We start from the raw sequence: 72089 nt of genomic DNA, 5'->3' as shown, positions 1-72089 counted from the left end.
CAAGTGCTGCAATGTTGGTACAATGCTATGTAAGCCATGTAAACACAAACCTCCGCAGCAGAGCTAAAGCTCCTCTGAGTTTGTGCATAGGCTGCTCTTTAGCCGTAATCAGGATATTTTTGACTAACCTTTTCTTGGCAATACTTTCTTCGTTCTCAATACAGAAGAAACCTGTCCATTATAAGAGGCTGTGGTACTCCAAAAACCTGTGATTATTGTATATTGTATATTGTGGCGACCCGTCATTCAGGGTAGGTGGGGCCATCTGTTTTGAGCCCCACATTTTTTGCAAACCCCCCCCAAAACAAATATATATATATATATATATATATATACTACCGTTCAAAAGTTTGGGGTCACTTAGAAATGTCCTTGTTTTTGAAAGAAAAGCAAATTTTTGGTCCTTTAAAATAACATCAAATTGATCAGAAATACAATGTAGATATTGTTAATTAATTTTGTAAATTATTATTGTAGCTTGAAACGGTATATTTTTTAAATGGAATATCTACATAGGCGTACAGAGGCCCATTATCAGCAACCATCACTCCTGTGTTCCAATAGCACGTTGTGTTAGCTAATCCAAGTTAATTATTTGAAAAGGCTAATTGATCATTAGAAAAGCCTTTTGCAATTATGTTAGCACAGCTGTAAACTGTTGTGCTGATTTTAAAGAAGCAATAAAACTGGCCTTCTTTAGACTAGTTGAGTATCTGGAACATCAGCATTTGTGGGTTTGATTACAGGCTCAAAATGGCCAGAAACAATTAACTTTCTTCTGAAACTCGTCAGTCTATTCTTGTTCTGAGAAATAAAGGCCATTCCATGCAAGAAATTGCCAAGAAACTGAAGATCTCGTACAACGCTGTGTACTACTCCCTTCACAGAACAGAGTAAATTGGATCTAACCAGAATAGAAAGAGGAGTGGGAGGCCCCGGTGCACAATATTGTATATTGTGGCGACCCGTCATTCAGGGTAGGTGGGGCCATCTGTTTTGAGCCCCACATTTTTTGCAAGAGGACAAGTACATTAGAGTGTCTAGTTTGAGAAACAGACACCTCACAAATCCTCAACTGGCAGCTTCATTAAATAGTACCCGCAAAACACCAGTCTCAAGGTCAACAATGAAGAGGCCACTCCGGGATGCTGGCCTTCGAGGTAGAGTTCTTCTGTCCAGGGTATGTGTTCTTTTGCCCATCTTATCTTTTCTTTTTATTGGCCAGTCTGAGATATGGCTTTTTCTTTGCAATTCTGCCTAGAAGGCCAGCATCCCGGAGTCGAGCTCTTCACTGTAGAATCAAAGCCAATGACGAATTTTCGAACCAATACATTCTGCTTCACTTTCTCTTCCTCTCCCTACTATTTCCACTCTACCTTCTGTGTAGACTTTTTTTCACATGTACTCTTTCCACTTCTCTCCTCCCACACTCTGTAAGAATAACCTTTACCCCCTGCTGGCCTGGTCGTTGAGGCTGCGTGTCCTGTACGAGATAGCTCTGGGGGTGAACTTCCTACACAACATGACCCCACCCCTCCTGCACCACGACCTCAAGACACAGAACATTCTGCTGGATGGAGAGTTTCATATCAAGGTTTGTGTGTGTGTGTGTGTCAACCTCAGACTCACATTATAAAGTCTTCTGAATCCCTGTTTGCAGAGGCAGTTTGTTACATTTTAAATTACATTTAGTATGACAGATGGTTTCAATTAGTGATGCACCGACATTACATTTTTGGCCGATACCGATATACAATATTTTCCTTGCCAAAAAAACTGATAACCGTTATTTTAAATTTTTGCAGCCTTTTAAGCATTCTAGTACAGTTAAATAGTTAACACACACACACATGGACACAGCGGTCTAAGGCACTGCATCTCAGTGCAAGAGGCGTCACTACAGTCCCTGGTTTGAATCCAGGCTGTATCACATCCGGCCGTGATTGGGAATCCCATAGGGCAGCGGACAATTGGCCCAGCGTCGTCCGGGTTTGGCCCCGGGTAGGCCGCCATTGTAAATTAGAATTTGTTCTTAACTTCTTATGGCTGGGGGCAGTATTGAGTAGCTTGGATGAATAAGGTGCTGATAAGAGAATTTTGTTCTCCAGGTTCATAACCCAATTTAAATATATTACTCAGTCTGCAAACCAGAATTTGTAACATCCTGGTCGAATGAAACAGACGGAGGCCCAGCTAAATAGTCAAAAAGGTTTATTCACGGAACGTTCTAAAATCAGGAATACAAAACAATTCATTTTATACTGACTTCTCACGCCCACACATTCACACAACCATACACACACACATACAGACACACACACACACACACACACACACACACACACACACACACACACACACACACATGCATACAAACAGACGCACACACATGTCCTGCTACCCAGCCGCCAGAGATTAGTGACCTTGTCCTTGAGACATACTCCCTTGTCCTTGAGACATACTCCCTGTTCTTTTCCCAAATCTCTAGTCAGGTCGGCACCAAGCTCAGACAGTCTGTGTTTACAATACCATGAAGACATATTGTCTTTACCCTAATTCTGACTAGGACTACACATTTATTGATTATGATGTTATACATTCTAATCACTTCCATACAATTATATGTTTCAGGGCGGAATATTCTAATCATTCAATTAACCGATAATTCTCACCTAACAGGTGCCCAGAGTAAACTGCCTGCTACTCAGTCCCAGTTGCTAATATATGCATATTATTAGTATATTTGGATAGAAAACACTCTGAAGTTTCTAAAACTGTTTCAATGATGTCTGTGAGTATAACAGAACTCATATGGCAGGCATAAACCTGAGAGAAAAATCCAACCAGGAAGTGGGAAATCTGAGGTTGGTCGATTTTCAACTCATTCCCTATTGAAGATCCAGTGGGATATTGGTCATGTTGCACTTCCTAAGGCTTCCACTAGATGTCAACCGTCTTTAGAAACTCGTTTGAGGCTTCTACTGTAAAGGAGGGCTCATAAGGGCTCTTTGAGTCAGTGGTCTGGCAGAGTGCCACAAACTCGTGACGCTCGTTCACGTGAGAGGTAGCTCCCGTTCCAATGCTTTTCTACATTATTGAAGATTTATGTTAAAAACATCCTAAAGATTGATTCTATACATCGTTTGACATGTTTCTACGGACTGTAACGGAACTTTTTGACATTTCATCTGCTCCTAGTGAACGCGCTTCGTGACTTTGGATTTGTTTACAAAACGCGCTAACAAAAGTAGCTATTTGGACATAAATGATGGACATTATCGAACAAAACAAACATTTATTGTGGAACTGGGATTCCTGGGAGTGCATTCTGATGAAGATCATCAAAGGTAAGTGAATATTTATAATGTTATTTCTGACTTCTGTTGACTTCACAATATGGCGGATATCTTTTTGGCTTGTTGGGTCTCTGAGCGCCGTACTCAGATTATTGCATGGTTTGCTTTTTCCGTAAAGCTTTTTTGAAATCTGACACAGCGGTTGCATTAAGGAGAAGTTTATCTAAAGTTCCATGTATAACACTTGTATTTTCATCAACATTTATAATGAGTATTTCTGTAAATTGATGTGGCTCTCTGCAAAATCACAGGATGTTTTTGGAACTACTGAACATAACGCGCCAATGTATACTGAGATTTTTTTTATATAAATATGAACTTTATCGAACAAAACATACATGTATTGTGTAACATGAAGTCCTATGAGTGTCATCTGATGAAGATCATCAAAGGTTAGTGATTAATTATATTTCTGATTTTTGTGACTCCACTCTTTGGCTGGAAAAATGGCTGTGTTTTTCTCTGACTTGGCTCTGACCAAACATAATTGTTTGTGAGGCTTTACAGCGAAAGCACATTTGAAATCGGACACTGTGGTGGGATTAACAACAAGATTACCTTTACAATGGTATATTATACTTGTATGTTTTGAGGAATTTTAATAATGAGATTCCTGTTGTTTGAATTTGGCGCCCTGCACTTCCACTGGCTGTTGTCATATCGATCCCGCTACCATAAACTGATTTGCCTAGTTAAATAAAGGTTACACACACACACACACACACACACACACACACACACACACACACACACACACACACACACACACACACCACACTGACCAGAAAGTTATTTTGTTGGTATTTACGTACAGTTGTAGTCGGAAGTTTACATACACTTAGGTTGGAGTCATTAAAACTAGTTTTTCAACCACTCCACAAATTTCTTGTTAACAAACTATAGTTTCGGCAAGTCGGTTAGGACATCTACTTTGTGCATGACGCAAGTAATTTTTCCAACAATTGTTTGCAAACAGATTATTTCACTTATAATTCACTGTATCACAATTCCAGTGGGTCAGAAGTTTACATACACTAAGTTGACTGTGCCTTTAACTTCTCTGGGATATGTGGGACGGTAGCGTCCCACTTGGCCAAAAGCCAGAAAAAATGTAGCGTGCCAAATTCAAATATATTACTATAAAAATCAATCTTTCATGAAATCACACATGAAAGACACCAAATTAAAGCTACACATGTTGTGAATCCAGCCAACATGTCTGATTTCAAAAAGGATTTACGGCTAAAGCACACCAAACGATTATGTTAGCTCAGTACATAGCCACAGAAAAACACAGCCATTTTCCTAGCCAAATATAGTAGTCACAAAAAGCAGAAATAAAGATAAAATTAATCACTAACCTTTGATGATCTTCATCAGATGACACTCATAGGACATCATGTTACACAATACATATCCACATCTCGGTTTACATTGGCGCCATGTTCAAAAATGCCTCCAAAATATTCTGAGAAATTTTAGAGAGCCACGTCAAATAACAGAAATACTCATCATAAACTTTGATGAAAGATACATGTTTTACATAGAATTAAAGATACACTTGTTCTTAATGCAACCGCTGTGTCAGATTTTTTTTTAAACTTTACGTAAAAAGCACACCATGCAATAATCTGAGACGGCCCTCAGATATAACAACATTTCTCCGCCATGTTGGAGTCAACAGAAATACGAAATTACATCATAAATATTCCCTTACCTTTGATCTTCATCAGAATGCACTCCCAGGAATCCTAGTTCCACAATAAATCGTTGTTTTGTTCGATAATGTCCATTTACTTATGTCTAAGTAGCTACTTTTGCTAGCATGTTTTGTGCACATGTCCAAACACTCGGACGAAAACTTCAAAAAGTTATATAACAGGTCAAATAAACTGGTCAAACTAAGTAGAGAATCAATCTTCAGGATGTTGTTATCATAACTATCCAATAACGTTCCAACCGGAGAATTCCTTTGTGTCTCTAGAAGTTATGGAAAGCAAGACGATATCGTTTGGAACGCGCGTGACCAGGAACTGGCATTCTGCCAGACCAATGCCAGACCAATGACTGAAACTCCTCCCATCCGGCCCCACATCACAGTAGACGCTTCATTCCACATTCTACAGACTGTTGACATCTAGTGGAATGCGTAGGAAGTGCAAACATCCATATCTTACAGGGAATTGAATAGGCGATGAGTTGAACATTGACCAGTCTTAGAATTCTCACTTCCTGTTTTGGATTTTTTCTCAGGTTTTTGCCTGCCATATGAGTTCTGTTATACTCACAGACATAATTCAAACAGTTTTAGAAACTTCAGAGTGTTTCATATCCAATAGTAATAATAATATGCATATATTAGCATCTGGGACAGAGTAGGAGGCAGTTCACTATGGGCACGCAATTCATCCAAAAGTGAAAATGCTGCCCCCTATCACAAAGAATTTAAACAGCTTGGAAAATTCCAGAAAATGTCATGGCTTTAGAAGCTTCTGATAGGCTAATTGACATAATTTGAGTCAATTGGAGGTGTACCTGTGGATGTATTTCAAGGCCTTCAAACTCAGCGTAACATCATGGGGAAAATCAAAAGAAATCAGCCAAGACCTTGTGAAGATGCTGGAGGAAACAGGTACAAAAGTATCTATATCCACAGTAAAACGAGTCCTATATCGACATAACCTCAGCAAGGAAGAAGCCACTGCTCCAAAACTGTCATAAAAAAGCCAGACTACGGTTTGCAATTGCACATGGGGACAAAGATCATACTTTTTGGAGAAATGTCCTCTGGTCTGATGAAACAAAAATAGAACTGTTTGGCCATGATGACCCTCGTTATGTTTGGAAGAAAAAGGGTGATGCTTGCAAGCCGAAGAACACCATCCCAACCATGAAGCACGGGGGTGGCAGCATTATGTTGTGGGGGTGCTTTGCTGCAGGAGGGACTGGGGAACTTCACAAAATAGATGGCATCATCAGGTAGGAAAATTATGTGGATATATTGAAGACACATCTCAAGACATCAGTCAGGAAGTTAAAGCTTGGTCGCAAATGGGTCTTCCAAATGGACAATGACCCCAAGCATACTTCCAAAGTTGTAGCAAAATGGCTTAAGGACAACAAAGTCAAGGTATTGGAGTGGCCATCACAAAGCCCTGACCGCAATCCTATAGAAAATTTGTGGGCCAAACTGAAAAAGCGTGTGCGAGCAAGGAGGCCTATAAACCTGACTCAGTTACACCAGCTCTGTCAGGAGGAATGGGCCAAAATTCACCCAACTTATTGTGGGAAGCTTGTGGGAGGCTAGCCGACACGTTTGACCCAAGTTAAACAATTTAAAGCCAATGCTCCCAAATGCTAATTGAGTGTGTGTAAACTTCTGACCCATTGGGAATGTGGTGAAAGAAATAAAACCTGAAATAAATAATTCTCTCTACTATTATTCTGACATTTCACATTCTTAAAATAGACTGGTGATCCTAACTGACCTAAGACAGGGAATTTTTACTCGGATTAAATGTCAGAAAGTTTGAAAAAGTGAGTTTAAATGTATTTGGCTAAGGTGTATGTAAATGTTCAACTGTATGTCCTCATTTACCAGTAAAACATAATCAAAACTTATTTCTTTCACTTACTTTCTGTGCTGTTTCATTTGTTCAGTCGTTTCATCCTCAACCAGGATTTCACTGATTTACATGATGAAGTTTCAGCTCTGTCTGTCCGTGGCCTCTCTTCCTCTGTGCGCACTATCACTTTGTACGTTTCCATCTTGTCCAGCTGTGTATGTAACATTTCACGTAAACCCTGTTTCTTGTCTGCATTGAAGTAGTGGTCCTTGAACATAGCATCGAGCATGGTGGCGACACAGTAAAGAGAATGCGACCGAATCGCTTGTTCACAGCCTGTGTCTGCAGTTTTGTTGAGCAGGCGTTTCAATGCCATGACAGAGGGTATCACGTCTGCTGCAGGTGCAGTAGATGAGCTTATTTCTCCAGTCAGTTGTTTGAATGGAGCTAGGAGTGTGTTCATGTTTCAAACATGTTCTCAAATGCCATTGAAATGGCAGCAGCGGTATGACAACCAGCACATTCATGAGCGTGCAATACGACTTACCTCAGTACGAAATCCTAGACGACCCACTGTGCTGTTCGATATCGCTGGTCCAAATGTCAGTCGTGAAGCTAATAGCAGTGACTCTATTACTGGGTAACTCTGGTAGAGCAACATCTGAATCGGTGCTCGACCAGTCGGTGAAAGCCAGTGGGGGTCAGGAGAGAGGGTTAGAATATGAATGAAACAGCACTCCATTATCCAAAGCATCCATCCTGCATCAACCAATTGGATCTTAATTTGTCTTTATTTTCATGCTAGTTGCCTAATGTGTCTTAACTTGGCCCAGATTTTAATTTGGTTGTGTACCAACTCCACTTTCCAATGTCACTGACAAATACCCTAGGCCAGTGGTCTCCAACAGGTCGATCGCTAGCTACCAGTAGCTTGCAGCCCCCTACGGTATGAGTAGCTTGCCAAACAATTCTGAAAGTTAATGTATTTTTCACATGTTCCACCAGAACTGTCATATTAATCTCACAAGTATCAGACACCTCAAGCTCCCGGGCTACTATTCAATCAAATTCACGTTGACATTGTTGCAGCCCTAGTTAGCCACAATTGGCTTAAAAGTCAAACGTAACACAATATCTGACCATTCATTTCTAGCAATATTGCCCTTGTACCATGCTGACCACACCGCATGTGTGCATTTACACATACATGTTATTCAATCATTGCACCCACACTGCTCGCGCGTGTCAACGACCGTCTGCGTAGCCAGGCGCTAAAATAGAACTTCTATTTGTGACACATGACGCGCTGCAAGTCCTGCCTCTTCCATCTCCTCATTGGTTTTTAGGAGCATACAGTATACCCACGTGCCATCTCCTCATTGGTTTTTAGGAGCATACAGTATACCCACGTGCCATCTCCTCATTGGTTTTTAGGACCATATACCCACGTGGGTGATTTTAAAGATGAACTGAGGTCCACACTCCAGACCAGTTGGTAGTGGTAATGCACCTTAAAGTTGGTTGCCAACCACCATATAAAGTCCAAAGAAGAAGAAGAAGCCTGAAGGAGGAGAGTTTATTAGAAACAAACTTTTACCCTTTTATCTGTGGATTAATTGTCAGAGTAGATATAAACTCTGTTTATATCCCAGGACAATTTAGCTAGCAACAGCAAGCTAGCTAGCTAAATTGCCATAAATGTTTAATGCTTTTCGACCTGTCCCCAAATGAATATCATTGGTTCAGAGTTTGTTTTGATATTTCAACCTGCGTGTCCTGATCGTGTCTGGTGTGGGTGGACAAAATCAACATGCGCGCGATCACGGACGCACGCGAGCGGTCTGGTCAGCATGTAAGTCTGTGTGGTGCGCGTGTTTTGTCTATTATTCACGTTGTGTAGCCAGTTAGCGATAATGATGATTGTCTTCTGGGTAGACAGAAAGACTTTCTCTCCTCAATGAAATGTTAAGTAGGTTTACCTGGCAGAATTATATCATGCTTATTTGTATCAATCAGGTGGGCTTTTGTTTGCAAACTCTGTCACGACATTACTCTCTCGCAAAATGCGCAATTAAAGGGGTATTACACTCAAATCAAAATGTGTTCGTTTTTCTTCCAGGCCTCTCAAATTGTCTTCTGATGTGATTTAAGCATTACATGGGCTCAGAATATTGAATTTCATTGTTTCTCAATAGACAATTGTAATTTTGAGAGGGAAAAGCGAAAAATACTAAGTAGCTCGCAACATGTCTTATTTTAAAAGTAGATCTCATGCTAGAAAAGGTTGGAGACCCCTAACGTAGACCTACATATTTGGTTAGTCTGATTGTCAGTGACTTTTTGGAAGTCCAGGGTTGTGTTCTGTAGGGAGAAAACATTGAGCGAAACGGGGAGGTACTACTTGGGCTACATGTCCAATAAGCACATTGATTTTCACTTTTCGCTGCAAAACAGTTTGTTTACGTGTGCCCTACTGAACACGACCCAGCTCTCCAACAGCTTGTTGTCTACACCCCAACCCGAGTACTCTTCTGCCACATCTGGTCTCTTGGCCCATCCACCCCTACAGGAGGGCAGCTCCTGCTCAGCCCCATCCAAGCTCTTCTCTGTCCTGGCATCCCAATGTTATAACCAGTTTCCACCCTGATGCTAGGACAGCCAGAGTCCCTGCCCATCTTCTGGAAACGTCTGAAACCCTTCAAAGAGTATCTTTAAATAAGACCTCTGTCTTATTCCCATAAGTTTACACTTGTCTTTTCCTATCAGTACTGACTTTGTTGACAACATCTTTATTGAGGAAACATGTACCTAGGGCTACGACTCTGATACGCGGTTGTCTCACCTAGCTATCTTAAGATGAATGCACTAACTGTAAGTCTCTGGGTAGGAGCATCTGCTAAATGACTCAAATGTAATGTACATGTCTGTCCAGATAGACATGCCAAAGTCTGCTAAGTGGCGCCAGCTGTCGATCAGTAAAGGCTCGGGATCCAAGCCACCTGAGATGGGGGGCACCATCATCTACATGCCCCCAGAGGAGTACGAACCCTCCAAGAGCCGCTCTGCCGTCGTCAAACACGACATCTACAGGTGAGCCTAAAGGCTAAACAGCCAACCAGAACCAGGTTTTGAGTTATAGCTATGTTGCCAGTTCTGTTTGTGCTTTACAGAGCATCGCTGGCATGACAATGAAAAACTGAGCACTAGGCTAAAGTACGAAGTGATATGACATCCGGGCTACCGAGGAAGAATATTAACATTTCTTCAGACCACTGTCTTAAAGGTGCCTTCATGATTCAATGTGTAATATAAAACCTAGATCCCAGATCTAGATCTACTCAATGATTTTTTTTTTTTTTTGCAGTAATAATGACTGACAATAACCAAAGCCTATGTGAGTGAAACACAATTTGAAATGTGGGTGAAATTTGAATAGAAAAGATGTTTCTCTGGAAGTTGAGCAGTCTTTCTGTGGTGATCCACCACTTTACAACACAACCACAACATTCTCAGCATATCTTTTTAAAGGGAGAGGAGCAGAAGTGTGTCAGCCAGCTAGGGATTTTTGACATAACATTTTAAGAGAAGTCTCTGTACTTCAAGGCACATCTATTACTTAGCCTACGGTAAATCTTCAAGGCACGTCTATTACGTAGCCTACGGTAAATCTTCAAGGCACGTCTATTACTTAGCCTACGGTAAATCTGACCACATTCCTCAAGGAGCAAACAGTGAGGTGCTTTGTGTTAAGCTCCAATTTCATCTCAGTAATTGACTATAGGGAGCATGCCCTTTCTAGATGAACACCCCCTTAAATGAATCCTTTGTTAGAGTGAACATGTCAAAAAGGAAATGTAGAGAACAGATATGACACTAGCCCTTCAACTTCCCCTAACCTCTGATTTACATTCACTGGGGCTTTTGGGACATGAACAGCCGTCATTATGACTGAGTCATTTTGTCACTGGAAAATGTGTTGGTGTAAGACTGAGGAAATTAAATTTGTGACTTCCTCCCTTTTAAGGGAAATGCCAACTCATCTGACATAATGGTTTTTTTTGTCCCCAGAGGCTGCTATAAGACTGTTTTTCGTGAGGTTCCTGTTTTTCTTTATGTTCCTGTTTTTAGTTACGCTATCATTATGTGGGAGGTGCTGTCCAGGAGGATACCATTTGAAGGTAATTCATTGTGTAGATGCTTTCTTTACTGTTCGAATGCATTGCATTTGCCAACATTAGTTCTGTATAAGAATCATGGATGTTAATGACCTCACTTTTGTGGAAGCATATACTGTAGCTTCATTCAAAATGAATTTTGTCAGCTTTATGCTTCCATACATATAGATTAGCCACATGACCTCACTGTGTTTGTGGTCAGTGACGTATACCAAACTCATGAGTTGACGGTTCTGGTCCTCTGCATGCTCGAAAAAAAGGAAAAACAAAGACCAAATATAGTTGGTGGCAGTGGTGGGATTTCCATCCTCAAGTGATATTAAATCTTCATTCGGAACTAAAACACTGAGTGAGAATTGGTATGTTTTCTGTACAGAGGTGACCAACCCCATGCAGGTCATGTTCAGCGTACTGCGTGGGATACGTCCCGACATAGGCCTGGACTACCTGCCAGGGGACATCCCCAGCAGGGAGACACTCATCAACCTCATGATCTGCGGCTGGACCGCCAACCCTGACGAACGGCCCTGCTTTCTCAGTAAGAGACATAATAATAATAATAATAATATATTTATTTTATATAGCGTTTTTCATTACAAGTAGAAACTCAGTCACATATCCCTGTGGCGCTAGGCTAGGCTATGCTAGTCAGCGTTTCTGATGAGAATGATCCCGGATCCGGGATGGGTGGTCCGTAGAGGTTAAATCAAATAAGGGAATTCTTGGGCAATAGTCTTCCACAACTTCAGATGCAGTTTGGAAAAGTAGTATCTTGAGGGGAGAGATCATTGATGGTGCAGCAGGGAGGTAGAGATCATCTGACAGACAGGCCCCAGAGGTCTTCATCGGGCACCTCGTCGTCTTCGACGTTCACAGCTCTTCCTTTGTAGTTAGGCTGGATCGTCCACCACAAGAAGTGTAGTACCCACCTGGGTGATGCTTCGGTGGCAGTAAGACCACCACACCTCGGCAGTAGTCCGGAGAAGCCCCCTATGAGGCGAGCCTCTCCATCCCCTCACACCCAGTCCACTTCCCTCCAGGAACCTGGGCAGGCCAACAAGCTGATGCTGCTGATCGGTGTTGCTGCATCGTTCAAATCATATTTTAGCTTGCAAGCGCTAACCTTTGACCTCAATTCATTTGTAAGAGCCATGACCTCCAACTCATTACCTTAACATAGGATGAAGTTGCCCCTAGACACAGATCTCAGATCAGTTTGGTGCTTTCCTTACCCAAATGGTTAGTTAAGGTTCTGTCTGATTCTGGATCTGCCACTGTCACCTTACCTTGTTACTTGGAGCTGAAACCTTCCTTGGTCAACATGTCTAACGCAATGTTTCAATGTATTATCAATGTATTATCAATGTATTATCTATGTAGGTGTTGCAAGTATACATTTGACCCTGAAAGCTACAGAGCCATAACCACCTCTCCCTGTCTTGTGCAGTGTGTGTGATAGAGCTGGAGCCAATGCTGAGGAGGTTTGATGAAATCGACATCCTGGAGGCCGTGCTGGAGGTCAAGAAGTCAAAGGTCAGTCAGTGCGAGACTGCACAGGACACAGGTCACTAGGAAAACAGTTTGGCAGTGCAAATACGTTTGCCAATATACATACAGAGTTCCAAGTCATTCAGTATGACTCAAGTAACACTGTATGTGTGTATTGCGAAAGGTTTTCGTTGCACAAAATTTGATGACATCAGACCTGACCAGGGTTTGCAGCGTCGTGATTCGTGATATGGCTTGAAATAGATGACTCGACAAATGACGAACAGAGAGACAAATGGATGACTTGACGTTTAGGTAGAAATAATCCGGCACCACTTTTACTTTATTCTTCAACATTAGAGGTGGAAGAAAATGCACACAGTGATTTGCATCTGTTTCTGGCATCATATCATATTCTCTCTCTTTCTCATCCCCCTCTCTCTCTAGCTGATGAGGAGGGCGGGCTGTTACTCTGCCACACCCGTGGCGGGTGAGAAGGGGAGGGAGGAGAAGTCTTTAAACATTCTGAAGGACAACCCCAGTCCCTGGCAAGTGAGTACATTGATCTTTAAAACGGCACCATTCACAGGGATAAAGTTCTGTCACTGCAATGGATTTCCGTCATATAGATTCTGGAGAGGTCGTTTTTGAGAACGGTGTAGATCAATAAAAATCTCTTGGAGGGGGGGGGGGGCTGGTTTGGTTTGGAGATGACACAGCTTAATGCAGACAGAATACAAATGTATTCTCAAATATTCGATTTTCTCAGTTATGAAGTGTGCACAGAACTGACATGCATGAGTGTTGCTGAAACTCCAATGTTCAGGTGAAGGGAATTAAATAGTTTATAATGTACTTCACAGCAGCGCTCAACTCAGACAGCTGTATGTAGCGTACTCTAGCTGCTGGATAAGTAATTCAAAGCCTCTACTTTATCACTCAGGATATATCTTTCCAGTGCTACTATTTTTGCCATGTAACATTGTTAAAAGAACATCAGACAACACCATAGTAGAATAGTTTACCTAGTCGGCTTGAGGTTGTGCGTTTTATGCGAGATAATTATTCCTCTCGAGGCGCGTTCAAGTTGTGAGAGCCATAGGAGGGAAACGTATTCTGAAAGCAGTCAATGCACTACAAAGCACCCCCACACCACCTCCTCCATGCTTCACGGTGGGAAACACACATGCATAGATCATCCGTTCACCTACTCTGCGTCTCACAAAGACACGACGATTGGAACCAAAAAAATTGCAAATTTGGACTCATCAGAGCAAAGGGCAGATTTCCACCGGTCTAATGTCCATTGCTTGTGTTTCTTGGCCCAAGCTTCTTATTGGTGTCCTTTAGTAGTGGTTTCTTTGCAGCAGTTTGACCATGAAGGCCTGATTTCAAGCAGTCTCCTCTGAACAGTTGATGTTGAGATGAGAGTTACTTGAACTCTGAGGTGCCGTTAACTCTACTGAACTTATCCTCTGCAGCAGAGGTAACTCTATGTCATGGCCGTTGTAAGGAGGAGACCAAGGCGCAGCGTGGTAAGCGTACATTCTTCTTTATTATAAGAACGAACACTGAACAAACGAACAAAATAACAAAACGAACCTAATATGAATATGAAGCTAATATGAGTAGTGCAGACAGGCAACTAAACATAGAACAAGATCCCACAACAGAAAGTGGGAAACAGGGCTGCCTAAATATGATCCCCAATCAGAGACAACGATAAACAGCTGTCTCTGATTGGGAACCATATCAGGCCAACATAAAAATACAAAACCCCTAGACCTACAACAACCCTAGACATACAAAACCCTAGACATACAAAACCCTAGACATATAACACTAGAGTACCCACCCTAGTCTCATACCCTGACCTAACCAAAATATATAGACAACAGAGATATCTAAGGTCAGGGCGTGACACTCTAGGTCTTCCTTTCCTGTGGCGGTCCTCATGAGAGCCAGTTTCATCATAGCGCTTGATGGTTTTTGCGACTGCACTTGAAGAGACTTTCAAAGTTCTCGAAATTTTCCGAATGGACTTACCTTCATGTCTTAAAGTAATGATGGACTGTCGTGTCTCTTTGCTTATTTGAGCTTTTCTTGCCATAATATGGACTTAGCCCTATTTGGTAAAAGACCATCTTCTGTATACCCCCATACCTTGTCACAACACAACTGATTGGCTCTAATGCATTAAGAAGGAAAGAAATTCCACAAATTAACTTTTAACAAGGCACACCTGTTAATTGAAATGCATTCCAGGTGACTACCTCATGGAAGCTGGTTGAGAGAATGCCAAGAGTGTGCAAAGCTGTCATGAAGGCAAAGGGTGGCTACTTTGAAGAATCTCAAATATAAAATATATTTTGATTTGTTTAACACTTTTTTGGTTACTACATGATTCCATATGTGTTACAATGTAGAAAATAGTAAAAATAAAGAAAAAACCTGGAATGAGTAGCTTTTGACGGGTACTTTGTATATTATACTGAACAAAAATATTAAAAGCAACAATTTAAACGATTTTACAGAGTTTACATTTTATATTAGGAAATCAGTCAATTGAATTAAATTCATATGGCCCTAATCTATGAATTTCACATGGCTGGGCAGGGGTGTTGGTTCCGTGTGGCTCAGTTGGTAGAGCATGGCACTTGCAACAACAGGGTTGTGGGTTTGATTCCCACACGGGACCAGTATGAAAATGTAGGCACTCGCTACTGTACATCGCTCTGGATATGGGCATCTTGTAAATGACAAAAATAAAAAAATATGTAATTGAAGCCATGAGTGGTCCTTGGAGGGCATGAGTGGCCTTTTATTGTCCCTAGCACAATGTGCACCTGTGTAATGATCATGGCGTTTAATCAGCTTCTTGATTTGCCACACCTATCAGGTGGATGGATTATCTTGGCAAAGGAGAAATGCTCACTAATAGGGATGTAAAATACTTTTCTGCACAAAATTTGAGAGAAAGAAGCTAATTTTAGCAAATGTATACAAATATAAAATCTGAAATACCTTATTTACATAAGTATTCAGACCCTTTGCTATGAGACTCGAAATTGAGTTCAGGTGCATCTTGTGGTAAATTCAATTGATTGAACATGATTTGGAAAGACACACACCTGTCTATATGAGGTCCCACAGTTGACAGTGCATGTCAGAGCAAAAGCCAAGGCATGAGATCAAAGGAATTGTCTGTAGAGCTCAGAGAGAGGGTTGTGTCGAGGCACAGATCTGGTGAAGGGTTCCAAAAAATGTCTTCAGCATTGAAGGTTCCCAAGAACACAGTGGCCTCCATCATTCTAAAAAGGAAGAAGTTTGGAACCACCAAGACTCTTCCTAGAGCTGGCCACCCGGCCAAACTGAGCAATCACGGGAGCAGGGCCTTGGTCAGGGAGGTGACCAAGAACCCGATGGTCACTCTGACAGAGCTCCAGAGTTCCTCTGTGGAGATGGGAGAACCTTCCAGAAAGACAACCATCTCTGCAGATCCCACCAATCAGGCATTTATGGTAGAGTGGCCAGACGGAAGCCACTCTTCAGTAAAAGGCACATGACTGCCCGCTTGGTGTTTGCCAAAAGGCACCTAAAGACTCTCAGACCAAGATTCTCTGGTCTGATGAAACCAAGCGTCACGCCTGGAGGAAACATGGCATCATCCCTAAAGCATGGTGGTGACAGCATCATGCTGTGATGATGTTTTTCAGTGGCAGGGACTGGGAGACTAGTCAGGATAGAGGGAAAGATGAAATTAGCAAAGTACAGAGAGATCCTTGATGAAAACCTGCTCAGCGCCTCAGACTGGGGTGAAGGTTCACCTTCCAACAGTACCACAACCCTAAGCACAGAGCCAAGACAACGCTGGAGTTTCTTTGGGACATGTCTCTGAATGTCCTTGAGTGGGCCAGCCAGAGCCCGGACTTGAACCCGATCGAACATCTGGAGAGACCTGAAAATAGCTGTGCAGCAACGCTCCACATCCAACCTGACAGAGCTTGAGAGGATCTGCAGAGAAGAATGGGAGAAACTCCCCAAATACAGGTGTGCCAAGGTTGTAGTGTCATACCCAAGAAGAGTCGAGGCTGTAATCGCTGCCAACGGTGCTTCAACAAAGTACTGAGTAAAGCGTCTGAATACTTATGTAAATGTGATATTTCCATTTTTAATACATTTGCACACAAAAAACAATTTCATCCATTTTAGAATAAGGCTGTAATGTAACAAAATGTACTAAATGGCACTAAATCAAACTTTCAATGCACTTCAAATTAAGTTTGATTTGATTTATTCATATTCTTCAACTTCATTTTTTTGATGGAAATGTGAATCCAACATATTAATAACTTGCAGATAAAATGTGAAATCAACCAACATCCTTCATATACAAGACAATATCAAAAGATAAAAGTGTATTATAAATATAATGCATTTGGCATCCTATTTATAAGGCTAATAGTAACTACTTCTAAACTTCCAAAGATCCAGTCAACCATGGATGAATGACAGTATACCTAGCTACTCGATAAAATGATGGTGTCCTTTGTTGGACAAATCCGATGTCAATGTAGCCTACATAAACCCAAACTCACTCTGAATTTATATACAGCTTGTGTAAGAAAAGTGTGTTGCTTTCAACTAGTCAATGTTATTTAGGTAGAATACGCAAATGAATATGGAAGCTGATCAATGTCAGAATGTGTTGACATGATAACTAAAACTGAAACATACACAGCTTGTTTGTTACCAAAGCTAAGCAGGTTTTTATAGAGGTAGGCATCTGGATGGTACACTCCTGGATGGTAGACCAATTCTAACTTAAGTGCATTACCCCTCATAACAGTAGGAGTTACTGTTCAGGCAGGAATCGTTGGACTGTGCCTTCTCCTTATATTTCAATATACGTCTTTATTTAGGTTGATGGCATGACGTTGAAACAATGACATTGATTTAAACATTCCATTGCACTATCAACATTGAAACAAGGCCAAATAGCATGTGTCTAAATCAAATCTTAAATTCAACATAATTTCAACCAATAATACAAGCATTTCGAACACCTGCTCTTTCCATGACATAGATTGACAAGGTGAATCCAGGTGAAACCTATGATTCCTTATTGATGTCACTTGTTAAATCCACTTCAATCAGTGTAGATGAAGGGGCGGAGACAGGATAAAATAATAATTTTTAAGCCTTGAGACAATTCAGAAATGGATTGTGTATGTGTGCCATTCAGAGGGTGAATAGGCAAGACAAAATATTTAAGTGCCTTTGAACGGGACATGGTAGTAGGTGCCAGACTCACCGGTTTGAGTGTGTCAAGAACTACAACGCTGCTGGTTTTTCACGCTCAACAGTTTCCCGTGTGTATCAAGAATGGTCCACTATCAAAAGGACATCCAGACAACTTGACACAACTGTGAGCATTTGAGTCAACTTGGGCCAGCATCCCTATGGAATGCTTTCAACACCTTGTAGAGTCAATGCCAAAACAAATTGAGGCTGTTCTGAGGTCAAAAGAGGGAACAACTCAATATTAGGAAGGTGTAGTAGATTGGAGTGGTAACCAGATTTTCATACCGTCCTTCTCCCACTGCCATAGGGAAGCTCTGGCTCTGAGTCTTGCTCCTCCCAGGACACAGACATCTTCCGACCGAGCTCCCTCACTAGCACCAATGCCCCACCTTTTAAAGGTAAGCCTACCTCCTTTCCTGTACTGTGATTGACAGCTGCAAATGACTGCTGAAGAGTTTCCTGAGTACTAGTCTGTTGCTGCGTTGTATACTCTTCTCTTTTGAAAAGACTTTGAATAGATACATCTTTCCTCAAGTTAATGAGGAGAATATCCTCCTCTTCTTCCCTGGAGGAGCCTCCTCTGATTGACGCCCATCTCTCCTCGTCTCCCATTCCCCCCCAACCCCTCCTTCTCATCCCTCCTAGAAGTATTCCCCACGTCGTTCATGTCCCACAACCTGGAGCCCCTCAGAAAGCAGACCCTAGAGGACAACAACCTCAACGACTACCCCCAGAGTGCCAGGCCCCTGAATAACCTCAATATTCCCCTCAAACCAGGCCTGCCTGAGACGGAGTGTGTGACGCACCTGGACAACCTCACCCTGAAGTCACAGCCATACCAACCACAGCTAGGTAATAGAAGTTCACAACCAAATTACAACATGACTAACATTACACCCTCCTAGTCTCACTACCTACAGTGCCTTCAGAAAGTATTCATATCCCTTGAGTTATTCACCGTTTTGTTGTGTTACAGCCTGAGTCCAAAGTGGATTAAATAGATTTAATCCACAATACCCCATAATGACAACGTGAAAACAACATGTCTTTCAACATTTTTGCAAATTTATTGAAACTAAAATACTGATATTTCGCTAACATAAGTATTCACACCCCTGAGTCAATACTTTGTAGAAAATCTTAATCAAAGATTTACCTTTTTTTTGTTGCATACACATTTTGTAGATGTTATTGCGGGTGTAGCGAAATGCTTGTGTTTCTAGCTCCAACAGTACAGTAATATCTAACAATTCAGAACAACACACACAAATCTAAAAGTAGAAGACTGGAATTAAGAAATACACTGAACAAAAATATAAACGCAACATGTAAAGTGTTGGTCCCATGTTTCATGAGCTGAAATAAAGAATCTACGCACAAAAAGCTTATTTCTTTCAAATGTTGTGCACATATTTGTTTATATCCCTATTAGTGAGCATTTCCATCCACTTGACAGGTGTGACATATCAAGAAGCTGATTAAATCGCATGATCATTACACAGGTGCACCTTGTGCTGGGGACAATAAAATTACACTTTAATTTGTGTAGTTTCGTCACACAACACATCCGACCATCACCCCTGGTGAGACAAATCTGTGAATCGTCAGTGAAGAGCTCTTCTTGTCAGTACTGTCTGGTCCAGCAACTGTGGGTTTGTGCCCATAGGCGAGGTTGTTGCCGGTGATGTCTGGTGAGGACCTGCCTTACAACAGGCCTACAAGCCCTCAGTCCAGCCTCTCTCAGCCTATTGCGGACAGTCTGAGCACTGCTGGAGGGATTGGGCGTCCTGGTGTAACTCGGGCAGTTGTTGTTGCCATCCTGTACCTGTCCCGCAGGTGTGACGTTCGGCCGTACTGATCCTGTGCAGATGTTGTTAGACGTGGTCTGCCACTGCGAGGACGATCAGCTGTCCATCTTGTCTCCCTGTAGCACTGTCTTAGGCGTCTCACAGTACGGACATTGCAATTTATTGCCCTGGCCACATCTGCAGTCCTCATTCCTCCTTGCAGCATGCCTAAAGCACGTTCACGCAGATGAGCAGTGACCCTGGGCATCTTTCTTTTGGTGTTTTTCAGAGTCAGTAGAAAGGCCTCTTTAGTGTCTTAAGTTTTCATAACTGTGACCTTAATTGCCTACCGTCTGTAAGCTGTTAGTGTCTTAAAGACCGTTCCACAGGTGCATGTTCATTAATTGTTTATGGTTTATTGAACAAGCATGAGAAACAGTGTTTCTACCCTTTACAATGAAGATCTGTGAAGTTATTTGTATTTTTACAAATTATCTTTGAAAGACAGGGTCCTGAAAAAGGGGCTGTTTCTTTTTTTGCTGAATTTATGTACAGTGCATTCAGAAATTATTCAGACCCCTTCAGTTTTTCCACGTTTTGTTACGTTACAGCCTTATTCTAAAATGTATTAAATCAATCTGCACACGATACCCCAAAATGACAAAGCAAAAAAAAGAGTAATTTTTGTAAATGTATTAAAAATAAATAACTGAAATATCACATTTACATAAGTATTCTGACCCTTTAATCAGTACTTTGTTAAAACACCTTTGGCAGCGATTACAGCCTCAAATCATCTGATGCTACAAGCTTGATACACCTGTATTTGGGGAGTTTCTCCCATTTCTTCTATGCAGATCCTCTCAAGCTCTGTCAGGTTGGATGGGGAGTGTCACTGCAAAGCTATTTCCAGGTCACTCCAGGTATGTTAGATCGGGTTCAAGTCCGGGCTCTGGACCGCTCAAGAACATTGAGACTTGTCCAGAAGCCACTCCTGCATTGACTTGGCTATGTGCTTAGGGTTGTGGTCCTGTTGGAAGGTGAACCTTCAACCCAGTCTGAGGTCCTGAGCGCTCTGGGAAAGGTTTTCATCAAGGATTTCTCTGTACTTTGCTCCGTTCAGCTTTCGCTCGATCCTGACTAGTCTCCAAGTCCCTACCGTGACCATTGGGTTCTTGGTCACCTCCCTGACCAAGGCCCTTTTCCCCAGATTTCTCAGTTTGGCCGACCAACCAGATCTAGGAAGACTCTTGGTGGTTCCAAACTTCTTCCATTTCAGAATGATGGAAGCCACTGAGTTCTTGGGGACCTTAAATGCTGCACACATTTTTTGGTATCCTTCCCCAGATCTGTGCCTTGACACAATCCTGTCTCTGAGCTTTAAAGACAATTTCTTCAACCTCATGGCTCAATTTTTGCTCTTACAGGCAATGTCAAATGTGGGACCTTTTTATATAGACAGGTGTGTGCCTTTCCAAATCATGTCCAATCAATTGAATTTACCACAGTTGTACTCCAATCAAGTTGTAGAAACATCTCAAGAATGATCAATGGAAACAGGATCCACCTGAGCTCAATTTTGAGTCTCATCGCAAAGGATCTGAATACTTATGTAAATCAGGTATTTCTGTACATTATACATTTGCAAAAAAAATATGTTTTTTTGCTTTGTCATTATGGGGTATTGTGTGTAGATTGAGGGGGGGAAAATATGTAATCAATTTTAGAATACTTTCCGAATGCACTTGTATGTATGCATGTATGTACAGTTGAAGTCGGAAGTTTACATACACTTAGGTTGGAGTCATTAAAACTTGTTTTCCAACCACTCCACAAATTTCTTGTTAACAAACTATAGTTTTGGCAAGTCGTTCAGGACATCTACTTTGTGCATGACACAAGTAATTTTTCCAACAATTGTTTACAGACAGATTATTTCACTTATAATTCACTGTACCACAATTCCAGTTGGTCAGAAGTTTACATACACTAAGTTGACTGTGCCTTTAAAAAGCTTGGAAAATTCCAGAAAATTATGTCATGGCTTTAGAAGCTTCTAATAGGCTAATTGACATAATTTTAGTCAATTGGAGGTGTACCTGTGGATGTATTTCAAGGCCTACCTTCAAACTCAGTGCCTCTTCGCTTGACATCATGGGGAAATCAGCCAAGACCTCAGAAAAATAATTGTAGACCACCACATGTTTGGTTCATGCTTGAGAGCAATTTACAAACGCCTGAAGTTACCACATTCATCTGTACAAACAATCGTACGCAAGTATAAACACCATTGGACCACGCAGCCATCATACCGCTCAGAAAGGAGACGCGTTCTGTCTCCTAGAGATGGACATACTTTGGTGCGAAAGGTGCAAATCAATCCCAGAACAACAGCAAAGGACCTTGTGAAGATGCTGGAGGAAACCGGTACAAAAGTATCTATATCCACAGTAAAACAAGTCCTATATCGACATAACCTGAAAGGCCGCTCAGCCAGGAAGAAGCCACTGCTCCAAAACCCGCCATAAAATAGCCAGACTACGGTTTGCAACTGCACATGGGGGCAAAGATCGTACTTTTTGGAGTAATGTCCTCTGGTCTGATGAAACAAAAATAGAACTGTTTGGCCATGATGACCATCGTTCTGTTTGGAAGAAAAAGGGTGAGGCTTGCAAGCCGAAGAACACCATCCCAACCGTGAAGCAAGAGGTGGCAGCATCATGTTGTGGGGGTGCTTTGCTGCAGGAGGGACTGGTGCACTTCACAAAATAGATGGCATCATGAGACAGGAAAATGATGTGCATATATTGAAGCAACATCTCAATACATCAGTCAGGAAGTTAAAGCTTGGTCGCAAATGGGTCTTTCAAATGGACAATGACCCCAAGCATACTTCCAAAGTTGTGGCAAAATGGCTTAAGGACAACAAAGTCAAGGTATTGGAGTGGCCATCACAAAGCCCTGACCTCGGTCCTATAGAAAATGTGTGGGCAGAACTGAAAAAGCGTGTGCGAGCAAGGAGGCCTACAAACCTGACTCAGTTACACCAGCTCTGTCAGGAGGAATGGGCCAAAATTCACCGAACTTATTGTGGGAAGCTCATGGAAGGCTACCTGAAACGTTTGACCCAAGTTAAACAATTTAAAGGCAATGCTACCAAATACTAATTGAGTGTATGTATGTAAACTTCTGACCCACTGGGAATGTGATGAAAGAAATAAAAGCTGAAATAAATAATTCTCTACTATTATTCTGACATTTCACTTTAAAATAAAGTGGTGATCCTAACTGACCTAAGACAGGAAATGTTTAGGATTTAATCCTAGTAAATTTAATTTACTAGGATTAAATGTCAGGAATTGTGAAAAATTTAGTTTAAATGTATTTGGCTAAGGTGTATGTAAACTTCCGACTTCAACATGTGTGTATGTGAATGATATATATAAAACATTTAAATATGAGTAAATAATGGAATATCACATTTACTTAAGTCAACTTTCCAATTTGCATTGACTAGAATACAGTATATACATGTGAAATTAGTAAAACAGTATGTAAACAGTATTAAAGTAACCAGTGTACCATTATTAAAGTGGCCAGTGATTCCATGTCTATATACATAGAGCAGCAGCCTCTAAGGTGCAGGGTTGAGTAACCGGGTGATAGACGGCCAGTGACAGTGACTAAGTTCAGGACAGGGAACTGGGTAGAGGCTGGCAAGTGATGGCTATTTAACAGTCTGATGGCCTTGAGATAGAAGCTGTTTATCAGTCTCTCTGTCCCAGCTTTGATGCACTTGTATTGACCTCGCCTTCTGGATGGTAGCGGGGTGAACAGGCCATGGCTCGGGTGGTTGATGTCCTTGATGATCTTTTTGGCCTTCCTGTGACATTGGCCTTCCTGTGCTGTAGATGTCCTGGAGGGCAGGCAGTGTGCCCCCGGTGATTCGTTGGGCAGACTGCACCACCCTCTGGTGAGCCCTGCAGTTGCGGGTGGTGAAGTTGCTGTATCAGGCGGTGATACAGCCCAACAGGATGCTCTCAATGATGCAGCTGTAAAGGTTTGTGAGGATCTTAGAGGCCAAGCCACATTTTTCTCTGCCTCCTGAGATTGAAGAGGCGCTATTCCGCCTTTTCACCACATTCTGTTTGGGTGGACCATTTCAGATTGTCAGTGATGTGTACGCAGAGGAACTTGAAGCTTTTCACCTTCTCTACTGCGGCCCCGTCGATGTGGATAGGGGCGTGCTCCCTCTGCTGTCTCCTGAAGTCCATGATCAGTTCCTTCATTTTGTTGACGTTGAGGGAGAGGTTATTTTCTTTGCTCAGCCGCCAGGGCCCTCACCCTCTCCCTGTAGGCTGTCTTGTCATTGTTGGTAATCAGGCCTACTACTGTTGTGTCGTCTGCAAACTTGATGATTGAGTTGGAGGCCTGTGTGGTCATGCAGTCATGGGTGAACAGAGAGTACAGGAGGGGGCTGAGCACGCACCCTTGTGGGGCCCGTGTGTTGAGAATCAGCGAAGTGGAGGTGTTGTTTCCTACCTTCACCACCTAGGGGTGGCCCGTCAGGAAGTCCAGGACCCAGTTGCACAGGGTGGGATTTAGCACCTTTGGCAGCGATTACAGCTGTGAGTTTTTCTGGGTAAGTCTCTAAGAGCTTTCCACACCTGGATTGTGCAACATTTACCTATTATTCTTCAAGCTCTGATAAATTGGTTGTTGATCATTGCCAAACAACCATTTTCAGTTCTTGCCGTAGATTTAATTCAAACCTGTAACTCGGCCACTCAGGAACATTCACTGTCTACTTGGTAATCAACGACAGTGTAGATTTGGCCTTGTGTTTTAGGTTATTGTCCTGATGTAAGGTGAATTAATCTTCCAGTGTCTGGTGGAAAGCAGACTGAACCAGGTTTTCCTCTAGGATTTTGCCTGTGTTTTGCCTGTGTTTTTCATTTATTTTTGTTATCCTGAAAAAAATCCCCAGTCCTTAACGATTACAAGGATACCCATAACATGATGCAGCCATCACTGTGCTTGATGTATATGGAGAGTGGTATATGGAGAGTGGTAAATGTATATGGAGAGTGGTAAATGTATATGGAGAGTGGTACTCAGTAATGTGTTGTATTGGATTTGCCCCAAACATAGCACTTTAAATTCAGGACAAAAATAAAATTGGTTTGCCACATTTTTTGCATTATTACATTAGTGCCTTGTTGCAAACAGGATGCATGTTTTGGAATATTTGTATTCTGTACAGGCTTCCTTTTCACTCTGTCAATTAAGTTAGAATTGTGAAGTAAATACAATGTTGCTGATCCATTCTCCAATCACAGCCATTAAACTGTAACTGACTTCAAATCACCATTGGCTTCATGGTGAAATCACTGAGCGATTTCCTTCCTCTCTGGCAACTGAGTTAGGAAGGACGCCTGAATCTTTGTAGAGACTCGGTGTATTGATACACCATCCAAAGTGTAATTAATAACTTCACCATGATCAAAGGGATATTCAGTGTCTGCTTTGTTATTTTTTTACCCCTCTACCAATAGGTGCCCTACTTTGAGAGGCACTGGAAAACTTTCCTGGTCTTTGTGGTTGAATCTGTGCTTGAAATTCACTACTCAACTGAGGGACCTTACAGATAATTGTGTGTGAGGTACAGAGATTGGGTAGTCATTCAAGTCATGTTAATAACTATTACTGAACACGAGTGAGTCCATGCAACTTATTATGTGATTTGTTAAGCACATTAGGCTGCCGAGTGGCACAGCGGTTTAAGGCACTGCATCTCAGTGCTAGATGCGTCACTACAGACCCTGGTTCGATCCATGGTTAGATCCCGGGCTGTATTCCAACCGGCTGTGATCGGGAGTTCCATAGGGCGGCGCACAATTGGCCCAACGTTGTGCGGGTTAGGAGAGGGTTTGGTCAGGTTAGGCTGTCATTGTAAAATAAGAATTTGTTCTTAACTGACTTGCCTAGTAAAATAAAGGTTACATTTTTAAAAAGCTAATGTTTACTCCAGAACGTATTTATGCATGCCATAACAAAGGGATTGAATACTTATTGACTCAAGAAATTTAAGCATTTCATTTATTTTGTAAAAATGTAAAACGAAATTCCAATTTGACATTATGGGGTATTGTGTGTAGATCTGTGACACAATATCTAAGTTGTCGAATAAGTCTTGGTGTGAATACTTTCTTTAGGCACTGTATATTACCTCTCATATAATACCTACTTTGCCCCCACCTTCCCCAGGTTTCATCCTGCCATCGAACCCCCTCGGCCCCAGGCTGGGCCCCATGGCCTGCTGGATCACGGCACGGCGCGAGGAAATTGTCTCCAAGATGACGGAGGCCTGCCTGAACCAGAGCCTGGACGCCCTGCTTGCGTGCTCGCTCCTGATGCGTGAGGACTACGAGCTGGTGGTGAACCGGGCCACGCACACTGCCAAGGTCCGCCAGCTCCTTGACACCTGCCACCGCCACAGCGAGGACTTCTGCTGCGTGGTGGTCCGCAAACTCAAGGACAACAAGCAACTGGGCCTGCAGCCATACGCCCCAGAGCTCAGCTCCCTTGTGGCCACGCCAAACACCAGCGCACCCCCACTCTCGGTCTCCTACAACAACCCAAGGAATTACCAGGACAGAACTAGTCCAGAGAAGACCAGAGACCAGGAAGACTATAAACTGTAAAAGACTTAGCTCATTGAGCTACTGTAGGTGGTGGAAAAATACCCTACTGTCTTTTAGTCCTGGGTCATTTTCATTGGGTAACAAATGGAAGAAAAACTAACTTAAATGGGAATGGACACCCTGAATGTTTTCCTTTGCACAATCTTTTTGAAACTTTTTGCTACAGTGTGCCCTAATGAATATGACCCTGGGTTTTGACTGTGAACTTTGACCTTAGTGGGGGATGGTAAAGCCCAGCTGTGTCTCACATTGCTCATGATGGTACCTACTTTCCTGCCCACTCATACAGAGCAATACTGTATGTTGCTACTGTTCATCAAACTGTTGAGCAAAAAACGACCTTTTGAAAAACAAAACCATATCATCTTCACAAAAATTCCCGTTCTCTAAAAAGCAGAGGATGGGTTGGGATTAACAATCAAAATCCCTTAGTATTTAATCCAGGCTTTGAATAATTTATATTATGGATTGTATGTCTTTTGTCTGGTAAATCATTTGGTTCTCTCAAAACATTCCCTTTGTTCTGAGTGATTGGGGTACAGGCCCTGAGTTTGAGTTCTGCTTCTATGCATCTTTCTGTTCTTTCCCCTCTGCAGTTTTATCCAGAGAAATATATCCAGACAGACTGTGACATCATACTCACCTACAGTATGGCTCTGCTTTTACTCTTATTTTGAGTGGACAGTTTAGACTCATCTGTAGCTCTCCAGGTCCGATAAGATACTCGACTGGAGTTCTGCCGTGTTGAGGTTACTGTAGTCTCACAACTGGATCAACCCCCATTCCCTTTTGTTTGTCAAAAGAATTGCACTTATATCATTGTATTTTGGGTATTTCTTTACCACTGCCTTTCCAAGCCATTTTTTTATTTCTCATAGACTGTGCACTTTCTGTTCATAGGAGCTTTAGTTGACATAGGATGGGCCAAAGCTGTTGAGGCCTTATCATTTATATAATATGTACATCCCCATACCATTTATTTAGAATGTAGTCAGTGGATTAATCCTTGACCTTTTGTCTTGACACGTTTACATATGGGGACAGACGAATGACACTGAAGGAAGAAAATAAGATAAGGTAATTAATGTAGATCAGAATTTACCAGGCAATTTACACGTAACTGCCAAAATAAAGGAAACACTTTAGTAAATGAGGGATACAAAGTATATTGAAAGCAGGTGCTTCCGCACAGGTGTGGTTCCTGAGTTAATTAAGCAATTGACATCCCATCATGCTTAGGGAAATGTAAAAAAAAAAAAATGTGCAGTTGTCCATTATTTTTGGCTACCATGGCTAGAAGATGGCTCAGTGACTTTGAAGGGACTACTCCATAGCACAGTGACTTTTAAAGAGGGGTCTCAAAGGAGCATAGGGGTTTTAAAGTGTGTGTGTTTTGAATATTTATGGTAGATTCTGGAGTGGCGCCTGAGACAGTGTTTTCCACCATCAACAACGCACCCTATTATGGAATTTCTCATGGAAGAATGGTGTCGCATCCCTCCAATAGAGTTCCAGACGCTTGTAGAATCTATGCCAAGGTGCATTGGAGCTGATCTGGCAGCTCGTGGTGGCCCACTGCCCTATTAAGACACTTTATGTTGGTGTTTCCTTTATTTTGGTAGATCTATCTGTATCTATTTTGGTACTCTCCTTGGCTCTGATGGTCTATATTATGGGCTGTTTTTGTATACATGTTTTTTCTATAATGGAGTTCATGGCCCATAGCTTGTTACAGTGTCTGTTTGCGATACATGTTTTGGTACCAACGAGTGAATGGCTAGAGCAAGCTTGCCAATTGCTATGCAAAATATAAACTCAGCAAAAAAAGAAATGTCCCTTTTTCAGGACCCTGTCTTTCAAATATAATTCATAAGGGCAATAAATTGCAATGTGTGTACTGTGAGAGGCCTAAGACAGCGCTACAGGGAGACAGGATGGACAGCTGATCGTCCTTGCAGTGGCAGAGCACGTGTTACAACACCTGCACAGGATCGGTACACCCGAACATCACACCTGCGGGACAGGTACAAGATGGCAACAACATCTGCCCGAGTTACACCAGGAACGCACAATCCCTCCATCAGTGCTCAAACTGTTCGCAATAGGCTGAGAGAGGCTGGACTGAGGGCTTGAAGGCCTGTTGTAAGGCAGGTCCTCACCAGACATCACCGGCAACGTCGCCTATTGGCACAAGCCCACCGTCGCTGGACCAGACAGGACTGGCAAAAGTGCTCTTCACTGACGAGTCGCAGGTTTGTCTCACCAGGGGTGATGGTCGGATTTGGCCTGTACTCTGGAGCAGGATCGATTTGGAGGTGGAGGGTCCATCATGGTCTGGGGCGGTGTGTCACAGCATCATCGGACTGAGCTTGTTGTCATTGCAGGCAATCTCAACACTGCATTATAGGGAAGACATCCTTTATACTAATGAAATATATACTGTATATACCGTAACAGTGATTACACTGTAAAGTCACAGTCTAATGTAACTATCTGCTCTAGGTAGGCAGTCATTTATAGCCTTGAGGCTGTCGTCGAAGGGGCCAACTACACTGAACAAAAATATAAATGCAACATGCAACAATTTCAAAGATTTTATTCAGTTACAGTTCATTTAAGGAAATCAGTCAATTAAATTCATTAGGCCCTAATCAATGGATTTCACATGACTGGGAATACAGATATGCATCTATTGGTCACAGATAAGTAGGGGCGTGGATCAGAAAACACGTCAGTATCTGGTGTGACCTCCATTTGCCTCATGCAGCGCGACACATCTCCTTTTCATAGAGTTGATCAGGCTGATGATTGTGGCCTTTGGAATGTTGTCTGGAACTGGAACACGCTATCATACACCTCGATCCAGAGCATTCCAAACATGCTCAATGGGTGACATGTCTGGTAAGTATGCAGGCCATGGAAGAACTGGGACATTTTCAACTTCCAGGACCGTGCATTATCATGCTGAAATGAGGTGATGGCGGCAGATGAATGGCACGACAATGGGCCTGAGGCTCTCGTCACGGTATCTCTCTGCATTTAAATTGCCATCGATAAAATGCAATTGTGTTTGTTGACTGTAGCTTATGCCTGCCCATACCATAAACCCACTGCCAACATGGGGCACTCTGTTCACGACATTGACATCAGCAAACCGCTCACCAACACGATGCCATACACACCATCTGCCCAGTACATTTGAAATCGGGATTCATCCATGAAGAGCACACTTCTCCAGTGTGCCAGTGGACATCGAAGGCGAGCATTTGCCCACTAAAGTTGGTTAGGACGCCGAACTGCAGTCAGGTCAAGACCCTGGTGAGAATAACGAGCATGCAAATGAGCTTCCCTGAGACGGTTTCTGACAATTTGTGCAGAAGTTCTTCAGTTGTCCGGGTGGCTGGTCTCAGACGATCCTGCAGGTAAAGAAGCTGGATGAGGATGTCCTGGGCTGGCATTGTTACACATCGTCTACGGTTGTGAGGCCGGTTGGACGTCTGCCAAATTCTCTAAAACAACTTTGGAGGAGGCTTATGTTAACATTAAAATCTCTGGCAATATCTCTGGTGGACATTTCTGCAGTTACCATGCCAATTGCGCGCTCCCTCAACTTGAGACAGCTGTGGCATTGTGTTGTGTGAGACAACTGCACATTTTCTTTGTATGCCACACCTGTCGGGTGGATGGATTATCTTGGCATAGGAGAAATGCTCACTAACAGGGATGTAAACAAATTTGTGCACAACATTTGAGACAAATAGGCTTTTTGTGTGTATGTGTCACGCCCTGATCTGTTTCACCTGTGCTTATCTCCACCCCCCTCCATGTGTTGCCCATATTCCCTACTTATCCCCTGGGTATTTATACCTCTGTTGTCCGTCTGTTTGTGCCAGTTTGTCTTGTTTGTGCAAGTCAACCAGCGTTAGCTGTCTACAATGCACACTCTCGCCTGTAGAGGCCTCTGCAGGGTCCCTGTTCCATCTGCTTCAACCTCTGCTAAAACATACTCAGAAGTGACAAAACACACTGTAGTTAAGTTTGTCAATTTCCTGACAAAACTATTCATTTCCCGTGGTTATCTCACTCACCAGCCTCTCTTTCTTCCTTAGTTTCTGTTTCTCTCTGTCAGTGATGTGTGCATGCATTGACTCCATATAGGGAACTAATGCAGAGATGTGTTGTTTCTAGAGGCCTTATCATCACTGCACTTCCTTAAATGGGTGCTGAAGGCACTGTGGCTAAGTATAAAGACCTCGGGTCCGTGCCCGACATTTGTGACCCTCCAGAATTGAGGAGCACTAGGTGAGGTTAATCTAAGTGTTCTTACCTATTTTGTATTTGTGCTGTTGTAGATTTAACAAGGCACATTGTTTGCCCCCATGATAAGGGTGCTGTTGTAGATTTAACAAGGCACATTGTTTGCCCCCATGATAATGGTGCTGTTGTAGATTTAACAAGGCACATTGTTTGCCCCCATGATAAGGGTGCTGTTGTAGATTTAACAAGGCACATTGTTTGCCCCCATGATAAGGGTGCTGTTGTAGATTTAACAAGGCACATTGTTTGCCCCCATGATAAGGGTGCTGTTGTAGATTTAACAAGGCACATTGTTTGCCCCCATGATAATGGTGCTGTTGTAGATTTAACAAGGCACATTGTTTGCCCCCATGATAATGGTGCTGTTGTAGATTTAACAAGGCACATTGTTTGCCCCCATGATAAGGGTGCTGTTTGTAAGTTTGTTTTCAGCGTTTGTTGAATTGGAACATGTGCTGTGCCAATAGTCTGTGGTGTAGGGCGGCAACTGGCGAGCCAAAGCCAGCCAGGAGAGAAACTCTTCCACAATACTCTGGACTTTTACTCCCATGTCATTGATACTGTGCCTTATCCAATGTATTATTTTCCACAATTGTTTTCCCACATGATATTTGCACAAAACTCCAGATTTGATCAAATTAGATTGTAATTCGATTTATATTAGCCGTAATATATTGTGGGGCAAAATGTTGTATAACTACAACTCTCATTGGATATGTGTTTCTCATTTTTTTATTCCACTATTCTATTTATCTTTAGTCTAACTCTTGCATTGTTCAAAACCATTATTTGTCTGTTATGTTAGAAAAGTGTCTGAAGAAATCATTGTTTTACATGGAATGCCTTCAAGCAGCCATCAACATTGGTGTACTCCTGGACAGCCTTGTTTTCTCCATGTCTATTTATGTACTTTTTTCACATCTACAATCAACAATCTATCAAAGATCCTGCATACATAATATGTATGTACACTCCACTACATATTTATTTGGACAGTATAGCCAATTTTTTTTAAATTTGTCTCTATACGCATTTTGGATTTGAGATCAAATGTTTCATATTCGTACAGAATGTCACCTTTTATTTGAGGGTATTTTCATACATATCTGTTTCATACATATCTGTTTTACCGTTTAGAAATGAAAGCACTTGATGTATCTAGCCCGCCCCATTTGAAGTTTCTATAAGTATTTTTCTTCTGTAAGTATTTGGACAAATTAGTATATTCAAGTTGTCAAAAGTTTAGCATTTGGTCCTGTATTCCTAGCACACAATGACTACATTAAGCTTGTGGCTAAACAAGCTTGTTGGATATATTTTCAGTTTGTTTTGGCTGTGTTTCGGTTTATGTTTTGCCCAATGGGAACTGAATTATGAATAATGTATTGTCATTTTGGTGTCACTTTTGTTGTAAGTAAGAATATAATATTTTCTGAACATTTCTACATAAAACAAATTTGCATTGTCATTTCATAAAATGTCCATAATATATCTGGCGTTAGCAGTGGAATGATAGTGTTTCACAGTATTACTTACCTGCCAGTGTTGTGATTGGCTTTGATATTCGCCTATTGATTTATCCTGTCTCAGCGGCATCTGGGAAATCTGCTCTGAGTTTGTGGCTGCGTTATCTAGTGGAAATCGATTAATTCCTGGTTGCTAAAAATCTACACTGTTCGCTCAATTTCAGTTTGTGTAAGAAAACAAGCACTGAATAATGTATCGAATCATTGTACCATCTACATTTCTGTAGATATCTTTTCAATAAAACCAATACATAGCTGTAAAAACGATTTAAATCTGGTGGACCAAAACCGCTGTTTGAAGGTGGTGGTAGCAACCAGGAAATTAAAGAGCGATTTCCACTAGATAACACAGCCACAAAGTCAGAAGCGCTTTCTCTAGTTTAACAGATGCTGCTTTGGTGGGAGAAATCAGTAGGCGAATATCACAGCCCATCAACAACACTGGCGGACAGTAATACCAATACACCAAGATAGACCATAGCTTGTCGTTATCAATGGGAACAAATGAGTCATAGCGAGCAGAACAAGCAAGGAAGTGGGCGGAACAAGCCCGCGCTAGCGATATCCTATTGGTGCGTTCTAGTTACATCTGCGTATTTCCGTTAGTGAACGCCTACTCTGAAGTGCGCGTGTGCAATAACTCATTTCGCCTTTGCACTCCTAAACAGCGCTATTTAAAAAAAACTTTTGCAAAGAGTAAAGTCTACTAAACTTAGTCCGTTCTTTTCATAATAGATTTTAGTTTTCGGAACAGAAAACTATACTGAGATCAAATGTTTAATTGATGAGAATATTTGCAGAATGTCGGCCAAAATCCATCACATTCCATCTTCTCCCACTGCCCGCCAGTGGGCTTCCTCTCACTACCATATTTGGTAGTGGAAACGCCAACCAGATGCTACACATTTATACATCCAGTGAAATATCTGTCTCATTGTTCTATCTGTGGTAATAATGTCAGGGTTCGTACGGTCATGAAAATCATGGAAAGGTCATGGAATTTTAAATTGGTGTTTTTCAGGCCTGGAAGATTTTGGGGAAATAATCAAATCCCAAAAGTTTTGGTAAAGTAATGGGGATTTATTTTAATGTAATTCATTTTGGCACAGTTTTTAAATATTTTGTCAATCAAATAAAAATCTACATACCAGCCAGGATCCGAATGACACTTTAGCCTGTCTGTGTTTGCGCGTACACGAGTGGGCCGTTGGTCAAGGAGAGACAATCGGGTATTGCATCAGCAGGTTGGCCTATATACCCTATAAAATATGATAGAGAACAGACTAATAACTAGGTAGCCAATTCAAAAAAGATATTGTAACCTCTAGTTATCTGTTTAGCTATTATTAATACGTATTGATGTTTTCGTCTTGTCCCAAAAAACGTACCACCGACACTCGCGAATAAGACGATACAAAGTTGATTCATTTAATAAACGATAACGTTACATACAAAGTTGATTCATTCTTGTTTTTACGAAACGAACGATTCACTTCGAGTTTGAATTAGTTGGGATTCGGTTCAGTCAGCCTGCAAACACTTCTAAGGCAGCTAAGATAAACATGACTAAACTAAAAAAATGTGTGCGCTTGCTTCAGCTGGAAAAAAAATATTTGTAGCCAACCAGAGCCATTTGAACTTTGATATACACTGAATGTACAGACATGAATAATTAGTTGCACCCCCCCTTTTGCCCTCAGAACAGCCTCAATTCGTCATGGCATGGATTTAATGTATCGAAAGCGTTCCACAGGGATGCTGGCCCATGTTGACTTCAATGCTTCCCACAGTTGTGTCAAGTTGGCTGGATGTCCTTTTGGTGGTGGACCATTCTTGATACACATGGGAAACTGTTGAACATGGAAAAACCCAGCTGCGTTGCAGTTCCTGACACAAGCCGGTGCGCCTGGCACCTACTACTGTACCTCGTGCAATGGCACTTAAATCTTTTGTCTTGCCCATTCACCCTCTGAATGGCACACATACACAATCCATGTCTCAATTGTCTCAAGGCTCAAAAATCCTTCTTTAACTTGCCTCCTCCCCTTCATATACACCGATTGAAGTGGATTTAACAAGTGACATCAACAAGGGATCATGGCTTTCACCAGGATTCACCTGGTCAGTCTTTGTCATGGAGCAGATGTCCTTAATGTTTTGTACACTCGGAGTATTAAATTAGTAAGTTATTTCAAAAGTCATGAAATGTTGTAATGTTGCAATGTTGTACATCAAGGGTGGCCAACCATCCTCCAGGAGAGCTAATGGGTGTGCGGGCTTTTATTCCACATTTTAGAAATGAGCTGCTCAACTGGACCTTGATAAAATCGCGCTGATGTGTTTGAGCCGGGCTTGATCAAAAGCCTTCACACCCATTAGCTTTGCGGGGGGTTAAGTGCCTTGCACAACCACAGGAGATGTACCATGGGATCAGATAGCAGCCTCCCAGTGTCAATACCACATTTCACTTACTTCGTTAAACGTACGTAGAGGCGCCGCTAATGGTTGGTCATGGAAATATTGTTAGAAGTCATGGAAAAGTCCTAAAATTCCATCTGTCAAAATGTGTCTGAAACCTGTACTGGGAAACACTATAATTCCGCTGTTAGCGCCAGATCTAGTATATTATGGACATTTTCTGAAATTACAATGCAAAAATTCAAAGAAATCCTATGTGTAGCAACTTTCATATGGATGCATATGGATAAACATGAATCGTCAATAATGCTGAGTGAGAAAGTTACAGAGGAACAAAGACCATAGCCCCCCCCCCCCAAATGCTAACCTCTCACCATTACCAATAACATGGGAGGTTAGCATTTTTTGGGGGGAGGGGGTATGATCATTGTTCCTCTGTAACTTTCTCACTCATCATTCATGATTATCCAATACATTACTTACTATTCATTTCTATTGGTCACATCATAATCCGCAACACAACCAAAACAAATGCACCCAACAAGTTCCTAGTGTCCTAGGAATATGGGACCAAATAAACTTTTGACTACATTTAAAACACTATAAGTGAATTTGTACAAATACTTATTAGCCCTTAAAATGGGGGGGGGGGGACTAGATACACAGAGTGCGTATACTGTATTTCTAAACACTAAAACAGAGTTGGAGTCATTGCAGCTCAAGGTGGCACAACAAGCTGTGTAGTGTTAAGGCAAAAACCAAAACGTGCACCCCTTGGGGTCCCGAGAACCGAGTTTGGGAAACGCTGCCCTATGTAGTCAGTCATACAAGAAAATAGAATATCAAGTGTGTCATCTTATAAGACCTTCCAGAACCAGCCTATGGTTCTACTGTATGCCTCTTTCCTTCATTACCCCACCATACTACTGTTCAGACATGGTATCATGACTTCCTGTGTACAGTCAATGTATAATGTTTCCCTTATATTAGAGGCCGTGTTTGTTTGGGACTGCCATGTTGCGAAAACTAAATGGTCGGGGGCCAAACTGTGATAGATTTCATCATTCAAGTCTCGGCCTAGTCTTTACAGTACAGGAATGTGCAGCTACAAAGTAATTCAAGGACACTTGAGTGGGATCAATGATGGGACTTGACTCCACAATAATATCCACGTAAACATTTTGGTTTGGTTTTACTCGGCCCAGTGAACTGCATCCCACGTCTATCTGGACTCCCTCAGGGCAAGAAGAGTGGGGGTGGGCTCTCTTTCGGAGTACAGACATTCTCCCGAAATAGCAGGAGAGAGGGCGTCATCGCTGGAAAAACAGCCGTTGCACTGGGATTGCAACACTGACTGTCCTGTTGCTACCTCTCAACTGTGTGAGCTCCTCCAGTTATCTTTGAGTCAGGAAACTCATCTTGTGGGGATATGACTGGTCGACGTTTGAGCATTCAGCCTTAGAAGAGGAAAATCCCTGATTCTCTGTTGTGACCCTTGTTCTCTTGTAGACAACAGGTAGGTGGTGCAGTAAATGTATATATTTGTTACTATCTTTTATCACTAGATCATTGGGTTTCTCGATTTTGTTTTCTACCCGTGACTTGAACTCATTGTGTAGACGACCATGGTAGAGGAGACTTACTTGTGACCAGAACATTGTGTCCATTTGTACAATTACAATTGCATAGAATGTATATTTGACCCTGCTGAAAGTCTAAGAGAGCAGGTGCTCTGGCTCTCCTTTAGAGGACATGGCAGGAGAATTGTTTCGGTTTTAGTATCAGGGAGGCCAATCCAAACTTAAAGAGATACTTCACCCCAAAATCGAACAAAACTAAAGTGAAAGATTGGCACAGTTTTTTAAATGTAATTGGTTTTGGAATTAACTGAGGGTGGGCACTGTCAAATATTTTAATCGGAATACATTTGATTAACTTGACCTTTAACCTCCTGTTTTCCTCAGCTCCTCATTAAGGCAGAATGAGAGAGAAGCTGGCTGCCATGTCGCGATCGCTATGCCCCAGCTCGCAGGCCGAGTCCAGCGACGACCTAAAGACACCGAATGGCGGCGAAGAAAAGATGCAAATGAAGCGCGAGATTTCCCTCCCCAATGGCATCTGCCTCATCGTGGGCAACATGATTGGCTCTGGAATCTTTGTCTCGCCCAAAGGCGTCCTCATGCACAGCGGCTCCTACGGGCTATCGCTAGTTATCTGGGCTCTCGGCGGCATCTTTTCCGTTTTCGGAGCACTGTGCTATGCAGAGCTGGGAACCACGATCACCAAATCGGGCGCTAGTTACGCCTACATCCTGGAGTCGTTTGGCGGTTTCCTAGCTTTTATCAGGCTGTGGACGTCCATCCTGCTCATTGAGCCGGCCAGCCAGGCGGTCATCTCGCTGACCTTCGCCAACTATCTAGTGGAGGCGTGGTACCCCACCTGCCAGCCCCCCTACGACGCCATCCGCCTCATTGCTGCCGCCTGCATCTGTAAGGGACCTGCCTCTGTTTGTTTTTACCACTAACATTAAGTTACAAATGAAGACTTTATGGACCAGTTTCCCAGACAAAGATTTAACCTAGTCCTGGACTAAAAAGCTATTTGTCCGTGTCCCAGAAATTGTCTCTTTGGGTTTTATCAATTTATATTGGGGATAACTAGGGTCTAGTAACAATGACTATTTTAGGGAAAGACTCAAAACATTTCCAGAATTGTTCTTTGAGAGGCTTCTGGTAGAGGTGTGTCTATTCATGTCTGTCTAAACATGTGGTTGTGAAGAATAGAATTGACTTTGCTCTATTTTTGGAATGAAGGGTGTTTTGGAAAGTAAATTTTTTGTGTGTAATGGTACTACTGTATGTGGCTTTACTGGAATAAGGGCCATATTCAGATAAACCACGCTCTTTAGTCACGCAAACACATCCTCAACTGAATGCCCAGTCAGAGAATTAAAATTGCCCTGCACTCACTTTGCTTTGTGCGGCTCCTCTTGGCCATCTGAAACTGGCACTGAGCTGGTATTTAGGTTAGAGAGCAGCAATGCCATGATTCAGCCACACTGTCCAGACTAGAGTTTCCCTCAGCCCAGAGACATCTGCCACTAATGCAAGAGAGGCTGACAGCCAGCATGAATCAGCTACGATCTGTGTCTGTGGTTCATTAACCTAGTAACTACAGTGCTTGTCTGTGTAAAACAGGCCCCATTTAATGGTTCTCTCCTGGTCAGGACACATAATTAGGAAAACTCTGGGCCCTAGATTGGTTTGACTGAAGTTTGGTTTCTCCTCGCAAGCACACGTGCACACACACACACACACACACACGTTTGACTCATCATTATGGAGTGAGAGAGACACACACATTCCGTTAAACATGCCATTATTTTTTATCTGCCAGTAGTGTACCATCTCCGTTCCATCAGTTTCATGGCAGTGAAGGGATGTGAGGTGCTTGCCTTTCCCTCTGCTTCAGTTACCATTAGTTTCAGTTACACAAACAGTACAGATTGTTCTGTGACAGAGAGATCAACTATTTTGGGATTTGGAAGGGGTAACTCAGGAGCACACTGATATTACAAAAAAACAATGTTCTACTTTTCTTCTGCTTTGTCCTTTTTTTCTCCTCTACTTTGCATCTGTTTCCTACAAAATATAATCTCTCTCACCCCCCCACCCCTCTCTCCCTCTCTTCGCCAGGCATGCTTATCTTTGTAAACTGTGCCTATGTTAAGTGGGGAACCATGGTCCAGGATCTGTTCACCTACGCCAAGCTCATGTCACTCATCCTCATCATCATTATAGGTATCATGAAGATAGCCAAAGGTAGGAGAGATTGGGATATGGCCGGAGGATTCACTTTTCTTTTTTTGCTGATTGTAGACTTCCTCCATGCCGTTTTTAAAATTGTTTGCTAGCTTGTTATTTAGCAACGTCCACTATAATCTGGCTAACATTATAGCTAGCACTGCTAGCGGAATGGCTGTTTCTGTTAGCAGCCATTTTAAAGCACGGGGAAAGTGAGGGAGGGCACCACTTTTTGTGGAAGGGAGAGCCCTTTCCCCATGCTTTTGAATGCATTGCTATCAGAAACGATCCCTTTTCACTAGCATTGCTACATTCTCCGAAACGATACCCTAGGGAATTTGACAAAAAGATGAGTAACATCCCTTTAAAGGGGAAATCTGCAGTACAAACACAACAGCAAAGCATACACCCAGCCACATTTTTGGTAAAAACTGAGGGATGAGGCTGAATAAATGTAACCACGCTCAAATTCATAGACAAAGCTCTGGTTACGAGGACTGACTATCCATGATATCAAAAGTATACTTTTGAGGCTATTTAAGTGTTTGTTTACAATTATAGTATTTACAAACAATGGAGTAAAATTAGCTTTATATTTTTGAACTAAGCTCATGAGGCATTTAGAAGATACTGTATATAAGGAATCACTGGGCATATTGTATATCGTTAATTAAAAAATCCCAAAAATGAATCACCAATCTCAGATTACCCCTTTGAATGTTCAGAGTGACAAGGGGGAAAAAAGATATGCAATAGAAGGGATTAATGCTACATTTCTCTTTCTCTCTGCCTCGTCTCCCTATTTCACCCTCCTGCCTGTAGGAGAAACCCAGAACTTTCAGAATCCGTTTGAGGGTTCCTCCACAGAGCCTGGCCCTATAGCTCTGGCCCTCTACTCTGCTCTGTTCTCCTACTCTGGCTGGGACACACTCAACTTTGTCACAGAGGAGATCCAGAACCCAGAGAGGTAATCTCCCCATTTTCACATTATTTTATAAAGGGGCCATACATTCTGATGGCAAGTCTTACAAGGCATTATACATGCATGATTTTTATTCATATTTTTTTTGTTGATCAGATCTGTCTTAGCCCAGAGAGTGGTGGATTTGTTAGCAGGCGTTATACACCCAACAAAGGATACATCTCCTCTTCCACTCTCATAGCCTTCGCCCATTATAAACGCAAACATATTTCAGACTGTACTGTGTATCACTGTACTCGTGCCTGGTTTAATTCGAGTTCAGCCCATATTCAGAGTAGCTGCGTCAGTAGTGTCATCCCCAATCAGCCATGCCCCCTTCACCCAACACTTTCTGCCCTTAGAGCAAAGACAACATCACCATTCATGATTGGACTGTATATTTGGATGGTGATACGATGATTACGCACCAGGGGTAAAATGGGAGCCATGCTCAAGGCCTAATTTGGCATGGTGGCGAAGAAAGGACAAGGTCTTGAATAGAGACAAATGTTAAAGAGCATTGGGTTTATTTATACTTGGGTCTATTGTACAAGAGTCCGAAAAATGTTGTTCAGGGAACCTTTTATAATGGTGATGGATATTTTCTTATTGATGATAGATTCTTTTGGTAACAAACAATCACCAGTTTTTCCAAACATTTTTAAATAAATATTTGTGTATAAGAAGTATTGAAAATGGCCTCATCCACTAAATTAAAATGATGGATTTGTTTCGCTGACCTATTGACCTCTTTAATTGCTATAGGAACCTGCCTCTGGCCATTGCCATCTCCATGCCCATTGTGACCATCATCTACCTGCTGACCAATGTGGCCTATTACGTGGCTCTGGACATGCCCTCTCTACTAGCCAGTGACGCTGTCGCCGTGGTGAGAACCCCCTGACCCACATGCTAAAAATAGGGTCAAATATGGGGCTGTTAAGATCATGTGACCTGTCTCTGTGTCCGTGTTCTGTGTTGTTAGACAGTACTATAGTACAATATAACAGATACACTAAGATGACCATTTGAATAACTTCAGGAAATGTAGGTATTTTACTAGAAGACACGTTGTTGCATGCAACATAAGTGATAGCACTGTGAATTCTAAGGGGGAATTTTAAATATAATAATTATATACCTTTGATAATTTACTGAACAAAGATATAAATGCAACATGCAACATTTTCAAAAATATCAGTCAATTGAAATTAATTCATTAGGCCCTAATCTTTTGATTTCACATGACTGGGAATACAGATATGCATCTGTTGGTCACAAATACCTTTAAAAAAAATGGGTCTCAGGATCTCATCACGGTATCTCTGTGCATTCAAATTGCCATTGATTAAAAGCCATTGTGTTCGTTGTCCGTAGCTTATGCCTGCCCATACAATAACCCCAACGCCACCATGGAGCACTCTGTTCACAACGTTGACATCAGCAAATTGCTCGCCCACACGACGCCATACACGTGGCCTGCGGTTGTGAGGCCTGTTGGACGTACTGCTGAAATCTCTAAAACGAGAGGTCTGCTGGGTGCAAACTTGAACGTTGTGAAAATTCTGTGCAACTTCCAGCGTGCGTTTACTGTGAACACTAAGGTTGTACCCGCTTTAAGTTACAGTTTCAGACAGTGGTCAAGTAGGCTTTACAAAATAAAATGCATTATTATTCCCATACCATTATTCCAGAGAATCAGACAAATTATGCTACCCTCTGCTTATTGGCTACTTAGATTATTCAAGCCTGTCTCAAAATACAACACTGCCCCTTTAAGACCAAGCATAGAGGGAACATTGGTTGGATGCGGCTTATGGTAGAGAAATGAACATTCAATTTTCTGGCAACAGCTCTGGTGGACATTCCTGCAGTCACCATACCAATTGCCATACCAATTGCACGCGCCAAAGCATTGTGTTGTGTGACAAAACCGAACATTTTAGAGTTACCTTTTATTGTCCCCAGCACAAGGTGCACCTGTGTAATGATCATGCTGCTTAATCAGTTTATTGATGTGCCACACCTGTCAGATGGATGGATTATATTGTCAAATTAGAAATGCTCCGTAACAGGGATGTAAAAAATTTGCACAAAATTTGAGAGGAATAATCTTTTTGTGCATATGGACATTTCTGGGAATTTTTATTTCAGCTCATGAAACATGGAAGCAACATTTTACATGTGTTTATTTTTGTTCAGTGTATTTTACTGAACCCATTTCATCTAATCCCACAGACTTTTGGAAATGCGGTACTGGGACCGTTCAAATGGATCATTCCCATTTCCGTGGCCATGTCCTGCTATGGAGGACTCAACGCCTCCATCATCGCTGCCTCCAGGTACTGACCACATTTTTCTGAAGTTTAAAGGGATAGTTCACTTTTTGAAGCTTTAGCTTTCTTTATTTTTTTACATGCATCTAAGGTGTTGCTGTTTCATCAAAACGTTTTTAAGTTTGTTAGATGGTTATTCAGCAACCAATGTCAACAATCACCCAGCTAGCATAATTGGAGCATGTAGCATGATAGTGAAAACGTATTGAACTAGTTAGTGGTCATTGAAAGCCAGAGCTTTATCCCTTCAATGACTGGCAATGGACGTTATCTGAGATATTTGAATGTCCTACAATCAACCTGTGGTTAGACCACCTCAGATATTAAAATCAAGTTTTACGTCCGAAGCGCTGAAACATTCCATTGTGGCCGCTGAATGCCCTGTCCAGGTTGTTTTTCGTGGGGGCGAGAGAGGGACACCTTCCAAACAGTCTAAGTATGATCCAGGCGGAGCGCTACACACCTGTCCCCGCCCTCATATTCAACGTGAGTGACATCACATCTCCATAGAGCATAATGCTCTCTTTTTGATAACTTACTGTATAGTATATCTCTCAGGTCACAAGTGCGGGCCATGGCCCATCTAAAGCAACCCAAAAGGAATCTGTGATCTATCTTTTGAGAAACACTAGTCTATGGTGCATTCAGATCAGACCCATAGTGGAATGTCACTCATCCCTGGGTTGTGTGTTCTTGCAGGGGTTGATGGGCTTGATCTTTCTGTGCGTGGAGGACGTGTTCCAGCTCATCAACTACTTCAGCTTCAGCTACTGGCTCTACGTGGGCCTGTCTGTGGCCGGCCTCATCTACCTGCGCTTCACTCAGCCAGACAGACACAGACCTGTTAAGGTAATGTTAGAAAGATTGGTGTCTGAATTTGAGTCTGTGTGTTTGATTGGCTTGTCTCACTCGCTCACACACATACAGACGAGAGAGAGGGATGCCAATGGATGAGTAAACTTGCATCTGCATAGTTGTGTATCATCACCATAGCTTGACCTGCTGTATCCTGGCTAACCACTGGCTCCTCTCCACAGCTCTCCCTGTTCTTTCCCTTCGTTTACTGCCTGTGCAGTCTGTTCCTGGTCATCGTCCCTCTGTACGGCGATACCATTAACTCCCTCATAGGGATCGGCATCGCCCTGTCTGGAGTGCCTGTCTACTACGTGGCCATATACCTGCCTGAAGACAGGAGGCCCAAGTTTATATCCAGACTAAATGGTAAGGATCAGAGCTGTAGACACACAGACACAGGACTCGTTTCCCAGAGCCATTTTAAGACTACTTCAGGACTTGAAAGCATGCTAAATGGAAATGTTTTTTTGAACGTGCTTTTTAGTCCAGGAGTTTGTCAAACCGTCCCCCATTTTTGCAGAAAATTACTAACAGATTCATATGCATTATAGCTAGAAAGTAACTGTCTTGGAAGTTTTGCGATCTTGAATTCTAATTCTGCCATTTCATGTCTGAACAAATATGATTTCAATTTGTGTGTAGCAGAATGGCGTGTCCACACATTTTCATGTGTTGCGGATTCATATGTTTAAGAATGAAAAGTTGAAAGTGTGACCGAAAAATCTAAAGATGGGGTATCTTTTTGAAGCATCTTAGTAAAGGGTGCTAAGTTGGAAGTCTGTAGGAACGCCTGAGTTTATTGGGTGGCTGATTAACAAAGAGTGCCACTGTAGGCAAGAGACAGATATACAGTGAGTGTACAAAATATTAGGAACACCTTCCTAATATTGAGTTGCATCCCTTTTTCCTCTCAGAACAGCCTCAATACCTCGGGGCATGGACTCTACAAGGTGTCGGAAGCGTTCCACAGGGATGCTGGCCGATGTTGACTCCAATGCTTCCAACAGTTGTGTCAAGTTGGCTGGATGTCTTTTGGGTGGTGGACCATTCTTGATACAAACTGTTGAGCGTGAAAAACCCTGCAGCATCTGGCACCTACTACCATACCCCGTTCAAAGGCACTTAAATATTTTATCTTGCCTATTCACCCTCTGAATGGCACACATACACAGTCCATGTCTCAATTGTCTCAAGCTTAGAAATCCTTCTTTAACCTGCTTCCTCCCCTTCATCTACACTGATTGAAGTGGATTTAACAGGTGACATCAACAAGGGATTATAGCTTTCATCACCTGGATTCACCTGGTCAGTCTATGTCATGGAAAGAGTAGGTGTCCTTAATGTTTTGTACACAGTGTATTTACTATTGATGGTGACAGGAAGGATAAATTACTCCTTTTGGGGGTTTCAGAAGGTTATCAGCACTGTAGCAACCACAGCTCTGTCTGTTACAAATTGATTGTTGTGCATCCTATCCATGTTGACCAGTGAACAACAAGTCCTCTGAGTGTAATTTGATTAGACTGTTTTTAGACTCAGTGGTTTGTTTTTGGCTCTGGATCTGGGGACTAGGAGTATATCATTAAATGTGGTTCAGGGAAATGCCATGTTTATCAGTCCACAATGTCACACTCTGTCCCTGAGCTTTGCTTATCAAGCCCCAATGTGACTTAGTAGTCTGGTGTATCACATTAAAGAAACCACATATATCAAAATGTATTTTGGCTTTTCCAACAAACTCTGCCTGACCTCTTGTTTACATTTCTCTCTGTCTCTCTCCCCTCTCCTTGCCAGCCTGGGTCACCAAATACACCCAGATCATGTTGTACTGCTGTCTGACTGAACTTGATGTGGAACCAGAGAAGCTAGGAGACAGCAAAACTCAGTGAGGAGGCCTGGTGGCACCCCTCTCCTGGCCCATGCCACGCATGATGCACATGCCTGGAACACGAAACCTGACTGAGCCATGCGTGGACAAAGGCTGCACTGAAGGGTTGGCTGGTGGGGGCTCGATGCTTGCCCAAGTACCACATTGCATTCTCAAAGGCTTTCCATGTCTTGAGGACAAAAGAGGAGCTGGTACTTGATCATGTGCGAAGAAACTGATAACTGTGGGATTATTATTTTTTGGTGAACATTATATTTTCCTATAAGAGCATGACTGCTCATTGTGTAATATGCTCATGGTAATATAATGTAATGTGCTTACCCATGTTCTTCTTCAAGTGTTTATACCTTAATGTTCCTCCAAGAGGTTTGCCTAGTTATTTCTTTGGATAGCACTTACAGTACATGTCCTACAGTTCTGACAGTCAACAGTCTTTGGCTTGTCTTTTTGTGCTGAGTCACTGAGTCACTTTGTGCTGAGTCACTAAGTGGGGGTCTGACAATGTTATGACTTACAAAACATGGCCGAATGGACCAATCGGTATGCTGTAAATTACATACAGTAGAACTAATCACATAACGTATGTATTAATTACAATATGAGCTCTCAAACAGGGATTTGATTATTAAAGTGTTTGGTTTTTAATTGCTCAATGATTATATTTCAATGCGCTAGTACCTAAAACTGTTGTGGCCTACCATTTTATTTAGCTAGGCTTGGGCTCCAATGCAACCCATTTTTATCTCAATATCAAATCATTTCTGGGTAACAATTAAATACCTTACTGTGACTGTTTTTCAAATAAAATGGACAAAAAGAAACAAATAGCTTCTTAGCAAAGAGTAATTTCTCAAGCAAGAATTTTGCTAGGACTATCTGTGAGTGGTCTGAGTGGGTAGGGGAAAACTGAAAACTAGCCGTTATTGATAGAGGTTTGGAACTCTTTCTTATTGGTCTATTAATCAATTTACCACGTGGTGATGTCACCGGGCAGACCAATACGCCATCCCACCAAATCAGGCTGAAATTTCAGGCAGTCTTTTTAAACAGCTTTTTACACTAAAATGGCATTATCATAATTTTCACTATTTCACAGTATTATTCCAACTTCATAGTGCAGACATGTATACAAAACACAGGAAATCACATTTTTGATAACACTAGGCCTTTAAAGCTCTGAGTTAGGGTCAATAGCACTGTATTTCACTTTTATAGTGGCCTGAATCGTGTTATATTTGATGTTTTCATGAAGCTAGAGACTTAAAGTAGTCGTCAGGGCTATTTGCAAAGTATAATTTTCAAATCGTTTGGATGTTAGGCAATCTGGCACACGTGGACCACTGTCACAACTTTTTTCTCTCTGTTTCCTCAGCCCACCTTCTCCCTTTACCAACCTTATCCTATCCCTCTCTCCTTTACTCCATGTCTTTTCCCTTCATTATTTTTCTCTGTCTCTCTCTTCCTCGTTCTTGGGAGATGTTACAACACCTGATTAGGGTGTAGTTATGGCTTTTGACATTTTGATAAAGATTTGATTGATCCTTACCCAAAAGGTGTTCCATTTTACGTTCTTGAGCATATGAGTTAAAGCTGTGATTAGTCAAATCATGTGTTGTTTCCTTGTTACCATAATTGTCTAGTATGAATTAAATATTGAATATCTATTTTCATATCTCCCATACCTCTAATGCCTTTTCATTTCCAAGGCTCATGTTATGTCAAGAGTTGACCTGCTTTTAAACTGCTGTCTAATCAAAACATCTAATTATAGCATTTCACATCTTTAAATAATATGGTAGCTCCACTCCAAATCCTGAAAGGCATCATCCTCACACAGTGCACCTGGCACCTGTTGGGTTTGTTCCATTCAATCGTATTGGTCGCTGACATTGATAACACACAAAACATGATTCACTGCTCTGCTGCTGTTTCCTATATTCTGTAGCTTCAATCTCCACAACACTCAAAACTCGTATCTGCGACTGTACATCTCTTGATTTTATGGTTGGACATTAAGGATGGGGATTCCTTTTTCCCTTTGACCGGTTTAATAATGTGACCATTTCTGTGCTAAATGGTACTTTACATAAACTTGATCATGATCACTGTATTGCTGATTCTTGTCCAGTCTTACTGTCACCTACTCTCAGGCAGAGTATTTGAGCGGAGCAGAGCGAGGAGTGGAGGGTACCTAATTTGACTGGAGTGGGGAGCGAGTTTCCCGAAGGCTGGAGCTTTGGCCTTCTTGCCCGCTCCAGTAGCACTCACTTCACCAGCTCAGGGCATCATGCATTAGTAGTCTACTTGTGTGCTGCTATACCCCCCTTCCTTTAGCTACTTTCATGGAGTTCGCTAAATATTTTCATAAGGAAACTGATAAAACACACAGGTGCTAAATCAAGGTGACTTACAAAGATGAGGGAATGGGGTGATGTAGTGTCCACACCTAAATAATCATTGTGGAATCTGAAAAGACAGGTATCCCGAAAGCATGATGGTGTACTTACCAATTGCACATGCTAACAGAAAGAAACGAGGTGGGTAGCTAGCTAAGTGTGTTATTGTAGCAAAGTATTTATAAACAAAAAAAAACAGATCTCTTAAAAGTTTCGTAAATTTTCGTTCTATTATCTATACAATAGGCCATCATTGATTTTGGCCCAATAGGCCTGGCATATTACCTCTTTCAAGGAGCTTTCTGTTTTGAGAGGGTTATCTTACCTAAAGATCCGTTAGGTCTACCTACAGAAAAATAAAAAAAACAGCCAAGCATCCCTGCCCAGCCTGGCAAAATTTGCTCAAAGGGTGTTTAGCAGTGGCTCTGGAAGTGCTGAGAGGGTATTATCCTCTGCTGGCCTGCTCTCCAGGCACCATCGCATGAGCCTGAAGCCACAGATGTTTCTAAAAATGAATTCAAAGTCACTAATAAGCCTAATAAGGCATTTTTTGTTTAATTTGTATTTAATTCTAAGTAAGTCACAGCCTATATGTGCAATTTATAGACTATAAGGATTTAATACATGAAATGTTAAATTGCTGAGTGCTTAATGTCACTGCCAGCCTAGTGTCACACTTGCAAATGTTTCACAATGTATTTATTTTTTGGCTATAGACTTGAAATTATTTAGCCTAAATAATTCATTTTTGTGCCATCTTAGGCTATCTGGCTGTCTGGCTCCTGACGTATAGTGTTCATATGCTATTTATATGCTGTTTATTACGACATATTTAAAATTATGAGCGCTTCTTACAGTCACCTTTTCCTGTTGTTTAATGAAATACTTTTCATTCAAATCATTTGGTTTGGTTTCAATACTTCAAAACCAAATGGTAAGTAGTCACAAAAATAGATGGGTGTTGGTTAAATTGGGATTTTTAAAATTGGGATTTTAATGAATGGAGTGAATTAGGAGCAGTAGTTTTTTTTCCTTTGAGCTAGGAGCTGTTTTTAGTGGAGCGGTGCGCAACTGCTCCATGAGCGATGAGCGGGATTTCTGACTGCTCAACTCTGCTCACATACTCTGCTCTGTTGCAACGTCTTTTCATCGGATGCAGCAAGGGCGCTGTTCTAGAGGGGGTTTCAGGGGCATTATCCTTGATCGCACTCTCACATGCTACGACAAGATCTCTAGTTAGGGGGTAGGCTCGGGTCAATGGGCTTCTGAACATTGTGTTTATTTTTTGTATTTTTTTTCTCACTACAGAGTTCCAAACTGCCTGTGGAAGCAACGTCAGCACGAGAACTGTTCATCGGGAGCTTCATGAAATTAGTTTCCATGAGCAGCCTAAGCCTAAGATCACCATGAATCATGCTTCACCATCTGGCAGTCTGACAGACAAATCTGGGTTTGGAGGATGCCAGGAGAACACCTGGCTGAATGCATATTGCCAACTGTAAAGTTTGGTGGAGAAATAATGGTCTGGGGCTGTTTTTCATGGTTCGGTCTAGGCCCCTTAAGTCCAGTTAACGCTACAGCAAACGAGGACATTCTAGATGATTCTGTGCTTCCAGCTTTGTGGCAACAGTTTGGGGAAGGCCCTTTCCTGTTTCAGCATGAAAATGCTCCCATGAACAAAGTGAGGTCAGTACAGATATGGTTTGTCGAGATCAGTGTAGAAGAACTTGATCTGCCTGCACAGACCCCTGACCTCAGCCCCATCAAACACCTTTGGGATGAATTGGAACACCGACTGCGAGCCAGGCCTAATCATCCCAACATCAGTGCCCGACCTCACTAATGCTCTTGTGGCTGAATGGAAGCAAGTCCCTGCAGCAATGTTCCAACATCTTGTGGAAACCTTCCCAGAAGAGTGGAGGCTGTTATGGCAGCAAAGGGGAGAACAACTCCATATTAATGAACATGATTTTGGAATGAGATGTTTGACAAGCAGGTGTCCACGTACTTTTGGCCATGTAGTGTAGGGGTTAACATATTTCCCAGGGTTGAATCATTTCCATGCACTCATATGAAATGCCAAGTTGTCAAATTCTATTTATGTAAATTTGTATTTCTTTTCGCACTACACTAGGTCCTAAGGTTCAGAGTCTTTGCCTAATACAATAGTGATGAGTTACCTTGCCTGACAAGACTTGTGTTAGCTCCCCAAGTAGCGGCTAGGTTTTAGCTCAAATGGCTAACAAAGACGGTCATGAACCTGGTTATGAATTGTCAATGTTCAGTGTATTACATAAAAGCTGAGGTAATAATCCTCAGTTAGATCTCAAGAGCGCCTCACAGGAGTTCAACTCTCTCCCTGTACTGCCTCTCACATGCCCTGACCATGCTTAACGATACCACACACTTATGTTTTTCACCGGTGCACATGACCTGTCTGTCTGTAGTGTCAGGGTACTTGGCAGTGATGCCCCTTAAAAAGCCCATGTAGCTTCCTAGAGTGTCTTCGGAAACTATTCAGACCCCTTGAGTTTTTCCACATTTTGTTACGTTAGAGCCTTATTCTAAAATTGATTAAATTCATGTTTTTCCTCATCAATCTACACTCAATACCCCATAATGACAAAGTGAAAACTAGACATTTCTGCAAATGTATTAAAAATAATAAACAGAAATACCTTATTTATATAAGTATTCAGACCCTTTGCTTTGAGACTCAAAACTGAGATCAGGTGCATCCTGTTTCCGTTGATCATCCTTGAGATGTTTCTACAACTTGATTGGAGTCCCCCCGTGTTAAATTCAATTGATTGGACATGATTTGGAAAATCACACACCTGTCTATATAAGGTCCCACAGTTGATAGTGCATGTCAGAGCAAAAACCAAGTCATGAGGTCAAAGGAATTGTCTGTAGAGCTCCGAGACAGGATTGTGTCGAGGCACAGATCTGGGGAAGGTTATTAAAAAATTGCTGCAGCATTGAAGGTCCCCAAGAACACAGTGGCCACCATCATTCTTAAATGGTAGAAGTTTGGAACCACCAAGACTCTTTCTAGAGCTGGCCTCCCGGCCAAACTAAGCAGCTGGGGGAGAAAGGGCTTGGTCAGGGAGGTGACCAAGAACCTGATGGTCACTCTGATAGAGCTCCAGAGATCCTCACGTGGAGATGAGAGAACTTTCCAGAAGGACAACCATCTCTGCAGCACTCCACCAATCAGGCCTTTATGGTAGAGTGGCCAGTCGGAAGCCACTTCTCAGTAAAAGGCACATGACAGCCCGCTTGGAGTTTGCCAAAATGCACCTAAAGACACTCAGACCATGAGAAACCAGATTCTCTGGTCTGATGAAACCAAGATTGGCTTGAATGCCAGGCGTCACGTCTGGAGGTAATCTGGCACCATCCCTACTGTGAAGCATGGTAGTGGCAACAGCATGCTGTGGGGATGTAGTTCAGCGGCAGGCACTGGGAGACTAGTCAGGATCGAGGAAAAGATGAACGGAGCAAAGTACAGAGAGATCCTTGATGAAAACCTGCTCCAGAGCGCTCAGGACCTCAGACTGGGGCGAAGGTTCACCTTCCAGCAGGACAATGACCAAACACACACAGTCAAGACAACACAGGAGTGGCTTCAGAACAAGTCTCTGAATGTCCTTGAGTGCCCCAGCCAGAGCCCGATCGAACATCTCTGGAGAGACCTGAAAATAGCTGTGCATCGACACTGCTCATCCAACCTGACAGAGCTTGAGAGAAACTCCCCAAAATGTATTTTTTATTTAACTAGGCAAGTCAGTTAAGAACAAATTCTTATTTACAATGACAGCTTACTCTGGCCAAACCCTGCAAATGCTGGGCCAATTGTGCACTGCTTTATTGGACTCCCAATCACAGCTGGATATGATGTAGCATAGATTCAGACAAGGTACTGCAGTGACACCTCTTGCACTGAGATGCAGTGTCTTAGACCACTGCTCCACTCGGGAGCCCAAATACAGGTGTGCCAAGTGTGTAGTGTCATATCCAAGAAGTTTCGAGGCTGCCAAAGGTGCTTCAACAAAGTACTGAGTAAAGGGTCTGAATGCTTATGTAATTGTGACATTTCAGTTTTTATATATTTGATAACTTAGCAAAAATTTCTAAAAACCTGTTTTTTCTTTGTTATTATGGGGTATTGTGTGTAGACTGATGAGGGGGGAAAAGTATTTAATCCGTTTTAGAATAATGCTTTAAAGTAACAAAATGTGGAAAAAGTCAAGGGGTCCGAATACTTACCAAATACACTGTACATACTATTTTTGACCAGACCCTGTTGAGAGGTTGAGTATTGCCAGGATGGTTATTGTTTTTCATAGAAATTCATTTTCTACATCACAGTCTCTGTTGGTAGCTTTACGGCTGGATATTGACACTCGGTTAGCCGACCCTCTACAGTGCCTTCAGGAAGTATTCACACCCCTTGACTTTTTCCACATTTTATTGTGTTACGAGGTGATTAAAATTGATTTAGTTGTAATTTTTTGTCAACGATCTACACAAAATACTCTAATGTCAAATTGGAATAAAAATTCTAACAAAAAAATATATGAAAAATTAAATGCTAATATATCTTCATTAGATAATTCAACCGCCTGAGTCATTTTGCAGCGATTACAGCTGTAAGTCTTCCTGGGTAAGTCTCTAAGAGCTTTGCACACATGGATTGTACAATATTTACACATTCTTTTTAAAATTCTTTAAGCTCTGTCAAGTTGGTTGTTGATCATTGCTAAACATCCATTTTCAAGTCTTGCCATATATGTTCAAGTCGATTTAAGTCAAAACTATAACTAGGCCACTCAGGAACATTCAATGTTGTTTTGGTAAGCAACTCCAGTGTATATTTTGCTTTGTGTTTTAGGTTATTATCCTGCTGAAAGGTAAATTTGTCCAAAATCTGTTGGAAAGCAGACTGAACCAGGTTTTCTTCTAGGACTTTGTCCGTGCTTAAATCTAATCTGTTTCTTTTTATTAAAAAAAAATCCTTGTCCTTACAGATGACAAGCATAGCCATAACATGATGCAGCCACCACGCTTGAAAATATGAAGAGTGGTACTCAGTGATGTGTTGTGTTGTATTGTATTTTCCCCAAACAGAACGCTTCGTATTCAAGATAAAGTAAATATCTTTGTCTTCAAATATTTGTATTCTGTACAGGCTTCCTCCTTTTCACTCTGTCATTTAGGTTAGTATTGTGGAGTAACTACAATGTTATTAATCCATCCTACGTTTTCTCCTATCACAGCCATTAAACTCTAACTGTTTTAAAGTCTCCATTGGCAAAATGTTGAAATCCCTGAGAGGTTTCCTTCCTCTCCGGCAGCTGAGTTAGGAAGGACGCCTTTATCTTTGTAGTGACTGGGTGTATTGATAGACCATCCAAAGTGTAATTAAGGCATTTTCAAGGTATGCTTTTAAAAAAAATTAACCATCTACCAATAGGTGCCCTTCTTTGTGAGAAATTGGAAAACCTCCCTGGTCTTTGTGGTTGAATCTGTGTTTGAAATTCACTGCTTGACTGAGGGACCTTACAGATAATTGTATGTGTGGGGTACAGAGATGAGGTAGTCATTCAAAAATCACATTAAACACTATTATTGCACACAGAGTGAGTCCATGAAATGTATTATGTGACTTTTTAAGCAAATGTCTACTCCTGCACTTATTTCTTGACATAACAAAGGTGTTGAATACTTAGCGACTTTTCATTTTTTATTAATTAGACAGAATTTCTAAAAGCATAATTCCACTTTGACATTATGGGGTATTGGGTGTACACTCTCAGAAAAAAAGTGCTATCTAGACCCAAAAAGGGTTCTTCAGCTGTCCCCTTAGGAAAACCCTTTGAACAACCCATTTTGGTTCCAGGTATAACTATTTTGGGTTCCGTGTAAACTCAGCAAAAAAAGAAACATCCCTTTCTCAGGACCCTGTCTTTCAAAGATAATTCGTAAAAATCCAAATAACTTCACAGATCTTCATTGTAAAGGGTTTAAACACTGTTACCCATGCTTGTTCAATGAACCATAAACAATTAATGAACATACACCTGTGGAACAGTCGTTAAGACACTAACAGCTTACAGACGGTGGGCAATTATGGTCACAGTTATGAAAACTTAGGACACTAAAGAGGCCTTTCTAATGACTCTGAAAAACACTAAAAGAAAGATGCCCAGGGTCCCTGCTCATCTGTGTGAACGTGCCTTAGGCATGCTGCAAGGAGGCATGAGGACTGCAGATGTGGCCAGGGCAATAAATTGCAATGTCCATACTGTGAGATGCCTACAGTACAGGGAAGACATCCTACTCCCTCGTGTGGTAGCCTTCCTGCAGGCTCATCCTGACATGCCCCTCCAGCATGACAATGCCACCAGCCATACTGCTCATTCTGTGCGTGATTTCCTGTAAGACAGGAATGTCAGTGTACTGCCATGGCCAGCGAAGAGCCCGGATCTCAATCCCATTGAGCACGTCTGGGACCTGTTGGATCGGAGGGTGATGGCTAGGGCCATTCCCCCCAGAAATGTCCGGGAACTTGCAGGTGCCTTGGTGGAAGAGCGGGGTAACATCTCACAGCAAGAACTGGCAAATCTGGTGCAGTCCATGAGGAGCAGATGCACTGCAGTACTTAATGCAGCTGGTGGCCACATCAGATACTGACTGTTACTTTTGATTTTGACCCCCCCGTTTGTTCAGGGACACATTATTCCATTTCTGTCAGTCACATGTCTGTGGAACTTGTTCAGTTTATGTCTCAGTTGTTGAATCTTATGTTCATACAAATATTTACACATGTTAAGTTTGCTGAAAATAAACACAGTTGCTGAGTTTTGCTGAGTTTAGAACTGTTATGGGATTTTCATGAATAATGACTAAATGTTGTATACATTTAACGTAGAACTAAAACTACCCAGTCATTGTATGATTGTATGAAATTTATTAGAATCATACCTCTGTAAATCTGATGTGTGTAGTTTTAGTCAGAATTAGGACAAGGACTTTTTGTTCCTTTTTAGTATGTAAGCAGGGTGCAAGTGTGAGACAATGTATGAGATAAGAGGAGCTATCGACAGACAAGCTCTACTACTGTGTTCCTTACAGGACATTCTGACCCCACCCAGGGAGGGGAGAGACCTTGGGCTTGTAGTAGATTGTATAACAGGTGGCAGACAATGTATGACAGGAAGACTTGTGAACTGTATTGTCATTGTTTCTGAGAGGGACATTTATGACGAAATGTGAGGTATATAGACCAATGTACAGGAAATGATAGGGAGAATGTTCCTGTAAATAAACATTTGACTATTGTAGACTGGGCCTCTGACTGTTTTTATTTATATCAGTATCCTACAAATCCTGATATAGCAGACTGAGTCATTTAATTTAATTGGTTAACCCTTTCACAAGTACCATCACACGGGTGTGGTCGTTCTACAGTGGTCCCTGAAGCGTACGATCACACCCGTGTGATTAGAACACTCTTTTAGAACGGCTAGTTTCGAATGACGCAACAATCAGCGTTTGAGCTGGCCACACTTTTTTCAGAAACTATTTATACAAACAAGTCCTTACAAAGTTATGTCCAGAATGTGAGCAGTTTATTTTTTGATTCAATGTTCAGATATTCACAGAAGTATATATAGCATAACACAATCATCATAACCGGAAAAATGTAGGCTACATTTGTCCTAGCACTAACTGAGGAAAGATTGACCCAACACAAGCAGTCATATTTTCTAACTCTCGGCTGACAAACTACAATATGAATTAGCTAATAGCAATTACTATGTATAATTAATCACATCACGGGTGAGCTCACCATTGATCGAAATAATTAGGTAAAGTACTTTTTAGAAATCGAAAGTAATCCGACGATTAGTTTCAGCGCGCAGCCATGCATTTTTTCCTCACAGAAACCGAAGATAATAAGACAAGATGAGTTTGGTCTGTTTATAGTATGCATGTTGAAGGGGTGTGTCATCTACCGTCGTTCACATCCCACCATTCATTTCCGGAAGTCCTCAAAAAATGAGTGAACTCTTACTCACCTCATTTTGTTATAACATCTTTGGTCAAACAGACGATTACGTGAACCCAGAATGCATTGAATACAACAAACATGGCTACACAGCTGGAATTAGCTTAGCTCATAATCAGTACAACCTTCAAAAAAGCATTTTACACACATAATATGTGCCCATTACAATCTGTGCAAGAATCGGAATGCATGATTTGTCACCTAGATTTGAAAACATGTGAATAAAACCGTAAATACACAAATAATTGCCACACAAAATATTTTCTGATAGTGATTTATTGATACAAGTGGCGCGTGCCGGCATTCAACCACGTACCCTCTCACTCTAAACCATTCAGTTTTGTTGTTTATGTATGTAGCTAGTGAGCTAAGCTGAAGCATTATCAATGTCTTTCAAAAGGAGACAAACAAATGAGAATTCTGGAGATTTTTTAAAATTCTGACAATGAGTCTGAGTATGAAAGTCAGGAATCAGATTCTGACAATGAGGAGCTGCCCCCCAACCTTGTAGCCATTGAGAACCGTGAATCTGCATTTCCCTTGTCCACTGACGAAGTCCCAGGTGCCTTTGAAGATGCTGGTGGTGATGGAGGCATACCTACGACTCTTTGTGTCCGAAGATCCCCAGCGTGCTAGATCATGATTTACAAAGTAAAGATAGCTAACAACATACAATACTTGATTTCCCCCAAAATATAATACCGGTATTAGACGTTTCAAACTAAGCTAAAACGGGTTAACAACCTTTAGTTTCTGGAGCTCCACAACTTCAGCCATCTTGCTTTGTTGTAGTGGTAGGTAATTCGCGAACGAACGACTCTCTTTGAACGGCTCTTTTTAATGACCGTCGGGAACCGAATTGCAGCTGTGAAAGAGCCCTTAATTTGGCTTCCTGATTTGCATAGCCTACTGTTATTGCTTTTTGAGCCCCAGAATCCAGACATCGATTATCTGCTGACAAATTATAAAAATATTCACTGAAGATGGTAATTGCTCAGTGCAGGAACAATCTAGTGAGGAGCCTCAGTCTAGTTCGCGCTCATTTTTTCAGTGCATTACATTTCTTTCTCAATTTGTTTTTGCAGGCCATCTAATAATCTGGTCAGGTAAAAATGTATTTGAACTCAAATTTCACGATCTGGTAGGCAACTTTTTACGATTTAAATTATATATTGACAATTTTATCATGGTTTTAGGTCAATTCCTAAGAACTACTGAACGAAAAGCCCGTTGGGAGCAAAATTAAATGATACCAGTCACCGAAAAGACTCGGAATGCCCGTTACGACTTGGATAATTAAATGCGGAATCTGTTTCATCTATCAGAAATCGACCCGTCTGCTTCTTCAGTAAAATCCCAACCGCTTTGAGTTGGTACATTGCTATCATAAATCTTTTTTTGTTTTTGTGTGTAAATTCGTTGTAACTTTAGTAATTTGCTTTGACACAATGAAATGTATAGCCCAGTTTTTCATGTAAAATATCTTTATTGATAGGCCTAAATCGTTCATTATATACATTGATCCTTACTTTTTTTATCCAACAGATTTAGAAGGGAAAAATTAAACAATGTGACTCCAATACATGCGGTATAATCAATGGAATTTCGGATATGCCAATGCGTTGCGTCACAGATGGTACAGTATTCTCACTACATTATGATGCATATGTATGACAAATAATCCTGTTCAGAGGCATTTTGCTCTTTCCTGTCATGCTGTGCAATGGAGAACGACGTTTTTAAAAGCTGTCAGGTAAACACTTTTGCTTTCACCTTTGCATTTTGCTAAACTTGTAAACAATTGTCTAGCCTAAGTATTGTGTAATTGAAAAGGTAAAATAGACGATTGTGTACTCCAATAATATGAAGTCTGAACATAAACAGTAGGACTATGTGAATCAAGCCAAATTGTCATCAAAGTTTACAAGTCCCATGCTCTGAACTGAGCTACAAAGGACTACAAAGTGAACTATTCTTGTGTGATGAGTAACCTTGCCTGAAATGTGTGTTATCTGTCTGAGCTAATGCCTAGATTTAAGCTCAGTGGGCTAACACAGTCTTGTGACATGCAGATTGACCTCAGTTCAAACCCAGTCAGTCTCATGGTTGATGCTAGGCGGTATCCTTGGGACATCCTATGGATCTGACCCCTGGCAACAACCCTCTGGCCAACACACACAGTGAGGGAGTTCTATTACGCTGGCCCGGGTTGAACCAGGCAATGGCCAGTCACATCATTGGGTGAAAGCAGGGAGGAAGGAGCACCCTTCTCAATACAACAGTAATCTGCGCCAGTCGGTCATGTTGTCAACACAGCAGCATGGTGCATCTTCCAGAAACACATCTCTTTTGCATAAAATAGATGTTTGAATTTTCAAACTAGTTTTCATTGGGAAGGCAGATTAAGCGTTTTTATCAAAGCAATCACTTTTGCATGTGAAAACACATAATCCTACTCATCACTCCATGAGCTTATAATTACGTCACTTTTGTTTTGAGCCGACTTCGCCTTCGGCCAGAGCGGGGCACCTGGCTCACCCCCGGGAGGCGGTGCGGTTCCAAAACGAATGCAATCACTTTTCATCCAGTTCAAACTCCTCCCACCGAGGTAACCCAGGCCACATAAACTAATCCCCTCAGTCTTGTGGTGTGGATATGATCTGGGTTCAATCACAGTCAGTCTCATTGGTGCCATTGGACCTTGATCGCACAGTTGATGTCTATCAGCTACTGGGGTGTTGTGAGAGGAGGGGTGAAGTGTAGCGGTGGTTCCGTGAACAGAATAACCTTGCCTAATACTTGAGCTAGAGCCTAGGCATTCGCTCAGCAGTGGGCTAACACAGTCTTGTGGCATGCAGATGACTCCAGTTCAAACTCAGACACAGTGGCGTGTATTCATAGATGCCAAGGGAAGCCAGGCTTTCCCAAATATTTGACCAATAAAAATATAAAATAATTTCTCTTTTGTCTCTGTTATCATAATTATCCGTAAATTCGCAAGTGGCTGAATCTGATTGATTTTTAGATGGCCAATCAGCATTGAGCTGAGCTCAACTGTGGGTTGTCCTGGTCCAGCAAAATGTCCCCCAAGGGAGGCCGATTTGGCTTCACACCAATCAAATCACATCCTGAGCAAAACGTCATCATTGTCAGAAAAAGGTGTTGATTTCTAGTCTTCTTGTGTTGATGTCTTGCAGTAGCTAGTTTGCTAAATCGGCCCTTTCCTGAGGCATGGATGGAGATGGGGATTTGGACTTGAGGTGATGGAGATAGGGATAGGGATTTGGACTTGAGGTTTTGACTTAATTCTCTGTACAGGCCAATGATTATAACGGCAATTCTGATCTAACCATAAATTCATGCCACTGGCCTGAGACGATTGAAGTTCAATATGTAGTCTAGTAGACTCACATTAACTAGCTAGCTAACATAATTGGTTCATTGTTGCCAAATGCGAGGAAGTTAGGACAGCACAAATTTTAGCTAGGTAGCCTATGAAAACAAACTAAAACCGTGGGTTTGAATCTTGAAGCATGGATTCCGATTGGTCAGAACAGCATTGAATAGACCTTAGCACGGATACTTCCTGTTTGAGTTTCTGCCTATAGGAAGGGAGGAGCAAAATGGAGTCGTGATCAGATTTGCCGAAGGAAGGGCGGGGGAGGGCCTTCTAGGCATTTCGAAAAGTTGAGTAGCAGTGGTCCAATGTTTTACCAGCGTGACTACTACAGTCAATGTATTGGTAGAACTTTGATAGCGTTTTCCTCAAATTTGCTTTGTTAAAATCCCCAGCTACAATAAATGCGGCCTTAGGATATGTGGTTTCCAGTTTGCATAAAGTCCAGTGTTGTTCTTTGAGGGCTGTCGTGGTATCTGCTTGAGGAGGAATATTGACCACAGTCAATGTGTTGGTAGAACTTCAGTAACGTTTTCCTCATTTGCTTTGTTAAAATCCACAGCTACAATAAATGCGACCTCAGGATCTGTGGTTTCCAGTTTGAATAAAGTCAAGTGTAGTTCTTTCAGGGCCATTGTAGTATCGGCTTGAGGGGGAATATACACGGCTGTGACTATAACCAAAGAAAATTCTCTTGGGAGGTAATATGGTCAGCATTTCATTGTGAGGTATTCTAGGTCGGGTGAACAAAAGGACTTGAGTTTCTGTATGTTATATCAATCACACCATGAGTGGTTAATCATGAAACATACACCCCCGCCTTTCTTCTTTCCGGAGAGTTCTTTATTCCTGTCTGCGCGATGTACTGAGAACCCAGATGGCTGTATGGACAGGGACAGTATATCCCGAGAGAGCCATGTTTCCGTGAAACAGAGTATGTCACAATGCCTGATGTCTCTCTGGAAGGAGATCCTCGCCCTGAGCTCGTCTACTTTATTATCCAGAGACTGAACATTAGCAAGTAATATACTCTGAAGCGGTGGATGGTGTGCACGCCTCCACAGTCGGACTAGAAGTCCACTCCAAATACCTCTTCTCCGCCGGCAGTGTTTTGGAGCAGCCTCTGGAATAAGTTAAATTGCCCTGGGGGGTATGAACAAAGGATCCAATTCCGAAAAGTGAGGTACCGCCGTTCTGATATCCAAAAGTTCTTTCCGGCTGCATCTAAACATTTTCTGGGCTAATAATGTAACAAATAACACACACAAAAAAAATACTGCAAAGTTGCTTAGGAGCTAGAAGCAGAGCTGCCATATCTGTCGGCGCCATCTGTTCTGTTCTTAGGACACTGTTCTTCAGAGGAGCTAGCCAACAACACAGCTAACACAATAACTTCAAACTGAAGCTGGAAAGACTGCAAACTACCTGCACTAAGTTTCATTTTACCTTTTTTCACTTGACATTTCTTTGTATATATCCATAAAAATCATGCCAGCTGATTCGTGATTTTGACTGGCTGAGAAATGCTGTCTGCCTCTCTCTCTCGTCCCAAAACCCGACCCCTACACGTTCATTACTATGGGACAGTTGGAGATCAAATTTGAATATTGAAATAATGTTGCAAGTGTCGGAGAAACAGACAGCAAGGTTTATACAAATCTCTGCTGTTGAAAACTCACTGTTAGTATAAAATAATTGTTAAATAATGTCTAGATGGGGGGCCTCCCGGGTGGCGCAGTGGTCTAGGGCACTGCATCGCAGTGCTAACTGCGCCACCAGAGTCTCTGGGTTCGCGCCCAGGCTCTGTCGCAGCCGGCCGCGACCGGGAGGTCCGTGGGGCGACGCACAATTGGGCTAGCGTCGTCCGGGTTAGGGAGGGTTTGGCCGGTAGGGATATCCTTGTCTCATCGCGCTCCAGCGACTCCTGTGGCGGGCCGGGCGCAGTGCGCGCTAACCAAGGGGGCCAGGTGCACGGTGTTTCCTCCGACACATTGGTGCGGCTGGCTTCCAGGTTGGAGGCGCGCTGTGTTAAAGAAGCAGTGCGGCTTGGTTGGGTTGTGCTTCGCATGGCTTTCGACCTTCGTCTCTCCCGAGCCCGTACGGGAGTTGTAGCGATGAGACAAGATAGTAATTACTAGCGATTGGATACCACGAGAATTGGGGAGAAAAGGGGATAAAATTTAAAAAAAAAAAATAATAATAATAATAATAATGTCTAGATGCTTTTTACAGTGGAGATCAAGTTTTAACTTCCCTGCCTGGACTGACAAGACAGTGGATTACGCAGTCAGATGGAACAGAGTAAATAGGCATTTTAACATCATAGATTTAGCCGGTGGTAACTTGTGGAATAGACACCGGCTGGAATTAGCTTTAAACCAATCAGCATTCAGGATTAGATCCAGCCGTTGTATAAAGAGCAAATATCACAACATAGGTTGTAATATGGCTTTTTTACTGTCTTGGCTTTGTCGTGGAAAATCGTATTACAAATATAACACTTACAAGAACTTGTGAATTCAATAAAGGCTTTTAATACAAAATATCAGAAGCCGTGTCAGTCCGCGGAAAAGACCAACTTCCATAAGCACTGGCTCTGTTCTTATACACATACATCAAATGAGTCCATCCCACATGCAAATGAAGTTCCTTCCCTTAGTCCATCTGCCACCATTATCTTTCAGTTTAAGCTTCCTGCTTGTTCACACCCAATAACGCCCATATCTGCTTTCAGTTAGGTTATAATGGTGGCAGGACCCCTTCTTGTCCTAAAAATAATATATGTCCATCTATCCTATGGGTCTATGTCTTTGGCCTTCGTACTTATGTTTAGCTTGGTGTGCTCTTTGGTATATTTGCCCTTATTAGGATCAGCAGACTATGTGTCCCTCTAACATTAGTGTGTCCAGCTGTCCTATGCGCCTATGTGTCGCCTTCTCCTCCTGTGGTCTGATGTACACATTTATATCTGTCCCTATATGTACCATTTACTCCCACAGCTTCCCCAGTGATTTTACACATGCACCGCTACTGGTCAGACACAGGTCACATAATTAGAATCTCTGTGGCAACAGTAGCCTGGGCCCAGATCTGTTTGTGCTCTTGTCAACTTCATTGCTCTTATAGCTAAGCCAAAAATCATATTTGGCATGACAGTGAGTGGCAGGGAGTTGATATAAAAAACAAATAGACTGGCACTCAGGCTATGGCAACAGTAGTTCATTGGGCGTCAACCAATGATGACATATCAGGCTCGCCGCCATGTCATAATGGTCGGATGAACTATCACAGGTGAGTTTGTAAGAAATACATTATTGCTATGTTGCTGTTTTCAGGAGAAGACCTCAAAGCCCCTGTGTCAGATACCCTCGCGACCAGAGAAGCAAACTCGTCCACTGAAAGGGAAGCCTCCTCAGATCATGATAGAAACAAAGCCGTCAGTGAGCAGTAGATTGCCTGCCATGACAAAGCTTCCGGTCCTACCTGGGGTCGCCTTTAAATTTCATAGAGCCAGCCTGGGTAAAAAGGTAAGCAGAACATATATTTAACAGGATACAGTATAACATTTTTAAAAAGAACATGCATACAATAGAATGGTGCAGTAGAATAGAAGAAGGGTCCAGTAGAATAGAAGAAGGGTCCAGTAGAATGGTGCAGTAGAATAGAAGAAGGGTCCAGTAGAGTGGTGCTTTAGAATGGAAGAAGGATCCAGTAGAATGTTTATTTTTTTTGTTTATATCCTTGTTCCTTCAGTTGTATCAGCCTACATCTGATTTCAACCTCAGTGACCCAAACTGTCACATTATGAGGCCGACGTACAACAGTTTGCATGACCCAAACCTCAATGAATACTACCATCAGAAGGAAATGCATGAGAAGTTAAAGAAGCGAAACTTCATCACTAAAGAGGACAACGTAAGTTTGAAGTTAATATTATTGTTTCTGAACAGTGTAGTAGAAGACTGTAAGCTTTACCGATAGTTAACTCCAGGAGTATTATAGCAGGAAACATTTTGATTCTCTCTTCTCAAGGTTGTATGCTCATTAAAGGAGTATAACACATACAAACATTACCTGGATACGGTCAAGACTGACCATCATAAAACGTACAGCAAAAAGTTGGTATGTGGCAGTATGACTGCGTTCTTAAATGTGAACTTCTGTGAAGATCACACGTTATTTTCACGAGAAAATGTGAAATGATCATTCATCACTCTAAAAACAATGTAACATGTATTTTATTAGGTAGATAAGTGTTTAAAATGTACAAAAATTGTATTTATCCTATTTAAGAAGGAACAGATACTGAGAATGGTTCAGTTGCAAGAGGAAGGCCATATACCTAAGGACGTTACCCTGGAAGATATGATAGAGTACTTACTGAATAAAGGAGCACAGAACCTGAAGCATCTGCAGTCAACCATTGGTTCCAGGTAGGCAAGAAGTGCATGAGGTAATAAAGTAGAGTTATATAGGCCTACTCTGTGTTGGCAATGTCATGACTCATCTGTTTAATGTATTGATAGGGACAGGGGACAGAAATATGGCCTGCAAACTGCGTTGTATGACCAAGAGAGAGAGTTTAAAGAGGATTGGGTTTCTAAGGAGCGATCCAGGCTGAAACTCATTGAAAAGGATGTGAGGCACGATTTGAACAAGGCCAAGTATATGAAAGAGGCCAAAGAAAAGCGCATCAGAAAGGTACAAATGTCACACTTTCATCATACTTCACAAAACTACCCACAATTATTTTCACGTTTGAATAAATCATGAAAATTAACAAATAATCTTACCTCAACTTTTGTGGATGCTAAGTTGCTATTTTTGGACTCTATGTTCTTCACAGAAAATGTGCATTATGGAACAAAAACAGTCTATTCAGTTGAGGATAATGGAAGAGGAATTGAAAAACCTCCAGGAGTTTGAGAGGTTGAGAGAGGCCTCTATCAAACCAAATAAGCTGCTGGAAGAAATATTAGAAAAACCAGGTAAGATTTAATTTGAATTCATCACACAGTTAAGCAATGTTTAAATGACTATGCCAAATGCAACCTACAAGGAGCAGTTGAATGTGTTGTGCTGTATATCATATCGTATTTTTTATTTAAAAAAAAAAAAAAAAAATCTATTATAGCATCTGCTCAGCCTGCTCTCAAACCTGCTCACTCCAAAACTGTAAAGAAAACAGTTTCTCTGTCAGGTAAGAACATTTCCTTACTAAAGAACCACAATTTCATTATGAAATGTCTTTCAGAGTATCTTCATAGCCAGTGAATGCTAAATTAAATCAAAAAAAATTAAAATGTGTGTGTGTTATTAATAGGGAAATCTAAGGACAAGCCAGCCATGCTACAGAGGAGACCAAGCCTTGCACCACGCCAGAGGAGACCATGCCTGGATGGTCTGGCACCGCTGAAGGGTTTCCAAGAACCTGTTTTTAGGATCTTCAAAGCCATCAAGGGACAAAGCATCCCAGACAGAGCTCAGCTGAAATCTGTCATCCTCGACCACTTAGGCTCCAAGCTTGTCAGGAAGCAGCTGGCGGAGTCAATCAGGGATGAGGTCAAACTGACGATTCCAGGGTCTACACCAGCGGCACAAAGGGCTCTGAGTGCCAGAATCGCTTACGATGTGTTGAAGTGCGTCTCTCGAGCGGCCAATCCTAGCAATGAACCTGCCTGCAGACTCCGTGGGGGAAACACAATCAAACCCAATGCTCAAGCAGATGATCCAGAACCAGAGGAGCGGATGGCCAACGGAGAAGACATAAACACCTATGTGACAACGTTGATCACTGACGTTCTGGAGGAAGTCCAGGAGCAGGTTATCGTAATGATCCGAGAAGACTCCCCTACCCAATTCAGAGTTGTCTCTGCAAAGGCCAGCCAAACAGCCATTGATGTGGTAAGCAATGTTTTGGAAGACATTAGACACTTATTAAATGAGGAAAACATTGAAGAGCTTGCACTAGACTGTGATGGTGAAGAAGGCACCTCAGGTATAACAAACATTCAGCCACCTGCATTGACTGCATTAAAAAAGGCAGACCCCGAGAACCGCCGAGATTCCTGTTCAAAACTAGAAGGTGTCGCCTGTGACCTTATTAGCACTGCATATGACAGCATCCTATTCGAGCTGGCTTTTCCTGAGCTTCAGGGTGAAAGAGATGAAAAAGCTCCTTCCCTGACTCTGGAAATACTTCCCTCGGAGCCAGTGATCTCATCTTTATCCAACTCTCCCAGTTATGGAATGGTGTTTTCATCTGACACTTCAGAGGTTGCAGAAAACAACAGTAAGACAAGCAGCTCCGAGGCCTCCGCAGCTGCATCAACCTCGTCCCAGGAGACGGATACCACAACCACTGTGGAATGCAAAGAAGAAAGAGTAGAGAATGGTAACACCAGTGAAACAGACAACGTCCTTTCTGTCCCCTCAGTCAATACTGAAGAAGTTGTTTCAAAGCCTATTCTCTTGCACAAGGTGAAGAAAGAAAATGCAGCCACCAGAAGCGCTTCTCTTCCCAACCTGTATGGACTTGTTGTGGATGCAGTTATGGACCACTTCAGCACAGAACCCTTCAAAGACAATCTGGCCCAATCAGTGAAGAATGAGGTGAGACGCACCCTTTCTATGCCTGAATGTGGATTGTTGAACCTTCAAATTGATAATTACTTTGAGAGGAAAATGCTAGAGGATATGCTGAAGGAAGTATCCCGACAGTGCGGAGGAACAAGCTCTAGCACCGTGGCTGAAGAGGATACAGATGAAGAAGAGATCTACAGACTAGAATCTGCTGCAGCACAACTGATACAGAAAATTTTCCAGGAGGTCAAGACAAATTTTGTTGTCAAGATCAAGAATGGTTCTCCCAAGAGATGTCTATCCCCAGAAGTAAGTCAATATATTAATGTTGTATGTACTGTGTAATGTTGTATGCAACATTTATATGTGCTGTGTGATGCCATGACACTTTTCCTACAAGGGAGGTCATGTACACTGAGTATACTAAGCATTAGGAACACCTTCCTAATCTAATATTGAGTGGTGTCGAAAGCATTCCACAGGGATGGTGGCCCATGTTGACTCCAATGCTTCCCACAGTTGTGTCAAGTTGGCTGGATATCAATTGGGTTGTGGACTATTCTTGGAACTGTTGAGCGTGAAAAACCTAGGAACGTTGCAGTTCTTGACACAAGCTGGTGTGCCTGGCACCTACTACTATACCCCGTTCAAAGGCAATTCAATGTTTTGTCTTGCCCATTCACCATTTAATTGGCACACACATGGTCCCAGTGCTTAAAAATCCTTCTTTAACCTGTCTCCTCCCCTTCATCTACACTGATTTGAAGTGGATTTAACAAGTGACATCAATAAGGGATCATAGCTTTCACCTGGATTCACCTGGTCAGTCTGTCATAGAAAGAGCAGGTGTTCTTAATGTATTTGTGTTGATGTTTTATCTGTGTTGATGGTGATCTGATTGATTGTTGATATGATTGTTGATGGGGATGCTTCTATTTGCAACACCAAGATAAATTCCTAGTATCATTTGTTCAGTGGTGGAAAAAGTACCCAATTGTCATATTTGAGTAAAAGTGAAGATACCTTAATAGAAAATGACTCAAGTAAAAATGAGTCACCCAGTAAGATAATACTTAAGTAAAAGTCTAAAAGTATTTGGTTTTAAATATATCTAAGAATCAAAAGTAAAAGTACAGTATAAATCATTTCAAATTCCTTATATTAAGCAAACCAGACAGCTCCATTTTTTTTGTAATTTTAAATTACAGATAGCCAGGAGCACACTCCAACACTTACAAATGAAGCATGTGTATTTAGTGAGTCTGCCAGGGATGTTCTCTTGATAAATGTGTGAATTGGACTATTTTCCTGTCCTGCTAAGCATTCAAAATGTAATGAGTACTTTTGGATGACAGGGAAAATGTATGGAGTAAAAAGTACTTTATTTTCATGAGGAATGTAGTGAAGTAGAAGTAAAAGTTGTCAAAAATATATAAATAGTGAAGTACAGATACCCAACTAAACTACTGAAGTAGTACTTTAAAGTATTTTTACTTAAGTACTTTACACCACTGCATTTGTTGCATGGCGATAAATTATTCTGATTTTATCTCCAAAGGTAAGCCGAACAGCCATCAATGCTGTGAGCAGTCTTCTGGGTGACATGGAGACAACTGTGATGGCCAGTGTTCCATGTTCTTGTACTACTTCCAGAGCAGATATGGAAGGAATGCTCTCTGAGGCAACAGGCGAGCACCCAGCGAAATCAATGGCCTCTGCAAAAGTTGAGTTGATTGCTGATGATTTAGTGGAAGATGCCATCGATATGTGCAGTGAAATGATTTTAGACGACCAGCCACTAGCCCTACTACATGACGATCCTGAAGAAGGTACATCAAATGTTGTTGTTCCTGGACCAATTCAGAGCAGCCTGTCTGGATTTGATGAACGCCACACAAAATCACAGGTCCTTGCAGTAAAGATTGAAGACCATGAGGTAAAGCCAATTTTGATCCAAGACACAGCGCTCATATCTCCAGGTGAGAAGAATACGGATGAAAAAAGAGTCATTAGAGTAAGTTATGTCTTTAACTCATCCCCTAGAAGGAAAGCTCACCGGGCCACCAGAAGCACCTCTTTCCCTAACCTCTATGTCACCCTTGTGGATGGAGTTCTGGACCAAATTAGCACAGAACCTTTCAAAGAAACCCTGGCCCAATCTGTGAGGAATGAGGTAAGACATTCTGTCTCTTTGCCTCAATTTGGATCGGTGAACCTCAAAAGCGAGGACTGCTCAGAGAAAGAAATTATTGAGGATATGTTGAAAAGTGTATCCAGAAAACGCAGTAAAGACCAGGCCTGTCAGCTGACCGGGAAAGCCAGTGAGACCATGAATGCCAACGTAGATGCCATTTCACTTACCCCCAAACTACAGTCTACTGCCAAAGACCAAATCATCAAAGTTCTGGAGCAGGTCAACACTAAAATAATCAATATGATTAGACAAGATTCTCCCAACAGGACGATTTCCCCCAAGGCAAGCCAGACTGCCATCAATGCTGTCAGCAACATTTTGGGTGCTATGGGAACCTCTCTCAAGGCAAGCAACACACCATTTGTTCCTAATGTGGCTGGACTCCAGCCTGACCTAGATGATGTAGCATCTTACTCAACTGAAGCTTTTGAGGGATATCCAGGGATCTGGATGTCATCCCTGAAGATAAAATATATTGCCTCAGGCCTCATGGACACTGTCTGTGATGACCTACTGGATGAGGATGGTTTCCTCAGACGGAGCGCTGGTGCAATATCCTCACAGGAAGACCTTGATCTTCAGAAGGTAATTACTTCAAAACCAGCATCCCCAGTCAATTGCATGCCCGTCAAAGGATGCCTGTCAATGTCCTACCTTGATGCTTTGAAGAATCCTGAAGACATTGAAAATGCTACTCACCTCAGTAGAAGCATTGACTCTCTCTCCGTAATTGGTGTGCCTACTTCAACCTCAAAGGAAGTTTCAAACGGCACAGAATTGAAACTGACAGAGTTGCAAAAGGATGTCTCTGCATCATCCTCACTTTATGCCATGAGCAACTGTCGGAGCTCATTGGAGTTTCCCTCCAGTCGATCTGATATCCCTATTGACAAAGAGGCCCAAAGGATTTCCTCCACAGACGAAGAAGACAGTCTGTCCAAATCCCTCCTGACCTCTTCCAAATCAGTCTTCAATGTCTCTGGCCTCGTCCCTACTCCTCCAGAGGGAAAGCCAAAGGTGAGGCTGCCACGGCGCCCAGTGCTTCGCCTTAGGAAGGTTCCAGAGGAGCCCCCCAAAAAGATGCACATTTACACAGTTTGCAGGGATGCTTTTCATTTCCCAACTGAGTCAATGCGATCGACCAGTCCATCATCATTCGAGGGAGAATTCTCAACTCCAGTGTCCCAGAGGCCAAGGTAATACTGTCTTTCTCATAGTCCTAATCTGAAAAGCTTTTTAACACCTAGCCCACTGTTGATATTTGAACAGCCTTGATTCTAAATGTTTTTATTTTTGTAGAACTTTCGTAGAGCTTTGAGAACTCTGTTATGAAAAGCGCTGCACAAATGAAATGTATTTTTTATTCATTAAGAGCGGTGGACAGCTCAGACAAGGAGTCTATCTTTAATATAGACTCATCCAAAAGACTCGTCGCAGAGATAATGCTGTCTGTTCGGGAGGACGTTGTTGACGCAAAGCAGAGAGAGTTGGCCGCACATCTGGCTGCGCTGTCGTCTGACAATGAGATGCTCAGCACTTTGGCTCAGAGTGGGACACCCCGCGCCGATTCATGAACTGCCTCCAACACCTCTCCTCACAGCGAGAGTGATAACTGACTCGGACATACATGGTAGAAGCATTGGCTTACATTATTTTGAATCACATTGAGCTATTAAAGAATGCATTTATTTTCTAAAAAAGACAAAAGCATTTATTTACAATGTGTAGTTTTTCTTAGATGTAAGTGTTAAGTTAGGAATATTAAATAGAAAATTAGGAGAGAGTAATTATATATCTTTGCTCTGAATGGTGACATTGTTTAAAGAACATGAGAACTTAATTCTCCTAACAAGAACCCTCTGTGGAAAGGGTTCTACATGGAACCCATAAGGGTTATCCTATGGGGACAGCCGCATAACCCCTTTGGAACCCTTTTTTCTAAGAGTGTAGGCCAGTGACACAAAATCTCAATTTAATCCATTTAGAATTCTGTAACACAACAAAATGTGGAAAAAGTCGAGGGGTGTGAATACTTTCTGAAGGCACTGTATGCATTAATTGCCTGGGTAAGGAAGATGCCCAAGAGGCACTCAAGGACCATGAGTCATGTGAGCACTGCAAACTGCTGACGAGGGCAGGTCTGAAGAGGACACTTAAACAAGCTTTGTTCTTGGTAGTCCCTCTCGCCTCCGAGCCAAGAGCAACAGCTGAGGCTCAGCTTCCTGCAACCGAGCCCAGTTGGTGCGATGCCACGGATAGCCTCGACTCAATCCCCTCACTGTCTGATGATGTAGTGTCAGGGGAAGCCGAGTTAGGGGATGAGGAGGATTAATCTCACAGATTTCCTCAAGATAGCTCAGGAGATGGTGGCCGACAACCCTGTTCTCCCGCCCTCTCAGGCCCGCAGGCCTGACGGCGCAGAGAGCAGTGGAGCTGCCCCTGCTTCATTGGAGTTTTGGCTCCTTCATGTCTGCAAGCGGGCCGCGGCACAACTCAGGACCTATTAAGGGGCCTATACAATGGGAAGAGACTCAAGTCACATACAGCCCGATAAAATAACTGCTCCCCGCAGTACCAGCTTGCCTCAGGGAAGCTAAGAGCTTGTGGGATAAACCCCTCACTAGCAAGATTCTCACTAGCAAGACTCACTCCCTGGGAAGAAGTAGCGCTTTACTGCCTCTGTTTTTTAGAAGACATACAAGGCATCAGCCAAAGCAATCAGAGCTCTCAATGTGACGTCTTTATTGTTGGCAAACTCTGGCCCTATACGCTTGGGAGGAGATCTATATGATTAAAGACCTGAACTTCCATGACACCCGTAGTGCCATTCAAGGCTGTGGTCGTACCATGAGAAAGGCGGTGGAAGGAGAAAGGGAGCTTTGGTTGAGCTTATCCAGCTTAACGGACAAAGAAAAATTGGACCTCCTGGATGCCCCAATGACACCCAAGGAGTTGTTCAGGTCCACTGTCGCTGCCATGTGGCAGAAGTGTGACATGCGCCCAGTGGTGGAAAAAGTTCCCAATTGTCATACTTGAGTAACAGTATATATACCTTAATAGAGAGTTACTCAAGTAAAAGTGAAAGTCACCCAGTAAAATACTACTTGAGTAAAAGTCTAAAAGTATTTGGTTGTAAATATACGTAAGTATCAAAACTAAATGGAATTGGTCAAATATTTTTAAGAACCAAAAGTAAAAGTAAAAATATAAAATATTTAAAATTCCTTATATTAAGCAAAGCAGATGGCACAATTTTCTTGTTTTTAAAATGTACGGATAGCCAGGGGTACACTCCAATGCTCAGACATCATTTACAAATAATGCATTTGTATTTAGTGAGTCTGCCAGACCAGAGGCAGTAGGGATGACCATGTGTTCTCTTGATAACAGAGTGAATTGGAACATTTTTCTGTCCTGTTAATTAAGTACTCAACATGTAATGAGTACTTTTGGGTGTCAGGGAAAATGTACGGAGTAAAAAGTACATTATTATTACTTAAGTACTTTACACCAATTCATGCGCCAGAAAGAAGGCGAAGCCTTCAACTTCTGCCTGCCCCGCAGACCCGTTGGTTCCTGCATCTCTCCCCAGACTCACAGCTGGGAGGGGGCAACAACGCAGCAATCTGCCAAGACTCAGGCTCCTGAACCAGGCCAAACCTGTAGGGAAGCAGTCTCACGCTGCAGCCGAAGCAAGGATCCGACCCTCTAACCCTCTTAAGGGAGGTAAGAAGCAGTGTTGTGTTCGAGACCACCTAAAGCGAGACCGATTCAAGACCAAGACCGGAGCAAATCGAGTCCAAGTCAAGACCGGGGGACAAGGGTTCCGAGACTGAGTCAAGACCGAGACCAGAAAAATGCGAGTCCAATTCAAGACCATGATTGTACTTTTTTCAAAACACCACCATAATAACAGTTCAAAATGTTTAATATGTCTGTGTTCATATTTCAGAACAAGAAATGAATTCTTTAGACATTCAGAATAGTGAAAAAAAATGAATACTGAGGGAAAATAAAGCCAATTTACTAATTATTACTAACCAAAACACAGTGGGGAACAATGGGCCTTCCACACCTTCAGAGAAGTGCTAAGAATTTATTAAATAATTATTATAACAATATAATAATATTAATCTCATCCGTTTTTTGTTGGAAAGGAAAGGGTTAACACTGAAGAGAGAAAAAAGATCCAATCAGGATTTTTCTTTGCTGGTCTCTGGTGAGATACATCTAGCTAGCTAAGTCAGCCCTTGGCTAGGCCATCAGAAGCTAGATAAAGGCATCTGCCATTCAACTGTACTAGGGCAACATTTTGGAGAGACAGTGGAATCAACCAATCACATTTTGACTTAATGGATGGGACCGTTTTTACAAAAACGTATGGAAACTTCTGCCTTCTTGAAGGCCAACAGGTCACTGAGCAATAGCGATCAGTAGTTTTCCCACGGCCTAGCTAGCTAGCTTTTGTTGTGGGCTAGTTTGCAGCAGCAGGTGTTATCAAAAAGAATGTTGTTGCTAATTTGTTAGCTTCTCCCTTTTCAAGAATAACTTTCAACAAGAAGTTAAGTTTCAAATGATCATCATCTGGTGAGTGGAACTGTGTTTTTTATTGCAGTGCGCTTGCTGTTGTTAGCCATCTCTTTGAAAATAACTTGTTTGTGAAACATTGTTGCATTTAAATTGGAACTGACAGCATTTTAGCAACATGAAATCATATTACATTCTTATGTTTATGTAACAGTATAGCTTCCGTCCCTCTCCTCGCCCCTACCTGGGCTCGAACCAGGGACTATCTGCACATATCAACAACAGCCACCCTCGAAGCATCGTTACCCATCGCGCCACAAAAGCCGCGGCCCTTGCAGAGCAAGGGGAACAACTACTTCAAGGTCTCAGAGCTAGTGACGTCACCGATTGAAATGCTATTAGCGCGCACCACCGTTAACTAGCTAGCCATTT

The 72089-nt window shown here is 42.0% G+C and overlaps 2 protein-coding genes across 2 annotated transcripts in view; both read left to right on the top strand.

The window, feature by feature from the left end:
* LOC120056262 (receptor-interacting serine/threonine-protein kinase 2-like) overlaps positions 1–27552 on the top strand; it is a 28981-nt gene extending 1429 nt beyond the window's left edge. Inside the window, exons 3-11 of the mRNA XM_039004511.1 lie at positions 1439–1594; positions 9855–10012; positions 11051–11100; positions 11474–11635; positions 12545–12630; positions 13033–13137; positions 18197–18287; positions 18535–18741; positions 25944–27552. Of these exons, the coding sequence (XP_038860439.1) occupies positions 1439–1594; positions 9855–10012; positions 11051–11100; positions 11474–11635; positions 12545–12630; positions 13033–13137; positions 18197–18287; positions 18535–18741; positions 25944–26380 (1452 nt within the window). The 3' untranslated portion in view covers positions 26381–27552. The remainder of the gene's footprint in view (positions 1–1438; positions 1595–9854; positions 10013–11050; positions 11101–11473; positions 11636–12544; positions 12631–13032; positions 13138–18196; positions 18288–18534; positions 18742–25943) is intronic.
* Positions 27553–35078: 7526 nt separating this feature from the next.
* On the top strand, positions 35079–45290 carry LOC120055761 (Y+L amino acid transporter 2-like). Its single transcript, XM_039003709.1, has 10 exons — positions 35079–36157; positions 36606–37130; positions 38337–38462; positions 39267–39411; positions 40171–40294; positions 41644–41747; positions 42131–42227; positions 42441–42590; positions 42779–42962; positions 44391–45290. Exons 2-10 carry the CDS (start codon positions 36623–36625, stop codon positions 44483–44485), a joined length of 1533 nt encoding a protein of 510 aa, XP_038859637.1. The 5' UTR covers positions 35079–36157; positions 36606–36622; the 3' UTR covers positions 44486–45290.
* Positions 45291–72089: the final 26799 nt, after the last annotated feature.

The sequence above is a fragment of the Salvelinus namaycush genome, chromosome 11 (genome assembly GCF_016432855.1).
Source record: "Salvelinus namaycush isolate Seneca chromosome 11, SaNama_1.0, whole genome shotgun sequence".
Classification (NCBI taxonomy): domain Eukaryota; kingdom Metazoa; phylum Chordata; class Actinopteri; order Salmoniformes; family Salmonidae; genus Salvelinus; species Salvelinus namaycush.
Note: the sequence above shows the minus strand (reverse complement) of the source record. Positions and strands in the feature narration are given on the sequence as shown.

Excerpts from the sequence above, each read along its gene's own strand:
- LOC120055761 (XM_039003709.1), top strand. The coding sequence starts at position 36,623 with ATGAGAGAGAAGCTGGCTGCCATGTCGCGATCGCTATGCCCCAGCTCG. Across the intron at positions 37,131-38,336 it reads CATTGCTGCCGCCTGCATCT|GCATGCTTATCTTTGTAAAC; the intron begins GTAAGGGACCTG and ends TCTCTTCGCCAG. Across the intron at positions 42,228-42,440 it reads TCCCCGCCCTCATATTCAAC|GGGTTGATGGGCTTGATCTT; the intron begins GTGAGTGACATC and ends GTGTTCTTGCAG.